The sequence below is a fragment of the Oreochromis aureus genome, linkage group 17 (assembly GCF_013358895.1).
Source record: "Oreochromis aureus strain Israel breed Guangdong linkage group 17, ZZ_aureus, whole genome shotgun sequence".
In the NCBI taxonomy this organism is placed as follows: domain Eukaryota; kingdom Metazoa; phylum Chordata; class Actinopteri; order Cichliformes; family Cichlidae; genus Oreochromis; species Oreochromis aureus.
The window spans coordinates 21,811,576-21,867,840 of NC_052958.1; the positions used below are offsets into that span (position 1 = coordinate 21,811,576).

The 56,265-nt window shown below is 39.7% G+C and overlaps 3 protein-coding genes across 4 annotated transcripts; all 3 read right to left on the bottom strand.

Annotated features, from left to right (window-relative positions):
- Positions 1 to 745: 745 nt before the first annotated feature.
- Positions 746 to 12,844, bottom strand: LOC116313626 (protein NLRC3-like). 2 transcript variants are annotated; one of them, XM_039600818.1, is made up of 9 exons: positions 12,160 to 12,844; positions 11,690 to 11,847; positions 10,507 to 10,626; positions 10,217 to 10,401; positions 8,302 to 10,120; positions 7,479 to 7,652; positions 6,225 to 6,398; positions 2,367 to 2,545; positions 746 to 1,235 (listed from the first exon to the last, which is right to left on the bottom strand). In XM_039600818.1, exons 1-8 carry the CDS (start codon positions 12,181 to 12,183, stop codon positions 2,368 to 2,370), a joined length of 2,832 nt encoding a protein of 943 aa, XP_039456752.1. In that variant the 5' UTR covers positions 12,184 to 12,844; the 3' UTR covers positions 746 to 1,235; position 2,367. The 2 variants fall into 2 exon arrangements, with proteins under 2 accessions (XP_039456752.1, XP_039456751.1); XM_039600817.1 differs by having other exon boundaries at positions 11,690 to 12,844.
- Positions 12,845 to 14,411: 1,567 nt separating this feature from the next.
- On the bottom strand, positions 14,412 to 25,059 carry LOC116313630 (tetraspanin-8-like). Its single transcript, XM_039601236.1, has 9 exons — positions 24,901 to 25,059; positions 23,622 to 23,693; positions 23,416 to 23,532; positions 22,765 to 22,839; positions 21,613 to 21,708; positions 19,113 to 19,223; positions 18,986 to 19,021; positions 18,807 to 18,890; positions 14,412 to 15,744 (listed from the first exon to the last, which is right to left on the bottom strand). Exons 1-9 carry the CDS (start codon positions 24,958 to 24,960, stop codon positions 15,604 to 15,606), a joined length of 792 nt encoding a protein of 263 aa, XP_039457170.1. The 5' UTR covers positions 24,961 to 25,059; the 3' UTR covers positions 14,412 to 15,603.
- A 2,335-nt stretch (positions 25,060 to 27,394) lies between these two features.
- LOC120434072 (tetraspanin-8-like) lies at positions 27,395 to 48,954 on the bottom strand. Its single transcript, XM_039601540.1, has 10 exons — positions 48,924 to 48,954; positions 39,442 to 39,633; positions 36,424 to 36,486; positions 36,243 to 36,350; positions 34,745 to 34,819; positions 33,448 to 33,543; positions 33,115 to 33,219; positions 32,922 to 32,969; positions 29,495 to 29,578; positions 27,395 to 29,115 (listed from the first exon to the last, which is right to left on the bottom strand). Exons 2-10 carry the CDS (start codon positions 39,499 to 39,501, stop codon positions 28,909 to 28,911), a joined length of 846 nt encoding a protein of 281 aa, XP_039457474.1. The 5' UTR covers positions 39,502 to 39,633; positions 48,924 to 48,954; the 3' UTR covers positions 27,395 to 28,908.
- Positions 48,955 to 56,265: the final 7,311 nt, after the last annotated feature.

Consider the following 56,265-nt stretch of genomic DNA (forward strand, 5'->3'; position numbering starts at 1 on the left):
TTAGCCTTTTCTGCAGCTATAGGGCATATATGGTATCACTCTTGGCTGGAGGCAGTGCTTAAACAATGGAAAAAACACAAACTTTGTCCAAAAACCTCTCATGTTTAACTGTTTTCCACTTTTTCTTTGGTCATTTTAGCCTTTTTGGCCAGGGTGAAGGGAGTATCTGCCATCAAACAAGAAGACAGCCGCATGTAACTACGACGGTGTTTGCTAGTTCACCTTACATGCATTAATGTAATAATGTGGTTAGCGTACTCAACGTTAATTACACATGAACAACATGAAGCTACTCACGCAGAGGAGAACGGCTGCTGCTGCCATCATCATCCGTCATCATTTCTGCTACGCTGGCAGGGCTAGGGGCCAGGACTCTACTCTTTGGGTTTTTGGGGGATGTTGCTAACTCTGGGTCCAATAACAGGCACCACACCCGCAGTAGATGTGCACGGTGTGAGGTCTCGCTGCAAGCTATCAAACACGGCGCATTTCTCGGCTTTAAAAAAAACGCTATGCGTCGCCAGGTGGTTTATCACATTTGAGGTGTTACCTCCTTTGACAGTATCACAGTATCACCTTAAAGCACTTGTTGCAGGCTGCTGAGTTTGCATCTTTTGCTGTGAAGTACAGCCAGACTTTTGATCGCTTCGCCTTGGGCATTTTTAATCTGTAGCTCTGCTCTAAAAGAACGTACGTACCTGGCCCCGCCTACTATCCTCGGAAACGTAAAATGATTGGCTAGAATTGGCTCAGGAAAAAAAAAGCACCGAAATAAAGCACCGAAATAAAGCACCGAAATGTGCGCTGCTTTTCGGTCTGGTTACTACCGTTTATGTCAGAACCGGTACCCATCCCTAGTCGGGGAGGAGCTGTGTAGTGTAGCCAGCTTCCTTTCAGGTCTCATATCAACATGTTGGACTGAACTTGCTGAGCTAGAAGCTCACACTTGCAGAGATTTTTAGTCTCAAACCTGCAGATGTCATTCAAGTCCACAGTGGAAATAAACCTCTGAGACTCCTGAAACACTTTAGTGATGGATTATCTATCTTCACCTGAAAGAAACAGCTTCTGTGAGGTGATGACTCCTCTGTCAGTCACTGCTGGATGAAGCTCTGCTCTCCACTCAACCTCCCAGTAACATGGCCCAGTCAGAACATTGCTACTTCAACATCATCAAGACACAGCTTATCCTCTCTTGGCACACACGCTGTCTTGTTTACCAAAATGACATCACTCTGCAGAAAAAACAACATATTTTCTAACTGATTGTTTATAGATATTAACAGTCATCATCATCATCACCTGTCAGTCAGTAATGCAGAATGTCCAATATGAAGATCTGCAGGGACTTGATTCCTGTTCAGAGCAAGAGTGGACCATTTCCTGTTGTTCCACTGAAACAGAGTCTTCATATGTTCATAATAGGGCTGTCAACCTTAATGTGGATTAATCCGTCATCATGATTAACGTGATTAAAATGTTTAATGCAATTAACCCATCTGGAGCAGCAGTCCCCAACCTTTTTTGCCTCACGGACCGGTTTATGCCCGACAATATTTTCACGGACTGACCTTTAAGGTGTCGCGGATAAATACAACAAAATAAAACTAGTACCGGTACCGAAAAAAAGAAGATTTATTCATAACACACGTGAAAAGACCCAGGAAAACCGAGTTAACGATAAAAACGATAACAAAATAACGCTGAAAACCGATAAAAACCCTGAAAACCATACATTTCACACCTGAGCCTGAACTCTCGCTGCGCGGTACCAAACGACTCACGGACCGGTACCAGTCCGAGGCCCGGGGGTTGGGGACCGCTGATCTGGAGCACAGAATAACTCAAAATCCCTGAAATGTCTCTGTCAACGCATTTCTCCAAAGTTTGTCCTTTCTGCACTCAGATGGGTTAAATGCGTTAAAATTTTAATCTTGTTAATCGTGATGACGCATTAACGTTGACAGCCCTAGTTTGTAAACATATCTGACTCTGAAATATCAGCTGACTAATAAACACGGATGCTAATAAACAAGCACTGACAGGACAGATGTATAAATATGTTTCCTGGAACTTGGCAGAGCTTGTGCTCTCTATGAGTATTAAATGGTTGCTAAATGCACTTTTGGTTCTCTGAAATAAGAGCCACTGATTTGCAGGCTTTAGTCAGAGGGATTCCAGAACTGTGACAGAGATGAAACTGACAGGTTGTATTGTGTTGAAAGAACAAGCAATGGCTTAGACATGTGCAGAGGATAGTGGATATATTGGAGGCTGCAGGTTTGCAGGAAACACTGGGTCTTTGCTTTCATATAACTCTGTTTAGGAAAATATTACTGTAAGCACCACTCCAACCTTCTACTGACCTCAGATCCTAAGATCCAGTCTACATTGTGGACTCTTCAGAAGCTCAAGCAGGTGCTGCACATCTGAATTCTGCAACTTGTTGTAGCTCAGGTCAAGATGTTTCATATGAAAGGGGTTGGACGTGAGAGCAGACACCAGAGCAGCACAGCTGATCACTGACAAACCGCAACGATACAATCTAAATAAAAAGTAAAACATATAAAATCATTTATTATGCAATCAGATCTCCTGAGTTTTTAAATACGCATCTATAACCTGTATGCCCAGTTGTAAGTGGCTATTGTATAAGAATCCTCCCAAAACTCTGTAATTATTAAATTACCAAATGTATGGTGCATAGGTAAATGAATAAAATGTACAGTGGCTTGCAAAAGTATTCGTCAGTTTTCAGATCTTTGTTGTAAGCAGAAACACACTGTGTATTATTCAAGAACTACTTTACTTCTATTACTGCATATTATTTCATGTTATTGTAAAAAGAAAGTGCACCACTTGGTTCCAAGGTTTTATCTACTATTAGAACATAATTTTAAAAAATCTGGTCTTTAAAAGGTCTTAATAATAGTTTAATACAACCTTAGATGTAGAAAAAGTAATGTGTCATTGTTTATTTAAAGAAAGCTAAGCCAAAATAGTAAAAGCAGCGAGTGGAGAAACTAAGGGTGTTTTCACACCTGTGGTGTTTAATTCATTTATATTGAACTGGTTTGTTTCCTCCCTTCGCAATTCTTCATGTTCTCTGTTGGTCTCTATTGGTCCAGACACAAAACTAAAGTTGGGGTAGGACCAACTTTAGCTGCTCCTACCCCAAACACCACTGGCCAATACAGTTCCATACTTGTCCGTATCAGTTTATGATTTGATTTATTTTCACACAGAGAAAAATCCAAGTGAAATCCATACAAGTCAAAATGTGTCACTACAAACCACATGAGAATGTTCACTCCACTTACAGTGGCTTGCAAAAGTATTCAGCCCCCTTGAACTTTCCCACATTTTGTCACATTACAGCCACAAACATAAATCAATTTTATTGGAATTCCACATGAAAGACCAATACAAAGTGGTGTACACGTGAGAAGTGGAACGAAAATCATACATGATTCCAAATTGAGAAATTTAAAGCAGGCTTAGGCTACAAAAAGATTTCTCAAGCCTTGAACATCCCACGGAGCACTGTTCAAGCGATCATTCAGAAATGGAAGGAGTATGGCACAACTGTAAACCTACCAAGACAAGGCCGTCCACCTAAACTCACAGACCGAACAAGAAGAGCGCTGATCAGAAATGCAGCCAAGAGGCCCATGGTGACTCTGGACGAGCTGCAGAGATCTACAGCTCAGGTGGGGGAATCTGTCCATAGGACAACTATTAGTCGTGCACTGCACAAAGTTGGCCTTTATGGGCAAGTGGCAAGAAGAAAGAAACCATAAGCAGTCCCGTTTGCAGTTTGCCACAAGCCATGTGGGGGACACAGCAAACATGTGGAAGAAGGTGCTCTGGTCAGATGAGACCAAAATGAAACTTTTTGGCCAAAATGCAAAATGCTATGTGTGGCGGAAAACTAACACTGCACATCACTCTGAACACACCATCCCCACTGTCAAATATGGTGGTGGCAGCATCATGCTCTGGGGGTGCTTCTCTTCAGCAGGGACAGGGAAGCTGGTCAGAGTTGATGGGAAGATGGATGCAGCCAAATACAGGGCAATCTTGGAAGAAAACCTCTCGGAGTCTGCAAAAGACTTGAGACTGGGGCGGAGGTTCGCCGTCCAGCAGAACAACGACCCTAAACATAAAGCCAGGGCAACAATGGAACGGTTTAAAACCAAACATATCCATGTGTTAGAATGGCCCAGTCAAAGTCCAGATCTAAATCCAATCGAGAATCTATGGCAAGATCTGAAAACTGCTGTTCACAAACGCTGTCCATCTAATCTGACCGAGCTGGAGCTGTTTTGCAAAGAAGAATGGGCAAGGATTTCAGTCTGTAGATGTGCAAAGCTGGTAGAGACGTACCCTAAAAGACTGGCAGCTGTAATTGCAGCAAAAGGTGGTTCTACAAAGTATTGACTCAGGGGGCTGAATAATTACGCACACCCCACTTTTCAGTTATTTATTTGTAAAAAATATTTGGAATCATGTATGATTTTCGTTCCACTTCTCACGTGTACACCACTTTGTATTGGTCTTTCACGTGGAATTCCAATAAAATTGATTCATGTTTGTGGCTGTAATGTGACAAAATGTGGAAAAGTTCAAGGGGGCTGACTACTTTTGCAAGCCACTGTAAGTGGAGTGAACATTCTCACGTGGTTTGTAGTGACACATTTTGACTTGTATGGATTTCACTTGGATTTTTCTCTGTGTGAAAATAAATCAAATCATAAACTGATACGGACAAGTATGAAACCAGCTTCCAGTTTGGATTCAGGAGACAGACACTATCTCTACTTTTAAGATTAGGCTTAAAACTTTCCTTTGTGCTAAAGCATATAGTTAGCGCTGGATCAGGTGACCCTGAACCCTCCCTTACTTATGCTGCAATAGGTGTAGACTGCTGGGGGAGACCCATGATGGATTGTTTATTTCTTTGTCAGTCACCTTTCTCATTCACTATGTGTTAATAGACCTCTCTTCATTGAATCAGAATACTTTATTGATCCCTAGGGGAAATTATTTCATACAAGAATCATACTTGTTATTAATCTCTGGCTGTATTCTACAGCATTTCTTTTATCCTGTCTTCCTTCTCTCACCCCAACCGGTCGCAGCAGATGGCCGCCCCTCCCTGAGCCTGGTTTTGCAGTAGGTTTCTTCCTCTTAAAAGGGAGTTTTTCCTTTCCGCTGTTGCTAAAGTGCTTGCTCATAGGGGGGGCCATATGATTGCTGTTTTTTTTAAATGTATTTTTGTTCGTGTGATTTGGTGCTGTATAAATAAAATTGAATTGAACTGAAGCATAAACAAACTATAGGTGTGAAAACACTATGTTATCACTGCTGACGTAAAATTTAAGAGGGTGAGCAGAAGTCACGCTTCTAATCAAATGCACTTGATTAACTGATTATCAGTTTGTGGTGTCATGAAGTATTGTGCTTCAAGTTTTGGACCCAGTATATAGGACACAGAGGACACAGTTCAAATACATAGGCAGCTGTATTGCTGGAACTCAAAGGAACAAAATACCAAAACACAAAACTGGGGCAAGGCTAGAGTCAAGGAACTTCGAACACACAAGGCACACAGCATGAAGGAGGACACGACAATAAACAGAGGGAGACATGAGATAATGAGGGAGGATAGGTGGGAGGACAATTGGGATCAATCACAAGACACTGGAAGTAAAGCTGAATTTTAAAAAAGGGAAAAAAGACTGTCAAAATAAAACAGGAAATAACTAACATGGAGACACAGACACAACCCTACAAACTTGACACAAGAACAGAAAGGTAAACAAGCATGGACCAGACCGACTTTACAAATGAGATACTAAGGAAAAAACACAGAGACAAGTCTAGGACAAAAAAGACACGTAAGGGAACTAGCACCATAAAGCTAGCAAAAAAAATAAATAAATAAAATAAAAATGGTCAACTCAGCTTTGATTACCATGAAGTTACAAATTTACAGGCCAGTGTATGTGTGTGTGTGTGTGTGTGTGTGTGTGTGTGTGCTGATCAATAAGTGTAAATTATCAGAAACTATTGTGATGTTACACTGAAGTAAATAAAATAAATGCTAGTATTTCACCGAACATCCTCAAAATACATTAGAATACATTGTGACAAGAAAAGAAATTTTTCAGATCATATATAGGGAGTGAAAGGGTGAGTGAGAGAGAGCTAAGTAAACTGACCTCAGAGTCTCCAATCTGCAGTGTGGACTCTGAAGAAAATCACATAGGTGTTTCACTCCTGAATCTTGCAGTTTGTTGAGACTCAAGTCCAAATATTTCAGATGGGAGGGGTTGGACTTGAGAGCAGACACCAGAGCAGCACAGCTGATGTCTGACAAACTGCAATCCCATAAACTGAATAAAGAATTATTTATAATCCAATCAGATGTGTTTAAGTGTTAAATGTGCATCTCAACATTATTACACGCTGATGAACAAACTTTTCTCTAAAATGAGTAGTGACTTGGTCTGTTGCGTTGGTTCTATCATTGTGTATCATCATCATCATGTCAGACTTCTACACACATCATCTAAATGTCAGTATAGCATTCAATAACCTGTTCATATCAACACAATGTATCGCATGACCTTCTTCTTGTAAACAAACCAGTTGAGTGCATAACCAAGCAGTGAAATAAAGTATTGAAAAAAAAAAAATTCACTCTCTGAGTTACTATGCCTTCACTGCAGCTCAGCAGCAAAACGCTGTGTAAACACCGAGAAAAAAAACATACATGATGGGCCAATTTTGAAGGTATTTCATCTGCTACAGGAACAAGTGGTCTTCAGCTTGTCATTTGTGTGTGTGTGTGCGCGCGCACGTGTGTGTGTGTCCTGGAATTGCAAAAGTCAATTCAATTATGCACCTATATCCACTAAAATTCAAGTCCTGGACACCCAAACCTAAAGGTTCATATAATTGGGGTTAATTATGGAGCTCCTGGTTCTGCCATGGTTCTGTGATGGGACCAAATGTATTTGCATTATGCATGCTTCCCTTAGGCAGTATTATTAGAAGGCATAGAATACGTTTGCATTGCTATGTTGAGATGATACTCAACTTTATCTGTCAACAAAGACAGATGAAACACACCAATTAATTAAACTGCAGGAATGTAAAGCTCTAAGGACCTGGATCACCTCAAATTTACTGCTTCTAAATTAAGATAAAACTGTGGTTATTGTATGTGGGCCTAAAAATCATAGGAACATGTTTTCAAGTTTTTCATTCCCACTGCAACAAAATGTGGCAGTGGGGATGAAAAACATATGGTGATGACTCTATGGGTCTTCATATTACAATGTAAAGCAGCTTGAGTTCACTATTGTTGTGATCTGGCACTATGCAAATAAAACAGAATTGAAATTCAATTGAATATTGCCATTCAAATTATTAAAATATCTTCAAAATAAAAACAGTCTTGATGAACTGACCTTAGAGTCTCCAGCCTACAGTTTGCACTCTCTAGACCAGTAAACAGCTGCTTCAAAGCTGAATCAGGGAGTTTGGCTCCACTCAGGTCCAGTTCTGTCAGATGGGAGGGACTGGACTTCAGAGCTGATGCGACAATTTCACAGTGACTTTCTGAGAGTTCACAGCTAGAAAGCCTGTGATGGCAAATATATCACCACAAAGGTTATAAAGTGGACAAATGATATTTCTTGCATTTGATGAGAAACACTTGAAAACTTCCAGCTTCATCTACATAAGTGGAACATTTAGAGTCTGTTGTCCAAACAGTATAGAAATTAAACTAAAATTAAACTAACTGAACAGCATCAGATTAAATATTAACACAATACTTAAAAAGCAGTTACTTGATCCACTTGTGGTAGCTAACTATAGTTTAAATTTGAAAGACAGACATCCTCTCTACTTTTAAAACTAGCCATTAAAATATACTTTTTGCATTGCAAGGGCTGGATGAGGAGGCTCTGATCCATCACTTTGTTATTCCTCTATCATCTCATGCTGGGAATTTTCCATAATGGACTCTTTTGCAAGTGCCTGGGTATGAGATAGGCCACCATGAACTACTCAAAGATGCAAGTAGGTCAGACAAAGTAGGACTGACAGTGGCAATGTGGCAATTCTAGCAGACAGCAAATCAGACAGAATTACCATGAGAAGCTAGAAAAGTACTGTCAAAAGATCTTGTCAATTTCTGCAGAATGAGTCTTTCTCTCATATAATCAGTACTTTACAACATAAATTTGAGCACTAACTATTTTTGATGTTTACTATATCTGGTCTTACCGTGCCTTTCTGCAGTTCCTTACAGCTGGAATAAGTCTTCGCCGTCCCTCCTCTGATGTGTTATACTTATTCAGGTCTAGGTCATCCAGAACCTCCTCTGACATCTGCAGCATGTAGGCCAGAGCTGAGCAATGGATGTCAGAGAGTTCCTTCTCTGATCTGTTTTCTGACTTCAGGAACTCTTGGATCTCCTGATGTACTGAGAGGTCATTCATCTCCATCAAACAATGAAAGATGTTGATACTTCTATCAGGAGAGATTTTACCACTCTTCATCTTTTTCAGATTATTGATGACTCTCTGGATGATTTCTGGACTGTACTCTGTCTTATTGAGCAGACCTCCTAAGAGTCTCTGGTTGTAGTCTAGTGACAGGCCATGAACAAAGCGGACAAATAGGTCCAGGTGGCCATTCTTACTTTGGAGAGATTTCTGCATGACAGTGGACAGAAAGTCCTCTTGAAAATAGATGGCCATGCCATCATCAAAATCATCGGTAAATAAATCAGGAAAATCATTTCTCAGAAACTTCTCCAGCTCCTCTTCCTTCCTGTTGCTGTAACAGTGGAACATGTAGACAGCAGCCAGAAACTCCTGGATGCTCAGATGAACAAAGCAGTAGACTGGTTTCTGGAAGATACCACACTCTCTTTTGAAGATCTCTGTACAAACTCCTGAGTACACTGAGGCCTCTGTGACATCCAGACCACACTGCTCCAGGTCTTCTTGGTAAAATAAGATGTTTCCTTTCTCCAGATGTTCAAAGGCCAGCCTCCCCAGCTTCAGGAGAACTTCCCTGTCAGCCTCCATCAGCTCCTGTGGACTTGTCTCATGTCCCTCATGGTATTTGTGCTTCTTTCTCTTTGTCTGGACCAGCAGGAAGTGTGAGTACATGTCAGTCAGGGTCTTGGGCAGCTCTCCTTTCTGCTCTGTAGTCAACATGTGCTCCAGAACTGTAGCAGTGATCCAGCAGAAGACTGGGATTCTACACATGATGTGGAGGCTCCTGGATGTCTTCATGTGTGAGATGATTCTGCTGGACAGCTCTTCATCACTGAATCTGCTCATGAAGTACTCCTCCTTCTGGGCATCAGTGAAGCCTCGTACTTCTGTCACCCTGTCCACACATATCGGAGGGATCTGATTGGCTGCTGCAGGTCGGGAAGTTATCCAGATGAAAGCAGAAGAAAGCAGATTCCCCTCGATGAGGTTTGTCAGCAGCTCGCTGACTGATGACTTCTGTGTGACATCAGACACGAGCTTCCTGTTGGTGAAATCCAATGAAAGTCTGCTTTCATCCAGGCCATCAAAGATGAACAAAAGTTTACAGACAGCGAGCTGCTCTGCTGTGACCTTCTGTAATGTTGGATGGAAAACATGGAGCAGCTCCAGAAGACTGTACTGCTCATCTCTGATCAGGTTCAGCTCCCTGAATGAAAGCAGAATCACTACACTGACATGTTGGTTCTCCAAACCTTCTGCCCAGTCCAGAGTGAACTTCTGCACTGAGAATGTTTTTCCAATGCCGGCAATGCCATTTGTTAGAACAACTCTAATGGGTCTCTGTTGGTCAGCTAAAGCTTTAAAGATGTCCTGGCACCTGATTGGAGTGTCATGGATGGTCTTGGAAGCTGTCTCCAGCTGCCTCACCTCATGTTGGGTATGAACCTCTTCACTCTGTTCCTCTGTGATGTAAAGCTCAGTGTAGATCCTGTTGAGCAGAGTCCCACTTCCTGTTTCATCACTTCCTTCAGTCACATGTTCACATCTCCTCCTTAGACTGATCTTATGTTCATCTAAAACCTCTTGCAGGCCAACATCTGCTAAAAGAAAGAAAAACAATGATGCTAAATAGACAGAAAACTCTTTAATGCCCATCACAATAAGAAGTCCAGGCTTTAGATGTTCAGTCGTACTTTGAGCACAACCTCTCTGACTGGCGGTCTGCACTTTGGACTTGCATCCACACTGTGGACACAAGGAGTCTCTCCCTTGTCTGCAAAACCAGTGTCTACAATTGGTAGAGACTGGATGCTTCAGGATGTCCTGACACAAAGCACAGTAGGATAGCTGCTCCTCCACACTAACATAACTCTTCTCTCTGTGGACATAAAGGAAAAAAGATTCTGACCAGAAAAATACACAGTAAAGTCAGAAATATAGACTTTAAATATAAGTACTCAGTTCAGCAGAAACAGTCTCTTACTGTTTGTCTAAGGTGGCGGGTTCATCACTGAAGTTTGGATTATGCTCTTTGGACCAGTCACTCTTCGCAGACACACAGCTAGATTCTGCAGATGATGTGATGTGTATGTGGTGTTGACCTCTGGAAACACAAACAAAGCATAACCCCCCAAAAAACCCTTGTCATTCATGGACATAAAATGTTTTTGTTGGGGTTTTTTTTCATGGCAGTTTTTGAGACAGTTTTGTGTTTTGCCATGAAACGAGGCTGAGCAGTCAGGCCACTGTGATTAAGAGAGGATTTAAGAAGTGCTCACTTGTAACTTCCTGATAGAATTACATTCAAGAGCACAGACTATTGACTCAAACATAGGCTGCAGTTAGTCCAACTTTTCCAAAATGGCACATCATTACATCCCATTGCCATAAGGGTTGCTTAGTCTCCCAGCACAATCTCAAGTGTATGAAGGTCCAGCAGACAGGCAATTAATCTAGGAGTAAGTTAAACAGAGCCGTAGAATGTCTTTACCAAACAATTGTCTCTGACCAAAAAATTAGAAACGGACTTCATGAGGGTGACCTGACGGCCTGACATCCTCTAGTGCACAGGTGTCAAACTCCAGGCCTCGAGGGCCGGTGTCCTGCAGGTTTTAGATGTTTCCTTGATCCAACACAGCTGATTGGTGAAATAAGCAAGCCTGTCACATAACTTTTCCCTTTATATTTCGGGGTGTCTTTGAATTCAGCCCTCTGTATGTTGATCATTTCCATTTCCATCAAACAATGTTACATCCTTTCATTCCTAACATATTACCCAGTCCAAACCAGTATAGATATCCAGCATCACTCTTTCCCTGTTGAGATCTAATGTGTTTTCCAAGTGTTCCTTTTATTGAGCAGTGAGCAGTGTGTACTTCTAGTCAGCAACATCAGCATCTGTTTATCTACAGTTCAGCTTTTGCCATTATATTGTGACCAGTTCTGTTCATCAAGATAACTTCATGGTCTTTGGTGGGTAAACACATTAGATTGCAGCTGGATATAGTAAAGAGCGTCAGTAGGTTTGAATGACTTTGTTTGTTCAATAGAAAAAGGTTAAAAATCAGAAAGTGGGTTAATTTGACACTAGAAAACAGCCTTTAGTTTTGTCTTCCTATGAAATGAATTATCTTCAGTTCGATCTACAGACAGAAAGTATCTCTTACTTAGTGTCTGAGGGTCCAGGTTCAGTGTTGAACACTGGAGGCTGAGCTTTGGACCAGTCACTCTTCATAGATAGACAGCTGGATCCTGGAGACTCTGCTCTGTAATCCTCTTGATGCAGATCCCTCATTTTCAGTGCATCTGAGAGAAACCGGCAACACTGAAAGACAAAAACTTCACACCTGGAACAGGAAGTAAAACACAAACACACTGCAGACAGGAGTCTAGTGTGTAATAAAGCAAGCTGACAATTCTCATAAATGAGCAGATCCTTATTTTCTCTTGCAGTCCACGAGACAGCAGACCCCATGTTTATTTTCCTCCACCATGCTCCTGTGTATGTTATGTCACAAGCGCATGTACCAAAATGTGCTACAAGTACAAAGATGTTCAGAATTGAGGCACATCTTTTCGGTCAAAAACAATTGTTTATGGTTATTCTTACATCATATAAATACACAATAACAATTACCTTCTTTCCCTCCTTGAGCTCCATTTCTGTAAAATGAAGTTTGAACTCTAAATACTTTCGCTATTGAGCAGAAAACCACTTCCTGCCATCTCAATTTTCAGGAAATCATATGCATGTATTACTGTACACGAGAACTGTTTATCACCGAACAAAGCCACACAGTTACAGCAAGTCTGCCACACAGAAAATGGATGAATATTTTTCTTGGTTTTATGGAAACTCAGAACCTGTAGAGTTACTTGGAGATTCTGTGATAAGGTTTATTTTTAAATCAAACGCTCTACTTTTTGGTTTTGCTGGGCAACTCAGTCCTGGCCAGACTGAGAGTAGAAATTTACACCACCTACATGGTTTTCTGACATATCATTTGGAGATTTTCTTTGACCCTCACTGACACTGAATCTTTTGTAACAACAACAACAAAAAAGAAAAAAAAAAAAAAGCAATAATTGAAAAAAATAGGAGTAGAAATGATGTACACTATAGGTAAAATGTCAGCTATTCTGGTGGTTAACATGGAATAAGGTCAGTAAAGTGAAAACTGTTGCAGTTTTTAGCGCTACAGTCGTGGATGTTTATGCTGCTAGCCTAAAGTTCACATGAAGACTACACTTTTGAGTTGAGGGATAATGGTGGGGCACCAATGTTAGCAATACCTGAGTGCGCTTAGAAGAAAGTTACCTGCTCTCTGTGAATCTAATGTGACTAAAAATGTACCTGTTTGGGGATTACATTCAACATTTTCCTAACATGTACAGTTCAGAGACTTCCTGATGAGGAGAATGATCCTTTTTACAAATGTTGTTATAAGTTTACAGTCCTAAACAGCCTGTCACTTATGGAATCTGAGCTGTCTGGGTTAGACTTTAACAACTTGATCAGTGATTGTTCTTCTGTCATGGTGATCTGTCCTCCAAGGCTGAAATGGTTCTGATTCTGGACTGAACTGAAAGACTTTGAGGTCTTCCAGTGGCTTCGGGAAGTTGCGGTTCCTCTTTCCTTTTCTGCATCTGTGGCCACAGCAGCTGAGGGCTGAAGGTTTCCAGTAGAGTTTGAAATCTTCTGGCCTGACAAGCTGGAAATTTATTCCCCTTCGGCGTTTTTGCAGTAAGGCTGAAGCAGCCAAAGGAGTATGTGAGACAGTATACATTCTCTCTGTATGGTGGTTAGCTCATTCAGATCTCGTATTGTCAGAACAGTTTTGTCATTTTCTTGTTCTGGCTCGACTGCATGAACATTCCTATCTTGTGGATTCAGATAGGTCTAAATAAGGCTCAAGGAGACAGCTTGACCTATCACAGTCCCCCGCTCAGGGAGTGCGCCTTTCTCTCTGAAAGAGCAGGAAATTCCAGGCCAGGGCTTGGAGCTCTAAATGAATTCATCAGTTTTACCCCCTGAGAAGTTTGACATGCGCACTTCTGTCTTCTCGTAAAAGTCAGCTGGGCACTTGATAAACAGTGCTCTCTGGTGGCCAACTGCCTGCAGTACAAAGATATCCAATGAGAGCGGTTGACAAAGGACACACATTTAAAGCTTCTTATTTCCTTTTTGTTCCTCAGGCTGTTTAAAGAGTGACTTTTAACCATCAAAATGTTAGACCTAAAAAATTAATCAATTTGATGAAGTCATGGCTCAGACATCATAACAGGCCTCTGGATACTTACATGGAAATCTATCTACACATGAGCTTAAACAGCCAGAAAGAAATAGAAATGACTGCGAACTCTACTTCTGTTTGTAGCTCATCTTCTGTCTCGATATTTGCATGTTTCTGTTCATAGAGATTACTAAACTGAATGCACTGAATGACAGACAATTAATCACAACAACAGTCATTTCAAGGCACTTTACATTCTAAGCTGGAGACTCTACAATAATACAGAGAAAACCCCAACAATCAGATGACCTTCTATGAGCAAGCACTCGGTGACAGTGGGAAGGAAAAACTTTTAAACTTTTAACAGGAAGAAACCTCGGGCAGAAGCAGGCTCAGGGAGGGGCGACCATCTGAACAACCGGTTGAGCTTTAAGGGAAGCAGAGACAGGACAAAAACACACTGTGGGAGAAAGAGCCAGCAATGATTAATTATTATTTATTATTAATAATTAAATGCAGTAGTGGTGTGGAAAGAGCTGAGTGTCTGTGCTGCTGACTCTGGAAACAAAGACAGGTAATAAAGCACACATTGTTCTTGTGCATAATCCCAATCCTGCACGCAGCCTTCCACCCTCAAGGGAATCGACTTTACAGATTCTCTTTTATCACCTTTTATTTTTGTAAGTCGTCGATGTTTACATCAGAAAAATCAAACATGGCAAAAACAAGAGACCCACAAGAAAAAGTAGAACAAAAGATTCCCTTTCTAAATATTTAAAACGCTGTTTTTTGTTGTTTTTTCTTTTTTACATCAACAGTGCTCAGTTTTCAAACAGTAATAATGTGGCCAGAGAGGAAATGTGCTTTTCTTTTAACTACACGTAATGGTGCCGAGATGAAAGAACGCGGGAACATTCACCAGCAGATGGCATTTCAAAGATTTATAGATTTCTTTTTCGTGTGTGTGTGTGTGTGTGCGCAAAAACTATGAGTGGATTAAGATAAGAGTCCACACTGTTTAAAAAAAAATTTGCTTTACCAAAAAAACCACAATGATTGTTGCCGGCTGCAGCTTTTTTCAAGGCGACTTCAGGCCAAAATGAGTTGTTGGCATGTGTGAGTTTTCTTTTGAATCCATGCTTGAATGCCACTGACTGCATAACCCTCATTTTCTTCTTAAAAATGGGAGGAGCTTTTTTTCCCTAAAACATTTTATAAAAGTTCTAAAGTTTTAGCAAGACTTTTATCTTATTTTTATTTTTAAAAGTATTGGAAAAAAAAAAAAAAAAAATATATATATATATATATATATATATATATATATAGAAAACACATTTAAACCTCAGTATTTAAACTTTGAATCCAAATAATTAAACTTTTAATTCTTAGTAGTGCTGTTTCTACCAGGTCTCTTTTGGAGAGATTTGAGCTTCACTTTCACATCCCTTTTCTTTTTTCATGTGATGAACCTCTGAACTCTTAACATGTGACGAAAATAATGATTTCTGATAAAACTTGATTCTAAATGAAAGCCATATGTCAAATCTTGGAAAATAGAAAACATTTCTTAACTTGAAAGCAAGAACATATAAGATAAATAAACAGTAGCATAAGAACAATGTTTATGTATCAAAAAAGTTGTGGCATTTTTCAGGCTCCTTAAAAAAAATAATCATGTTTTCACTGCTCTTAAAGGAGCCACAAGTCAGAACTCCTTACAGAGCTGTAAGGCACTTTGGACACAAACCTCAAACTCAATATTTCACGTTAAAATTCAAGAAAAACAAAACTAACAGGACTGCTGGAACTTCCTGCTAGCAATAAAGGAAGTGTGCATCGTTCTGTGTCTAATATGGTGGAGGGTTGTACAGCTCCTCGTATTTTGGTGGCGATGTGGAGAAGACGGTGGAAACTGTGAGCAGGATGGGGGGCCTGTTGGGGTAACGCATCTGGTGGATCATGACTGACGACAGAATCATGCCGAGCAGCTGCAGGGGACACAGAAAGGAGAGTTAAAAATCAGCTGCTCTGCAGGCTTAAAAATGTTAAATTGATGACAAGGAAATTCAACTTCAGTTTTCTTTATATAGCACCAAATCACAACAACAGTCTCCTCAGGGTTTTTCATGTTGTCAGCTAAAGGCCCAACAATAATACAAAGAATCAGATCACTCTCTACGAGCAAGAACTTGGAGACTGTAGAAAGAAAAAGGTCTCGAATTTAAAGGTAAATGAGAACTGAACTCAGAGAAAAGATTTTCAGCTAAAATAGATTCTGGTTCCACATACTGTTAATGAGAAATATCAGACTTAACACACAATGAAACAATTCTATTTTTACATCAAAATAATCATATTTATCCTTTTTATCTATCTGGGACTTGGTGAAAGTTCATTCTCTGACTAACACAAACATTTCCTTCAAAGGTTTCTCTTTGCTTTTATTTGATTCGTTCTTCAAACAAGATTTGATGAACAACTGTGTTTGGCTTCTGTGCCTGAGATAACGATATGATATTTTATGTTCCTGCAAAGACCTAGTGATGCGTGAATCATGAACGAATCGTTCAATACTCGAGAATCACTTTACTGACTCGTGAATCATGATTCACAAGCGCAACTGACTCACTGACTCATCCCTGTTGCTGTTAGCAAAATAATTTCATTAGTAGAAATATATCTAGCTTATAATTCAAATTGTGAAGAAAAACACAACATCCAGTATCTTAACAAAAACATTTCTGCTCTGAACTGGAAGAAAAAAACCCTGAGTAGAAGCTCACATCAAGACAATAGCTCCTCGGTTCACAGTAGCATCGCTCTGCTAACATGCTAACAGCACATCAGAATCAGAATCAGAATACTTTATTGATCCCTAGGGGAAATTATTTTTTTGTTACAGTGCTCCATAGTAAACAGACATTAACAAGACAGACAATACACTAACTAAGAATAGTACAATATATACAGGCATATATATACATAAGTCGTTTATTAATAAATAGCTAAAAAAGAAAAAGAAAGAAAAGGAAACATGTGTGTGTTAAGTGGATGCGTTGTACAGTGAGATGGCCACAGGCAGGAATGATTTCCTGTGTCGTTCAGTGGTGCTTTTTGGTACTCTCAGTCTCTCACTGAACGCGCTCCTGTGACTGACCAGCATGTCATGGAGTGGGTGGGAGGTGTTATCCAACATTGTCTTTATTTTGGACAACATCCGCCTCTCCAACACCACCTTGAGGGAGTCCAGCTCCATCCCCACGACACTACTGGCCTTACGGATCAGTTTATCGAGTCTGTTGGCATCAGCGACCCTCAGCCTGCTCCCCCAGCATGCAACAGCATAGAGGATCGCACTGGCCACAACAGACTCGTAGAAAATCCTCAGCATTTTCTGGCAGATGTTGAAGGACCTCAGTCGCCTCAAAAAATAGAGACGACTCTGGCCCTTTCTGTAAAGTGCTGTGGTGAGCTACTCACTCCCTCCCTTCCTGCGCTGAATCGTAGGGGAAGCAAATCACTCAGGACTCACTAACCCCCTCCCTCCTGTGCTGAATCATAAAGCGCGCGAATCACTCATGACTCGCTCACCCCCTCCCTCCTGTGCTGAATCATAGAGCGAGCGAATCACTCATGACTCGCTAACCCCCTCCCTCCTGTGCTGAATCATAGAGCAAGCGAATCACTCACTCACTCACCCCCTCCCTCCTGGCTCGCAGCTACTTCTTCTTCTTGGTTGGCAACCAATGTTAAGGCGCACTACCGCCCCCTGGCTCACAGCTCAGTGGACATTTAGATGAGAAAATATATATTTGACACATGTAAGGACAATACTAATAAAATAAAAATAAACAAAATAAATGTTCCCTTTAGAAATTCTTTTGCTCTTTTTTGCTATATAAAATAGTTGTTTTCTTTAAGAATCACTCATCTTAGCAGTAGGATTTACATTAAAAGAGAAACAAATTAAGTTTGAGTGAAAATGTACATTTTTTGCACTCTCTGGCCAACTGACTCAGTGACTCAAATGACTCAAAAAACCAGATTCACTTTGGTGAGTGACTCATTAAAACTCGATTCGGTAAAAAGAATCAAATTTACCATCACTACAAAGACCTGGATTGGTACACATAATTACTACTTGTGCCTTAGTCATGGGTCCTACAGTGTTTTATTGTTTTGTGGGTCTTGCAGGTGACTCCATAATATGACTCACATTCCAGGAAGTACAGGGTACTTACTGTGTACTTGTCTCATTGTTTCCTGCAAAAACCTGACTTGCTGCCTGCAAATAGCATGTAAGTACAGGGTACTTGCGCCTTATTGGCAGGCCGTGTTATAAAGTGCTACCAAAAACTGAACAACTTAATGTGTTATACACCCAATGACCTCATTATTTGAAACTTTTCTATGTTTACTATGAGCGGCCACCTCAGGAACAGGAATTCCAGGTGTATTTGGTTAAAATGAAACCGAACTGAGAACATTTTATTGAACTCACTTAAACTAAAAAGTAGTTTTGACTGAAATTTAATCACAGAAATGTTTCTTTTTATTGTCACAGATCAAATGCTGATCTTCTGGAGCATGTGGCATTTTCAAGTCTTTGAAACATGATTTTAGGACTTCACGATCATTTTTAAAGAGAAACAGTTTTGGTTATTATTTTGTAAATCAAAAATAGCAGTGACTGATGTAAACTTGACACTCCCCATCAAGACAAAAGCTAAATGACTGGCCATTTGTTTTTTCAGTTTTAAAGGATCATTACAGATCACATGGTAAATGACTTGCATCTATATAATGCATCATAAGTCTTACCTAAAGATCAAAGCACTTTAGACAAACCACATCCTGCAATTTCACCATATTTAAAAACTAAAAAACAAAAACAAACCACCCACTACTCTGAATACTTTACTGCTATATTAAACTACTTTCTTAAAAATTATATTGAATCAGATTTTTTTTTTTGAGTGCTGCCATTAGTAACTGAAACAGGACATTTACTCTGTGGAAACCTTGTCTTTAAATAGCTAACAATACTCACAGCCAGAATAGCCAGAGTGAAGAAGACTCCGAGTACGATGTCAAAACCCAGCAGGAAGTAGTGCATTATTATGGGGAAGCAGGTCTAAACACAGAAAAGAAATAAAGTTAGAGTTATAGTTTCTGTCAATCAGCTGATGAAATCAAGAAACTTTTTCAAAATGAAGCCGAGTCACTCACTTGGGTGTAGACGGATGTTGATCTCTCCATTAAATACTGGAAAGACAGAAAAATTAAAAGATATTACTAACCGAGATACATTTAATAGAGAAGTTTTAATAGTGAAGCTGTGTGTGTTGATACTCACTCTGTAGCTAACAGTCTGACACTTGCCCTCTTCCTCCTCCTCCGTGTTGCACTTACAGGATTCAGGAATGTTCTTCCAGTCATTATAGCTGAACAGACCACAGCAGTGAAACTAGAATAAACCAGAAGAAACAGGAGGGTTATAGTTGAGTGGCACAGATGAGATGGAGAACAATTCTTTGAAAAGTGTGAGAGAGTGTTAAAAGACACTGTCCAGGACATTTCCTTCTCCTGCTGTTATAAATAACTGTAATCTATACAATCCATATAATCCAGTCTATGTAATCTGGTCTGTTGGAAAGCTCTGGAAAAAGTGAAGGGGGCAGAAATTCTGGACTTTTCATTGTCATGATAAAGACTCTCCTGTGTGGTCATTCATATTTTTCACCATCTACAGAAATCTCAGTTAAAAAAGAAACTATATAAATCTATAACCAGCCGAGATGTGTTCATGAAACTGCACATCTGTATCTTACAGTGAGACAGAGATAAAATGTGTCATTAAACTTCTTTAGACTGACAGAAAGGATAGTTTCTTCAGATCAAAGCTTGCTATATATTGACCTCAATGCAAAAATATGTTTGTCACCTCTCATTTACATTGTGCCGCAAGAGAGGAAGTTGAAACTTCTGCTTTTTACCGAGTTTCAAAGTAGAGCTGTGATTTTGATTCTAAAGGGAAGTCAGATACACATATCATTGTCACGGTCCTGGGTCTGTGACCCAGTGTTTTCTGTTTTCTTGTTAATCTTTGATTTCATTATGCATCTTTGTTTATTGTTACACGTTTTGGTTCTGTGTTATAATGTACCTCTAAGTTCGGTCTATGCGTTTCCTGTTTTGTTGTGAAGGTCCGTGTCTCAGGTCAGTGTGTTTAGTTTGCGTTTCCTCTGTCTCCTCATGTCTGATTACTGCCAGCTGTGCCCTCCTTCTGGGTCTCATTCCCTCGTTATCCCTCTGTGTCTTTAAGCCTCATGTCTGCCTCTGTTAGTTGTTGGTTCGTCTGCGTAATCTCCAGCCGTCATTCTGTGTATTTCCCTGAGTCTCCCTGCATCGCTGTTTCTGGTTTGTTTCTGTTAGTTTTTCCCAGTTCAGGTTATTCTTAGGTTTTGTTTCATGCCCGTTACGTTCCTGTTTGTTTTACCATATCAATAAAGCTCGCTCACATCAGAAGCTGCCTGCATCTGGGGTCCTACTTTTAACCTCCACTCGTCTACCACTGCAGACGTGACAATCAGCCCTTCTAGTGTAAAAAGTTTAAAGATTCAGTTACACTGTTTCATGTGTTACTTTTAACAGGACAGTAAAATAAAGGAACACAGTTTACTGCCTTGGTAAAAGCATTTCCTGGCTCCTCACTTTGCATATCTTGATTTGCATTTCTCTTTGAGACTGCATCTGACAGCTGGCCAGCCAATAAGCAGCCTGAACTCAACTGGAGGCCCTGTGTGGAATTACAGGAATGGAAAAACTGGTCTGACAACAAATGTTTGTGAGATGAAAAGTCAACGGCTGCAATCTGAATGTAGCAAGCAAGAGGAAGCTCTTTTGTCAAAGCAACCAACCATGACTTTTCATACTTGGCAGTTAGTGCACGGCTGCACGGTGTCTTCATGAGTAACACAGTCACGTAAACAAATTTCAGGCTCGATACTGATACTGAAGAAAATACACAACATAAGGGAAAAAAAAGATGACAGAATGAAAAGGCACAGTTCTTATTTTATGTTTTAAATAAATGTTCAAACACTTCTGACTCTTTGGCTCCTCATCAAACACAGCTGGTATGTTAGGCTGTCAGTTTCTGGTTGCTGGTACTTACTTTACTTCCTTTTGCTTCAATATGGGAAACAAACTTTATAATTATGCTTTGCTGTTAAATTAACGCCATCTATTTATCTATCAAAACTGAACAGACCACAGCAGTGAAACTAAAAAACCCCCAGAAGAAACAGGAGGGTTACTGTTGACTGGCACAGATGAGATGGAGAACAGGATTGACAGTCCTGACTGATGACAATGCCCCAAAGTCAAACGATAACCTTTTATTATTAGCCATCGCTTTTACATACTACCTTAACGATAACCTAATAGGTAGCTAGTCCGGCTAACTGCTAATAGCTAAAGTAGTTAAAGCTAATGCTAATGTTTAATACTTCAGCTTAAAAATGCTGACCTGACAAAATTCCTCAGAAACACCGGGTTGTCAGCTTCACCAAGTTGGTTGTGCTGCTGTTATTTTTTTAATTTTAGTATTATTTAGTATTCACGATTATGATTGTTTTCCCTTCTCAACAACCCTTCTCACAGTTTTGGCACTGAAGGGTAGCATTAAGTTTTAGCTTCGTGGAAATCCCAACCCAGCACACAGTTTTTACCTTTAATGGCACTCAGCTGGTTTGGATGTAAGAATAAACCATTAAATTGAAAAAAAGAAAAAGAAAAGAGAAATCCTCAAAGTACATGAAGTATAAAACACAAGGCACAGCTGAATATCTCACAGTTTTCTGGAGGTTGTCAGCCATGTTCTTCACATCCTCTGAGTTTTCATCCAAAGGCAGATAGTTCCGGAACTTCTCCTCCATCATACCTTCAACCTGCAAACAAAATCATCATCCATATTACATATCACTTTTTGAAAATAACTTTGATCCACATTTTTTTTTAGCCAGTGATTATTTTGATACATAAAGTGACTAAAAGGGTTTCCAGCAGAGACATTTGTGCAAAAAGAATTGAAGTACTGAAATATTTTAATATTACAGTTTAATCTAGACCTCATTAAATTCTTTAAGGAACAGCTTAAATAAGATGAAAACCATCCAAAGCTTGAGAAGATTAAACTGATGAAACTCAGCTTTACGTCACTTTTAGGCCCCATTTATAGTAATTTCACTAAAAACTATGTTGACATTTGGATTATTAAACTATGTTATTTGTCACTGCTGTTGTAACGCTGTAGTTTCCAAGTACTTTTCCTTGAAAAACAAAGCTACACACACTCTGTAGAGCTGGTGTGGCAACCAGACACTCACGCGACTGCAGTCCGTGAAAATGTGGTTATTTCGGCTTTCTCAGAGGAAGCTGAAATTCCACTATGTCTTTAACCACAGTGAACTCTTATACTTTCAACTGATGAAGTTGTTAGTTAGGTTATCATCTACAGTATTTTACTGAAGTTAAACACTGTCATTAAATATATATTTATTTTAACAACCTTCCACCTTGCCTACATATACCAGGTACAATAAAACCATGTACAATAAAACCATGTAAACCGAATACTTGATTAAACTTCTCTGCTGCTGCTGTCAGCTCATGTAAACCTCTTTACATGTACCAGACACTGGTGAATCTCTTTAGGGCTGGGGACAAGCTTAGTGTTCAGTTCTATCAACCCCTTTGCATCAAATTTTTATCTATTTGGCACAACATATCGGACATTTTTGCATGGAAAGCACTCTGAAAATGCTCTACTTTCTGAAACTACGCAACACAACAACTGCCAATAAATGAATTACTGGAAATTTGATGGCTTTTAATTGTGTTTACTGGTGAATTTAGCTTCATCATGTTCGCAGCATAAATAAAGCAGTGCCTGCATTTACATTTCCTATCATTAGACTCCAAAGCAGTGACAGCTGGGCCTTTACCTGTGGACGCATGACGGCGACTGGGACTGCATATCTGAACATCACCAGACATCCAAGGACCATACACACCAGGAACTGCGGGGAAGAACATGAAAACACTGAATCTTATGTATTTGGGGATTACTGACAATTCTCAACCCTGACCAGTTTCACTGTGAGGAAGAAGAAAACAGATCATTTGACCCTCCACAGTAAATCATAGAATATTTCTAAGATGGTGTAACTCAGGTTCGTGTTGTAACATGTAAAAAGGAAGCAATTTTTCTTCTTTCACAACTGTGCATGTGATCTACTTCAAACTTTGTGGCTGTATAAAGCTTTTCATCTGTTCTCGTTTTACCTAAAAGCGGTTTGCACTTTAACAGCAGTGCCTCCAGAACATGTTTTTTGCTCCAGTGTGCTCTGCACAGCGAGTCTATACTCACAGGGGGACACTTCCTGAAACAGTGATCTGTGTGTGTGTGTTAGTTTTACTCCTTGGGGTCATATTGGGTACAAACAGCAGTCTTTGGGGCTTAAAAATTAAGGGCTAAAGTATCAAAAGTTACAGTACTTCCGATGCCCACTCAAGGCTCCTGCAGTAAGTCGACATTTGGAGTTTTTATTTTGAAGTTAGAGTATCCCAGAAGTTCAGGTAATCTTTGTACTCACCACAATCAGGGCAACTCTGCTCTCCTTGTGGGCTCCGTAGGCTCCCAGGATAGCCAGCACCATGATGATGGCGCCCACGATATAGAGGCCGAACAGGCCATTGACCCGACTCTCCAGCTACGGCCAAAAACAGTAAATAAAAGTCAGATACGGCTTCAGAGTCACACCCATGAGTTAAACCTGTGTTTCAACAGCTTTGTTCTCACATTTCCTCCTTCTTGAAAGCTGGTGGAGAACTGAGCCAGGAGAGCAAGGCTGATGATGACGCCGCCAACAATCTAAATACAAAATAAAACTGATTGGTTAGAACTTTATGGACCACGACAACCGAAACAGCTGTGAACCAAAACTTTAAACAATAAAACAGTAGTTAGAACAGCAGTTTAGTTTTTCAAAAGTCTAAGTACAGCATTAAATTATTGATTATTTGATTAATAAAACGACACCGATTCATTATTTTGATTAATTTATGCATCACTGTTGTGCTAAGGCTCAGGCTCAGGTTCAGCCTCAGGCTTGGGTTCCTTCTTTGTGCAGGTATGAACAGGTATGTACATTCTGTTTGGATAAAGTCATCCAGTGCACTCCACAGATGTGTTATAATACAGCGACATGAACAAAAAGATAAAAACGAAAGAATTCACAAAGCTTAAAAACCGCCCAGAAAAACAGGAAACTATGTCATAGCTTAGAGCTGCTCAAATAATGAGCAGCTATTTTGAAATACAGGTAACCACAGCCTAGCTAACGATCAGCTAGCCTACTTCCAAACACATAAAGACTAAAGAGCTGTAAGCTAATGGTGACTGGTCGAGAAACAGAACTAAAACCAGTGAAACAAAGTCCACCAACCACCAACCCCGAGCGAAACAGTGACGCATCTGACATTCCAGCTTCCAACATTCTTAGCTTCTCTATTTTTTTATGCATTTTTATATTTTTTTTGTGTGTGTTTTTTAGCCTTTCAATTGATGACTTTTTACATTTATTTAACCCGTGATGTCATGTACCCCCGCAACTCTAAAGAACAAATTAAGCATGTTGACCGATGACGAACGCACCGCATAAACGGAAACAGTGAATAAAGTTTTTAAAGGAAGCAGATTTTCAACACATTTCTATGTGCCTTCGGAGAACCTCGGGACAATGACTATGCACTTTCCCCCCATCCAGACATGATGAACGGGAGAGTACATTAATAAAAAATGAAATGAAATAGAAAAACTAATAACAAACCTATTGATTAGTTTTATTACTTTACTATTTTATACTTTTTTGTTTGAAACCAAGTAAAATGTGAAAAAGCGGACAAACTCCACCTGTTTGCCCTGAAGAAGGGCTGCTGAGTGCAACATCTGTGTGCTGACAGCTATATGTGAACTTTAATATTTTTTTTTAAGTGCGCAGTGCTCCACGCGGCACTGCGCACTTTAAATTACTGCTGGGACCAAACACGTTTCAGCTGCTGTTTGAAGATCAACTCACCGCGAAGAAGATATTGAAGATGGTGAAGGTTCGTTTAAGGCAGGTGTTGATTTGAGCCATATTTGCAGCTGGAAAGGGGAAGAACACTTTTGAAGAAAACAGTTCTGTTTGTGGAGTCCGCAGGAGAGCCGACTGCTGCGGAGAAAGTGAGAGGAGATGGGCGGGGTGAGCTGCTTTTAAACGACCCCAGACGACAGCGGGCGGGAGTTCCTGTAAACCACGGAGCTGCCGGTAGATGATACTTAACAGGAGGAGTCCGGGGCATTCCGGTGTTTGCCAAGACGGTTCGGATTTAAACTGCTGTAAAGACTTGATAAGATGCGAAGATCAAATATATCCCGCACAAATCATATCAAGTCATATTGAGCCACAAACAACATTTCTATCACAAGCTAGTAACTTTTAAATAACCTTTATTTATTTATTTATTCATTGATTCACAAATGTCTCTATAAAGAGCGAGCTGTAATATAAAAATGATTCTATAAAGATATATACTATATCACTGCCATCTGGTGGGGAAAATGGAAAGCAAACATTGTCTGTGTTTTACCTGATGGGGTTCAATGTTGCTGTTGAGGGGCTGCTGCTGCTCCTGCTGCTGCTCCTGCTGCTGCTCCTGCTGGAGGGCAGGGCTGTGTTGATCTGACACTGTAGACATTAAAAAGTCCATAGGAGAGATGGTAGCTGATTAAAGAAGTGTTATGAGATAATAATAAAATGCAAAGATTGGGGACAGCGCTTGGAACCATAAGGCAACAGATTAAAAAGAACTGTGAGAAATAAACTAGGCTCTTCCTGTGAATCACACTCTTCCTTCTTCCATCTCCTCATCTTATCTATCACTCTCCACTTGCTGTCCACCTGAGAGCAAGGCACAATTTGCTATTGCATTAATCTATTATTTAATTATCCACACTTAACAACTCTTGCACCTAATCCATAATAAAGTAATGATAGGAAATGGGGGACACTCCCATAGGGCTTCAAATCTGGGACTCTCCCCCATTTGCTCTTGGAACTGAAGAAGCTTCTCGGATGAGAGTCGAAACGTCTTCAAGAAAACTAACGAAGTCCAGATGTTTTCTTAGCTCATTAGACGATAGAAAATGTTATAGAACCAAAAGATTGCATTTGTGTTTGTTATTGTTTTTATACTTGATTACCTCTGCAATGCAACAACCATTGCATGTGTGTATTATTACCTGTGCTATTTTTAATCCAGCTGGTGAGGGATCCACTGCCTCACTGTTTCCCCCTCACGTCCTTACAGGGCATGTCTGGACAACACATACACACACACACACACACACACACACACACACACACACAGTGACATTTTATACCTTCTCCAGAATACTGTATATACTAGAGATGGACGTAAATTTCTGGATCGGATATCGGAGAGAAATAAAAAAAAAATGTAATCCGATCCATTAAATATCAAAAAAGCACCTCACAAAACTTGCGACATGACGTAACTCGGCTCATAACCGTAGCAAATCGGAGCAGTATCCATCACGTGATAGAGCGGCTGTGTGTATTTGTAGCCTTGCTAGCAATCCGGCATTTCATCTCCGAGGAAGTTATCCCAGAGAGAAGTAAAGCAAGAGTGTAAGTTCATCTCTGAATGTTTGTAAAGCATACCCACCTTAAGCTTAACAACCGATATATGGAGCGACTGCCTCTTCTCGCTCCAACTTATTAATGATCAGCTGATCGGCTTTTCTGTCGCGAGTCCGTCTCTCTTCTTTGTTTTTGGCCCACTTTGCACCAGAAAGAGGAAATCAGCAGCTGAACAACAGCAGCACGTTTAACCTTGATAAGCTGTTGTTAGAATTTATTTAATATTACTTTCTACACCAGGATCGTTTTATACGTAGCTGACGGCTGGTAACTGTGCAGGGGCGGATCTAGCAAAGTTTAGCCAGGGGGGCCGATAGGGCATTAACAGGGAAAAGGGGGCACAAAGACATACTTTTCTTTCTTATTCTCATTTAAAATATGTAGCTTTTAATAAATAATTATCTGAATCTTACACCCAAAGTTTTAATCTGATGTAAAATGTATAGAAGTCCATTACTATATATAGTAACTATTAGGTCTAATATACCCTTGTAAGCTATAGTACTTTTTCCTTTGGGAAGGTACCATCTGTGCAGTCTGCAATTCTGTTGAAGAAAGATGTTGAATCTATTTAATTATTCTTGAAAAATAATTTATTTCTGTGCATTTTTTTTCACACTGCATCAAATTAAAGTTGATTACATCGATTAAGCATCATGAGGTGGAGGGTGGGGGTGGTTCCTATTTTTTTGCTGGGAGTTTGCAACCCTATTAGTTAGGTTGCTTAATATTTCTGCTAAGTACTCTTTAAAATACCAGAATAGGGAGGATGGAGCAGGTTTAAGTTTATTAGATTGATCAGTATTGCTGAACTATGAAATATTTTGGGTGCAGTGTAGGCTATTTTTTTTTTTTTTTTTTTTTTTTTTTTTTAAACATAGAGGTATAACAGAATAGCTTTAGTGTTGTTGTTTATTTAAACTTGAGTATGAACTTATACAAAAGTTTGTCAGTTTGTCACAGCAGGCAGGCTGACGGTGATCATTTACGGATTTTTACGACTGCAACATTTTGAAATGATTACATCCTAGAAATCACTGCAGCATGAGCACAAATTCAAAGAAAAAATTGAAAACTTGTTTTCTGCAAACACCACCACATTCTTATTAAAATGTTTTTGGGTACACTTGTGATCATTTTCAAGGTATATGGCTGCAGTATTCCTGAATTTACGAGGTGCCCTTAAAGGCACCATGATGAATTGCGCTGGCATATTGAACCGTATAGGTGCGCAAATTATTTTGGTGTGACTGCATGACTGGTCAATAAGAAACAGTCATAAAGATATTTGATATTTTTATTTCTTTATGTTATACTCTTATCATAAATCCTGTTCACTGAAAACTATTCATCAATACAAGCAAAGATATTAGGCATAAAACACACACACACACACACACACCTAAACACACACACACCTAAACGCAATGTTTTGGCACCAGGAGCAGCAGTGGAAAATTTCTGCTGCTGCGCCGGAGGGAAAAGCTGTATGGACGTTGTTGTGCCCACGCACACACAGTTTAAACATCCAGCTGTGACTCATTTTGCTTCCAAGAGTTTTACTTTCGTTGGAGAAGAGAAAGAGAGAGAGAGAGAGAGACTTTATAGAAGCTTTCTCAGACTTTAAACATCAACAGCCGTATAGGCTGTTTTTTTTTTTTTTTTTGAGTGTGTAAAAACAGTGCAGAAAAAAATCCACTGAGTCTGTCGTCATTGTTACACAATGTGCAGCTTTGTGGAAAACAGGCCAGTAATGAGAAAAGGAAATGATAAGTATTCTTGTCATTTTTATATTCTTTTGCTCTCCTTTTTCAAAATAACTGTTTTACTAATTGGCTACTCTTTCATGTACAGTAGCCTAAACACTTTTATTAATACACCAAACTTGGGAATAACACGAGTTAACCCAAAGTGCTTTTGTGGTTGCTGACAGTTCATCAGACTGTGTCTCGCTGTAGCAAATGAACTGTTAATAGTAAGAAGATATGGGAAAGAGAGGGGAGACCTGGAACTAAGTACCAGAGCTGTCATGTGAAACAGAGCGCGTGGGAGGACTCAACAGAGAAACTGACAAACACACACACTGAAACTAAGTCATGTGAACCTGACGCTGGGAATGGAGATAAAGGGATAACTAACATAACAAAACAAGAAATCAAGAACTATAAATAACAAACTCAGAAACTAGAACATTAATTATTTTAACCTTTCAAAGAAATAAATACCAAGTTCAGAACAAAACTCAAAACGCTGCGTCAAAGACTCCAGACAGGTCACCCTTAACTCCAGCTCGCCCTCAAAGCGGTTCCAAGGGCGGCAGATATGAAGCTCAGCACAGAGGAAAGATTACAAACAAATTGAATCTGCTTATCTGATATTTAATCATATATATTTTCTGTCACCAAACAACATCTGAAGGTTCCTGATTTTTTTTTTATTCCATGGTGGGTTTGGGGCTGAAGGCGTCTTCTCTGGCACGTCGTCCAGCAGCTCGTAGGCAGGTGGCTGGCCCGTCCACTGGCAGTTCAACCTGATGCTGGTGTTATACATCTGATAGATCAGCAGTGATGACAGCACCATGCCGAAGAGCTACACACAAACAACAGTTAATAAAGAGTGAGACGATAATGTTTGTCACTCATGCTTTCTGCGGTGAAGATGAGTTTACCTTAGCTAAAGGATCATAGCAGGAAAAACTTTATTATCCATTTACTTTTGCAGTGCTGAAAAGTTGGTGTATTTCCAAAGTTCTGAATCAGCTCTTTCTTTAAAAAAAAAAACATTCTCTGTAAAGTATTTGTTAAGAGCACACATCATTCAGCATTACCGGGGCTTTCAGAGATGTGGACATAAATCATTTCAAAATGCTGTTCTACATTTTTGGAGGAGATTTAAATACAAGGCAAGAAAACATTAAAACAGCAGAGCTATGGTGACATAACACATTTTACTTTAATGATTAACTCACTGTTAGAACAAAGAGACCAAAGGTCACGCCCAGGGTGATGTTGGCATTTCTTGCAACGCTGCTGATGATGATGGGAAAGCAGGGCTGAAGACGGAGAGAGAAAAACATATAAACTCTGACTGCAGTGACAGGAAAAGGAATTTTTTTCAGGGGATCAGGAAACACACTCTAAAAAATATTCGTTGTGTTTGTCGGTAGAACTTAACAAAAAACCACTTTTCTGCTAAAAAAAAAAAAGTAAGTTGTCTACATGTACACGTTTCAGTGAGTTGACTAATCAATGTTAAAAGTCAGTGCAACACAAAAATTAAAAAACAGCACCTTAACTTAAATGTTTGAGTATATTGAATAAAATACTTTTGTCATCAATCAACAACAGAAAATATTAAGTTTGTGTAACATGTAAAAATGAGTTTCAACATCCTTCTTGTTTGAATTGAGACCATTCAGACAGCAGAGGGCAACCCCGTAGCAACAGTTTCTGGATTCTTGTGGCCTCGTGGGAGAAGAGGTGTGTTTGCCCTAGACTGTGTTTGGTGAGTTAAGTAAGTACTGAATTCTAAATGGATGAATTACAATTTATATTTCTACACTTTAAAATGTCATCTTTAAAAAAATTAAATTTGATGGTTTTAATCGTAATTTAGCAGAGTAGAGTTGTTGTTGTTTTTTTAAGTTTAGCTAGCCGTTTCTTTTAGCTAGCAAACGTTCCTCACAAATAAAAGAGTACAGATACAATTAAAATATGTCACTCGTTAGGGTACATTTGGTTAGCTGATAGACCATGCCGACAGCAGAGCATGTTCAATTTGAACCCGTATATGTTCAAATTAACCGGTCAGCAGCTGCCTGCATTTTTATCATGGTGTCAGAGTAAATTCGTGTTTCCACAAGATGGTCTCGGGTGAGGTAACTAATTACTGACAGTAAAATGTGGTGAATTTATCCTTGACTAAAAGTATTTATATCAATTGTGTTGATGTTCTAAGCTCGACTGGGAACTCTGCCTGAGGTTAAAGTTGGTTGACCTAGCAAAAAAACCCAAAAAACAATATTGTGTGTGTGTGTGTGTGTGTGTGTGTGTGTGTGTGCGCATACACTTGCATTTGCTTTCTGTAATTGTAACCATAATGTAAAGTGTGGGATTGTGGCATGTCCACAGTGGTATTTAAATAGTTTAAAAGAAATTTCTCTTACACATTTTGATTTGACACCTTATTACAAGTTTAAACTGAAGTCTGTAGATGTAAATTTTAAAATTCAATTTTGTTCAGTCTTTATGATTCATTTTTTTCAGTGTTGCATTGTAGTGTTTTAGAGAAGGTTTTATACTTAAAATAGCTTGTTAACTCAAAAGCTTCAATAATTCTTTGCATTACAAAAGGTTGCAGTAAATTTCAAAATGCATTGGACTTGCAAAATTTGCAAATTTGAAACATCAAGAAGGAATGAGCTCTTAAAGCATTACAGGCTTAGACATAGCCATGGTGGACTGTTTATGCCTTGCCTGTACTGGGATTGTTACTGCTCATTTGAACATATGCTTCTCATAGGAACCGAAAACACACTCCTCACTCATTGGATGACTTCAACCCTGACCTGATACAGAGATGTGTCAGTCATTTGAATGCAGGAGATGATCCTCTTGAGGAACATAATGAAAATCCATTGTGTGAAGATGTAGCAAATGCAGAGGATGAAGAAATTGGTGAATTGCCTAATTTAATTGAGAAACATTTAGCCCACCTACTACTAAAACTGGAAAGTATATATAATGTACCTCGCAGGTGTATTGATGAATTAGTTGTTACAGTTACAATTCATTTCTTCCTCTGCTTCAGGTCCTATTCATCAAAAGCACAATTGTGCTGTTGATGAAATTTAGGTTACATTTACTTTTACTCACCTTATCCTACTGCTAGCAAAGTGGGCATTTAAAGCAGGCCAGTGTGTAACAGTTTAAATTGAAGTTACAAAGATTAAATCTTTAATTCTTTTAAAAACATATTTAAAATCAATGGCACAACGCAAGTCACATAAATGTAATAGTTTTGACTTTTCACCTAATAAACTGTAAGTTTAATTTTTGTTTTTCTTTTTTTATTCTCCAGAGTTTGGTGGAAAAGAAGAAAGAGGTTGCAATCCGTTGCCTGAAGATGTATCTGAAAGAGAAGGAAGAGGATCTCTTCAGAGAACAGCTGGTAGGTGAATCTCGCATTCTTTTGTGTTTTATTTTTAAATGGCACATAAAATGCTGACATGTTTCCATTTAAACTACCTACTTGCCAGGATGGTGAACAACAGTTCCCAGAAGAAGTGGTAAAGATTGTAGTCACCAGACTTGCAGCAGTGTCTCTCCCAGATGTCGCTAAAATTGTGATTGAAGGAACAGCAGTCCTGGAAGACCTTGGTGTGCCCAGAGCGTGTGCCTTAATGATGGGGCTTATATACGCTCTCAATCTGAGCTACCCCAAACAAGTAAAGAACACTCTAGAGGTATTTCTGGAACTTGATGGGCTTAAAGCCAGTCCACGGGTAATGTCTCTTAAGTGCAAATTTCTGTCGTGAAACGAATGTGACTTGGACTGTAGTATTCCGATGTGCCTCTTATGTTTTTGTATGCAGTCCTAGATGAGTGTAGTTTTGAGAAAAGTTTGTAATACATATAATCTTATCTTTGGATTGTTCCGTTGTTGAACATTAAAATCTTTTGTCATTTCCTTGATTCTGCGACAAGTTGAACAAGTTGATACCAATTTAAGTTATTGTTAATGTACATGAAGTACTTTTTTTTTTTGCTTAGTCATTTATAATTAAAGGGCTGCTGTAATGTTTCATTTATGTTGTATTGATACAGAATTGTATTACTTTGAAAATGTTTTGTAATAAATTAATCAATTGGAATAAGTGAAATGGCTTTGTGTGATTTTAGAAAAGTTACTATAGAAACCTAAACTAATTGGCATGGATAATTGTGAGTAGGATATATGTAAAAAAGTTAGTTGGTGTAACTCAACAAATGTGATTTCTCAACTTAATTTTACCAGAAATTTTAAATTAATATTAGGTTGCATAAACTTAATTATGCTTTTGGAGGTCAAGGTAAATCATGTTGGCTTGTTAAACAAGTTGAGTTAGCCAAACCTAAAAATTACTTGCTGAATTTACTTAATAATATGCAAAATTTATAAGTTAAAAAGCTGAGTGGAAATTGTTGCCTTAATTTTTTAAGTTGGGGCAACAAAATATTTTTTAGTGCAGATCACACTTACCTCCATTATTGTATATTCATAATCACATATCTATTAAAACTTCTTTAAAATTGTCAGAGAGAGCATTGATGTGAACGTTGAAGGAATACACTTTTTATATGTTCACACCTGAGTATCATGTGATAACTTTAATATTAGCATTTAGCAGCTCTCACCTGTGTGAAGACAGACTTCTTCTGCCAGAAAAGGTTCAACAGGAGGTTCTAAAAACACAGGAAATAAACTCAGGAGTCATTTTGTTTGTGTTTCAGTTGGACCCATTTCAGAAAGCATCAACAGCTCACATGAAACTGAGTTAATACAATAACTCTGCAAGTTATTAGTGTCTCAACAACTTCTTTTACTCACTGTGTAGCTGACTGTCTGACATTCCTCTACATCCTGTTTGCACAGGCAGGAATCAGGGATGCTGTTCTCCCAGTCTTTGTAGCCAAACAGACCACAGCAGTGCAACTAAACACGGACGGGAAGAAGAGCTAAAAGCTGCAGTGTTATTTACACCACACAGTGCAGAACAAACCACGCAGAACTCGGTGCTGGTGACTGATGCCACATCAAAATAATACTGAATAATACAGAGCATATTTTGTGGAAGTCAGAAATCTTAAAGCTCTGGCTTTCCGTTTGCTCCTGGACTCAAAGTATTGTGCTATACTGCCTGACAGTGTGATAGGTGCTTACTGATGTCTGTAGTCTTTCAACCTGATCCCTGATGTCAGCTGAAGCCTGATCCAGTGGCAGAAGCAAACGAAACCTTTCCTCCATCACACGCCCCAACTGAAAAATCACACAGGAGTGTTTTTATTAGTTCATAATAATCTGTAAAACATCAAACAACCTGCGTTTGATGACATTTTACTCAAGTTAAAATTGTGCATGTCTGCTCAAAACTAGTGGAAACAAAAGCAATCAATACTAGGGTAGACAAAGAAATGAAATCAATGCTAAAATTACTATCGGTCTGGATACTTATTTGGATCAGTATCAGTGCCAATCAGTGCCACAAACAGACAGTTCATCCTGACCTCACCACCAGCTGAAGCTGACGTTCATAACAGCGAATAAATCTTTATGATGAGATGGGAGCTTTACTGACCTCTTAAAATTCAACAGCACTCAACAGTTATCAGTAACATTAGCCGTTTAGCCATTAGCAATTACCCATCAGCCACATTAGCCATCTGCTACATTGCATTAAGCCACCGGCTAATAATAAAATGATCAGTGTTGGAGCTATGGAGCAAATTTCATCAGTTGTGCCCGTCTGAAACATTAATAATATTAATTTACAGGATAAAACTATTATTTGCGTTTAATTTCTCTTGAGAAAAAAGGGAAACATCTGCTATACCTCTGAAAAATAAACTTTATGGGTCCTGTAACTTTTTCTTCCACTTCATACTCAAACTCAGGTTCCCCCACAAGCTTTCCTAATTAACTTTGAGATAACCCAGCAGAACCCAAGTGGTGTTTTGTTGTGTTGTCATACTTTTTGGTAAATTACTGTTATGGTTGTTTAAGGAGCTTGGAAAGAAAAGCGTCTGGACTTCTTTGAGTTGCTTGAAGACGTTTCACCTCTCATCCGAGAAGCTTCTTCAGTTCTAAGGGTCAATGGTGGAGAGTCCCAGATTTAAACCCAGTGGGAGTTTCCCCCCCAAAGAGGAACAAAGAAACCCCTGATGATCCTCTACCTAATCACGTCCAGACGCTTTTCTTTCCAAGCTCCTTAAACTACGATGACCTGGATGACTGAGAACCTTCACAGACATACTGTTATGGTTAAAATACATTTCTTCTTTCAGGATGTCAACTCTGACAAGGTCCATGTAGCACAGTGAAAAACCTCCATGTTTCTGATGTTCCTGCATGAACCTGGGATCTGTTTGTGTTTTGTTGGGAATGCTGAGTTTGGGGGAGAAGCTTCGTTGCTGAATGTCGAATACAGAACCGACACAGTAAAAAGAAACCGGGTCCTTACGTTTGGTCGGGCTGCAGCAGCGATAATTCCAGCGCTGAGCATCAGCAGACTTCCAATGAACATGCACACCAGGTACTGCACAGAAGGAACCAAAGAGACGCTGTCTCAGCTCCTACATGTAATACCTTTTTTGCATTTTGTTTTATTTTGGTTGTAGTTTTCTATTTTGTATCTAACCACATCAACATGGGACTTTTAAGGAGCAGGAGAGACGTGAGAGAAAAATAACTCTGTTCTTCTGCTTTTCAGAAATAAAAATGATGTGGGGTGCATTATCTCAAATACTTTTCTAAGTACAGCTTTCATGAACTATAATAATATGTCATGCTGTGTTTTATTTTGGATAAAGAGAAAGAAACTTAGCAGTAAATAAGTAACTTACATTACCTCCTTCTGTCACTTTAAAGTAATAAATACATGAATCAATAAATATGATCCAATGTGATCATGTGTTCTGCACAATGAGCACTTTTACTGTCTGTACATGAAATATATTTTAAAGTAAAACTTTTGTACTTTTTAATTAAGTAAAAAGTAGAATTTGTTTCACTACTTTTTTCTCTATGCTGCTCTTATTTCTGATTAAATAGTCTCGTTAAAAAGCAGTATGCTGAAGCATTTTTTAAAAATATGAATCTGGATTCAAGTGACAGAAATTCTTCAATTTTCAGTGTTTTATTATCAAAATCAATCAAAATTTCCATTAAACTAAAAAAAAGGTCCATGCTGGTAGTTTTAGTTTGGTTAAAAATGGGAGAATTTACAAAAAGAAAAAATTCAAATGGAAACAGTCGAGAAAATGATAATTGGTGTGTATCTGTTATTGATTATTTATGATTGTATTTTTTTTTGAAGCAAAGAAAAGACCTTTTTTAGAATCAGCTTCTCGACTGAGAACGGACTTTTCCTCACTGCGAGGACTGCTGCTCAGAGTGGGGCTCGTAATATCAGAGTAATATAATAATGTCAGCTCTGCTTTTCATGTGTGGGATGACCCAAGATCAGGGAACGACCCGCTTTGGTTCCACTATAGTGCCAAAATGTAACCTACTTACTCCCCAGATGTTTTATATTACTTTACTTTGGGGTTCATGGCAAACATTAAGTGAATAAAAAGTTCAAATCATTAAAACTGTATAGGTGACATTGGGTGCTTTTGACAAGGTCGTAAAAAAGTGGAATGAGGTAGATATTACAACAAATATACACCTCAGGTCTGAATGAACCCTAGTGATTAGGATGGGGGTTAAGGCCACCTTACCTTTAAGTCAGCTTTATTATAAGTGTTATTAGTGATATCCCCTCTGTGACATCATACAGCTCCAAGAGCCGGAAAAACAGACTCCAGGTAAGCTAAAAGTTAACAGGGATGTTCGAGTAACGTACACGTGACAGAAAATAACAGACGGCAGAAGTGAGAACAAAACAGTTTCATGCTTCAGTTTACCTGAAAAATTACTAATATTTGTCAATCAGCAGCCATTGTGTTTCTGCTCACCACAGTTAGGCTCATCCGGTTTGCCGTGTGGGCTCCGTGAGCCCCCAAGATGCTGATCACCACGGTAATGGAGCCAAAGATGTAACGGTGGGTTGTCTGAACTTCAAACTGAATGAAAAATAGTTTTATGCTTGATTAGTACTGCATAACAAACAGCTGTGTGTGTGCGTGTGCGTCTTACATTGTCTTGGTAATGTTTAAACAACGGAGCCGGAGCTGTGACAGTAATGAGTTCCACTATGACCTGAAACACAGCAGAGCAGCATATCATCCAAGGAAGTTTCAACAAAAGGGGAATCCTGTGTTTTCTGGGCTGGTGCAGCAGAGTGTACACATCTGTGTACAAGTGTCAACCACCAACAACACTCCATTAACTTTTCTCTGTTTATGTCTGAGATGGAACGTTATTATGGAGTCGTGGTCCTCGAGTCTCTCGAGCTGGCCCGCCTTTCCTGTGTGTTTTTCTACAGTTGTTTTCTCCCTTTGTCTGTATACCATGTTTACATATCTTTGTGGGGACCAAAAATTGGAACGCGACTATACAGGGAGTGCAGAATTATTAGGCAAGTTGTACTTTTGAGGAATAATTTTATTATTGAACAACAACCATGTTCTCAATGAACCCAAAAAACACATTAATATCAAAGCTGAATGTTTTTGGAAGTAGTTTTTAGTTTTAGCTATTTTAGGGGGATATCTGTGTGTGCAGGTGACTATTACTGTGCATAATTATTAGGCAACTTAACAAAAACAAATATATACCCATTTCAATTATTTATTTACCAGTGAAACCAATATAACATCTCCACATTCACAAATATACATTTCTGACATTCAAAAACAAACAAAAACAAATCAGCGACCAATATAGCCACCTTTCTTTGCAAGGACACTCAAAAGCCTGCCATCCATGGATCCTGTCAGTGTTTTGATCTGTTCACCATCAACATTGCGTGCAGCAGCAACCACAGCCTCCCAGACACTGTTCAGAGAGGTGTACTGTTTTCCCCTCCTTGTATATCTCACATTTGATGATGGACCACAGGTTCTCAATGGGGTTCAGATCAGGTGAACAAGGAGGCCATGTCATTAGTTTTTCTTCTTTTATACCCTTTCTTGCCAGCCACGCTGTGGAGTACTTGGTGTGATGGAGCATTGTCCTGCATGAAAATCATGCTTTTCTTGAAGGATGCAGACTTCTTCCTGTACCACTGCTTGAAGAAGGTGTCTTCCAGGAACTGGCAGTAGGACTGGGAGTTGAGCTTGACTCCATCCTCAACCCGAAAAGGCCCCACAAGCTCATCTTTGATGATACCAGCCCAAACCAGTACTCCACCTCCACCTTGCTGGTGTCTGAGTCGGACTGGAGCTCTCTGCCCTTTACCAATCCAGCCACGGGCCCATCCATCTGGCCCATCAAGACTCACTCTCATTTCATCAGTCCATAAAACCTTAGAAAAATCAGTCTTGAGATATTTCTTGGCCCAGTCTTGACGTTTCAGCTTGTGCGTCTTGTTCAGTGGTGGTCGTCTTTCAGCCTTTCTTACCTTGGCCATGTCTCTGAGTATTGCACACCTTGTGCTTTTGGGCACTCAGTGATGTTGCAGCTCTGAAATATGGCCAAACTGGTGGCAAGTGGCATCTTGGCAGCTGCACGCTTGACTTTTCTCAGTTCATGGGCAGTTATTTTGCGCCTTGGTTTTTCCACACGCTTTTTGCGACCCTGTTGACTATTTTGAATGAAACGCTTGATTGTTCGATGATCACGCTTCAGAAGCTTTGTAATTTTAAGACTGCTGCATCCCTCTGCAAGATATCTCACTATTTTTGACTTTTCTGAGCCTGTCAAGTCCTTCTTTTGACCCATTTTGCCAAAGGAAAGGAAGTTGCCTAATAATTATGCACACCTGATATAGGGTGTTGATGTCATTAGACCACACCCCTTCTCATTACAGAGACGCACATCACCTAATATGCTTAATTGGTAGTAGGCTTTCGAGCCTATACAGCTTGGAGTAAGACACCATGCATGAAGAGGATGATGTGGACAAAATACTCATTTGCCTAATTCTGCACTCCCTGTACTTGTGGGGACCAACAGTCCCTTATGGGGACAAAATGTCCGTCCCGACGAGTTTGAAGGTATTTTTAAGACTCAAAATGTGGTTTGAGTGTCAGGGTTACATTTAGGTAATGGTTAGGCATTCATTTTTGATGGTTAGGGTAAGTGGCTAGGGAAAGCATTATGTCAATTAGATGTCCCCACTAAGAAATGAAAACAACTCTGAGTGTGTGGGTGCTCCCCCATGTCTCCTCCTTCCTGTTGGCATGCTGAGCAGCTGTGGGGTTAGGACTACTCACCTGCTGCTCAGCAGTTATCAGGCTTCCTGCTTAAGGCGCGTTGTGTTGGCCCAGGAACGCTCACGGCCTCCATCTTGTTGTGGAGTCTGTGTTTTTATGCTTTGGATAACTGGTCTGTCTGTGGCCATGAATACTGACTCCTGTGAGATCTGCTCTATGTGTTTGGGCCCTTGAAACTGGCAAAACCTGTTGCAGCTATTGGAACTCAAATGCCTCACCACCAACTTTGATTACTGCCTTTTCTTTCCTGAGTGATCATTCTGTTAGTTTCTAACACATGGTTTAAAAATCTAACTAGCCAACAAACAAACTAAACCAAAGCTATTTGTCTTCCCTGCATGTCCTAATCTTCTTAAAGTTTTTGTACCTTTTTTTTCTGATTGCTTTGTGTTTTTCTGGACTCTTCAGCTATCATGTGCTTTGCTGCAAACTCATTGTTTCTAAGATTTTGATGGAGGTTACCTTTCAGCCCCTTTGCATTTGCAGAGGAAATGATAAAATCATTCAAATGTTTTGATCAGTATAACACCAGGATGTCTGAAGTAGAACAGAATATCTGAAACTCCCTTTAAAACAAACAGCAGCTTCATGTGACTGTAGAATATGAAATTATATCCCTGTGCCTCTGAACAGATCACGTTCTAGCTTCAGACTGTCATAAACATTACATTTTCAGATTGTTTGTATTGATTTATTTACTAGCTCTGTAGAGATGTGAATTGTCAATAACTCAAAAATCCCGAGTCATTGTGTGTCTTCACTGTTCTCCCTCTCATATCTTTCATCTTCTTAGAAAGTAAACGGAGCCATTTTCCCCTTTTAAAATCCAGTTACTTACCAAAAAGAAGACGTCGAAGCCGAAGAAGAAATGTCTGAGAGAAGGGCTGACCTGACTCATGCTGCTGTATGATAAAGCATAAATGTATCGACGCGTACTGGGATTCTGCGTCCAGCGGTGGTTGGAAAAAGTGATAGTGCAAGTGAATCTTGGAAAGCAAGAGAGAAGGGCAGGGCTTCCTGTAGAAGCTTCCTGTAGAAAACAGCATTAGAAAGCTAATGAATTATTTGTCATGATGTGCTGTGAAGACAGATGGACAAAACCTAAGAACTAGAAATCACCAAACAAAGAACTAGAGCACTAGAAATACAGAGAAAGAAACCTAAACACTAATAGTGATAACAATGATAAAAATCAAAAAATCAAATAAGAACACAAGTCATTTACAGCAAAGAAACCATAGAACAATAATAATAACGAACAAAACACTGGGTCACCGACCCAGGACCGTGACACTATTAAATATTAATTAAGTGACAGCAGCACAGTCGAACAAAAACAAGAACAAAATTCATTGTGTTTTCTTAACATTCGTTTTTTGAAAAGGGATTTTGTGATTGTGGTTTTTGAAATACTGAGTTTTCTTAAAATTTGGTGTATGAGCATAAATTTGATTTTCCAAAATGTTTTTTTTTTAAATGTACTTTACTTTTTTTCTTTCTTTTCTTTTCTTTTTTTTTTTTTTTTTACCTTTTTATGTCCAGAAATGTGGTTTTATAATAATAAATGTAAAATTAGGATTCCAGCTTCGTCTGCTGTCAGTTATCATTTTGGTCAATGATGACCACAGAAAGTAAAAAAATATAGTTTTATCCTGCCTGTGCTGATGATGGAGTGGACAAAAGGATCTGCACAAATACATAGAAAATCAGCAGGAGGACTTTGGAGCCATTTGTCTTTCACTCTGGCTGCTTTAGTTCTCTGTAGAGAAGTTTACAGCATCCAGATGGCTGTTATGGCTGAAAGAACAATACAGTATCCACATCTGAACCAAAGAGTAAAACAGTGAAATGTGGATTATTAAATATTAGGTCTCTCTCCTCCAAGTCTCTGTTAGTACATGACTTAATAATTGATCAACAAATCGATTTACTCTGCCTTACAGAAACCTGGTTGCAGCAGGATGAGTATGTTAGTTTAAATGAATCAACACCCCCGAGTCATTCTAACTACCAGAAATCCCGAAGCACAGGCCGAGGGGGCGGTGTGGCAGCAATTTTTCACACCAGCCTATTAATTAACGAAAGACCAAGACAGACTTTTAATTCATTTGAAAGCCTGATGCTTAGCCTCGTCCACCCCAGCTGTAAAACTCAGAAACCAGTCTTACTTGTTATCATCTATCGTCCACCTGGGCCTTACACAGAGTTTCTCTCTGATTTCTCAGACTTTTTATCTGATTTAGTGCTCAGCTCAGATAAAATAATTATTGTGGGTGATTTTAACATCCATGTAGATGCTAAAAATGACAGCCTCAACATCGCATTTAATCTGTTACTAGACTCAATTGGCTTCTCTCAAAATGTAAAAGAACCCACCCACCACTTTAATCACACTCTAGATCTTGTTTTAACGTATGGCATAGAAACTGAATATTTAACAGTGTTTCCTGAAAACCCTCTGCTGTCTGATCATTTCCTGATAACATTTACATTTACAATAATTGATTACACAGCAGTGGAGAGTAGACTTTATCAAAGTAGATGTCTTTCTGAAAGTGCTGTAACTAAGTTTAAGAATATAATCCACCCACTGTTATCATCTTCAATGCCCTGTACCAACATAGAGCAGAGCAGCTATCTGAACGCTACTCCAACAGAGGTCGATTATCTTGTTAATAATTTTACCTCCTCACTACTACGCACGACTCTGGATACTGTAGCTCCTGTGAAAACTAAGGCCTCAAATCCAAAGTCCCTGACTCCGTGGTATAATTCTCAAACACGTAGCCTAAAGCAGATAACTCGTAAGCTGGAGAGGAAATGGCGTGTCACAAATTTAGAGGATCATCATTTAGCCTGGAGAAATAGTTTGCTGCTTTATAAGAAAGCCCTCCGCAAAGCCAGAACATCTTACTATTCGTCACTGATTGAAGAAAATAAGAACAACCCCAGGTTTCTCTTCAGCACTGTAGCCAGGCTGACAAAAGTCAGAGCTCTACTGAGCCAACAATCCCTTTAACGTTAACTAGTAATGACTTCATGAACTTCTTCACAAATAAAATTTTTATCATTAGAGAAAAAATTACCAATAATCATCCCACAGATGTAATATTATCTACAGCTACTCTTAGTACCATCGATGTTAAGTTAGACTCTTTTTCTCCAATTGATCTTTCTGAGTTAACTTCAATAATTAATTCCTCCAAACCATCAACGTGTCTTTTAGACCCCATTCCTACAAAACTGCTCAAAGAAGTCCTGCCATTAATTAATTCTTCGATCTTAAATATGATCAACCTATCTCTAATAATCGGCTATGTACCACAGGCCTTCAAGATGGCTGTAGTTAAACCTTTAATTAAAAAGCCATCTCTAGACCCAGCTGTCTTAGCTAATTATAGGCCAATCTCCAACCTTCCTTTCATATCAAAAATCCTTGAAAGAGTAGTTGTCAAACAGCTAACAGATCATCTGCAGAGGAATGGCTTATTTGAAGAGTTTCAGTCAGGTTTCAGAGCTCATCACAGCACAGAAACAGCTTTAGTGAAGGTTACAAATGATCTTCTTATGGCCTCTGACAGTGGACTCATCTCTGTGCTTGTCCTGCTAGACCTCAGTGCTGCGTTCGATACTGTTGACCATAATATCCTATTAGAGCGATTAGAACATGCTGTAGGTATTACAGGTACTGCACTGCAGTGGTTTGTATCATATCTATCTAATAGACTCCAGTTTGTACATGTAAATGGAGAGTCCTCTTCAGACACTAAGGTCAATTATGGTGTTCCACAGGGTTCAGTGCTAGGACCAATTCTATTTACATTGTACATGCTTCCCCTAGGCAACATCATTAGAAGACATAGCATAAATTTTCACTGCTATGCAGATGACACGCAGCTCTATCTATCCATGAAGCCAGGTAACACACACCAATTAGTTAAACTGCAGGAATGTCTTAAAGACATAAAGACCTGGATGGCCGCTAACTTTCTGCTTCTTAATTCAGATAAAACTGAGGTTATTGTACTCGGCCCTGAAAATCTTAGAAATATGGTATCTAAGCAGATTCTTACTCTGGATGGCATTACCTTGGCCTCCAGTAACACTGTGAGAAACCTTGAGTCATTTTTGACCAGGACATGTCCTTCAATGCACATATTAAACAAATATGTAAGACTGCTTTCTTCCATTTGCGCAACATCTCTAAAATTAGAAATATCCTGTCTCAGAGTGATGCTGAAAAACTAGTTCATGCATTTATTACTTCCAGGCTGGACTACTGTAATTCACTATTATCAGGAAGTCCTAAAAACTCGCTGAGAAGCCTTCAGCTAATCCAAAATGCTGCAGCAAGAGTACTGACAGGGACTAGAAAGAGAGAGCATATTTCTCCTGTTTTGGCTTCCCTTCATTGGCTTCCTGTTAAATCCAGAATTGATTTCAAAATCCTGCTCCTCACATACAAGGTCTTAAATAATCAGGCCCCATCTTATCTTAATGACCTTGTAGTACCATATCACCCTATTAGAGCACTTCGCTCTTGCACTGCAGGCCTACTTGTTGTTCCTAGAGTATTTAAAAGTAGAATGGGAGGCAGAGCCTTCAGTTTTCAGGCCCCTCTTCTGTGGAACCAACTTCCAGTTTGGATTCGGGAGACAGACACTCTCTACTTTCAAGATTAGGCTTAAAACTTTCCTTTTGCTAAAGCATATAGTTAGGGCTGGACCAGGTGACCCTGAATCCTCCCTTAGTTATGCTGCAATAGACGTAGGCTGCCGGGGATTCCCATGATGCATTGAGTTTTTCCTTCCAGTCACCTTTCTCACTCACTATGTGCTAATAGACCTCTCTGCATCGAATCATATCTGTTATTAATCTCTGTCTCTCTTCCACAGCATGTCTTTCATCCTGTTTTCCTTCTTTCACCCCAACCGTCGCAGCAGATGGCGCGCCTCCCTGAGCCTGGTTCTGCCGGAGGTTTCTTCCTGTTAAAGGGAGTTTTTCCTTCCCACTGTCGCCAAAGTGCTTGCTCATAGGGGGTCATATGATTGTTGGGTTTTTCTCTGTATTTATTATTGTGCTATCTACTGTACAATATAAAGCGCCTTGAGGCGACTTTTGTTGTGATTTGGCGCTATATAAATAAAATTGAATTGAATTGAATTGAATTGACTGATCCATGACTTCACCTGAGTTTTTCAGCCTTGACCCTTTTTTACACCTTGACTATTGCATGTCAGTTTGTCCAGGAGAGAGCACCCCAGCAAACAGGTTTCCTATTTTCTTCCTGGGTCACTGAAAATAAGGGAGCATCTGCACAAAAGAGCATCAAGTCAGTTCAAAGCAAAAAAGCAGCACATGAGTGCTAAACTCCTCCACCACAGGAGGTACAATGATCTGGCAGCAACCAAGGCCAACCTTCAGCCTAAATAGTAGCTGAGTAATTATCACATTGCATACAGGTGAATGATTCTCCATCTGCTTCCAGGTATGAAGGAAAGAAATGCAGATGAGCCACAAGAAGGCTGCTAGAGACATGTCGACCCCACAGACAGAGGAGAGAAAGAGAGTAACAAATGTTAAACTTGGAAAAAACGAACTCAACTGAAATCTCTTTACTTTAATCTCAATTTGAACAAATTTTCCAACACAGCCAGACTTTGACGAGGAGGCTTTGATGTAGGGCTTCCACTCACCTGACAAACACCCTGCCCCACAGCAAGGCAGCTCAACTCACGAGGCAATATTTACTTTTAAGGGAATAGTATTATATTTGGAATTCATGTTGTTTTCTGTGTTCTTTTTAAATGTACTGTAAGAAGTTTGTAGTGCATTAAAAACATCATGGTCCTGGGTTTTGGGTTTTGGACTGAGGATGCCTTCTGAATTCTTATTTATTATTTGATGTTCTATTTTGTTCTTGCTTTGTTTCTTAGTTCATTGTTTCATATATGCCTATTTCAGTTAATATGCTGCTTAGGATTATTTGGTTTATTATGTTTGTTATTTAAACAAAGAGAGGCACTCCTATCTCTTTAAGAAGCTGATCCAGTGCTTGCAGACAGGAAAGCTGCCATGTGATATCTGGGAAATTGCTCGGGGGAGTGTTACTGTGCGTTTATGTGGTGTGTCGACTGACCACTGTGTAACTGGGGCCATAACTCTGTGTGCAATCTGGGCAATCCAGCTGACTATCTAAGTACAGGGACTGGTACTAAAAAAAGTCCTCCAGTCTTCAGCAGTGAAGTGGACCCTCACACACAAAGTAAGTTCCTGTTTCTGCTGTAAAGTGAGATGAAACTGAGTCATGCACTAGGATGAAAAATACCATCTGTTAGATATGCTTCTCTGAACTGTTTCATTTGCAATAACACATCTAAAAAACTGCAGTCCTCACCTGCCCTAGTTAAGGTCAAAACTCCCAAATCAACAATAATGTCCAAGAGAAAACCTCTATTGACACATGGTTTCAAAGAAAGACGACCATTCAGCCTCACAATGGGTCCAAGGGTTTTATCACCTAATGGCAGTGTTGGTGCCAATGCCTAGCATGTAGAGGTCTGTTTGTCCCTGAGTGGATATGCCTCTCCAGACTGACCCAAGACCAAACTGGTCATGAATGATGTAACAGGCAGCATAACATTCTTCAAAGCTTCTCCAGACCCTTTCATGTCAGTTACATGACATCCTTTCCTGATTTTCTGGTGAGAGACAGTGACATAAGCGGCATGTTGGAGATGATTTTGTAGGGCACTGTTACTACAATGCTAATCCTGTTATACCAATCATGCTGGTGGGTTAAGGACCTTCTACCTTCCAGCTCTTCCAGTGTAACTTCCTATCTTCTGGACTCTCTTCCATGCTCTTGAGGCTGTGCCAGGAGACACAGTAAACCTTAAACAGTGCCATGTATTGATGTGGCATCCTGGCAGAGGTGGACTACCTGTGCAACTTCTGTATGGTCCAGATATAACCTCATGTTACCAGTAATGGGCCTACTGGGTCTTTAGCTCACAATATAAAGCAGCTTGAGGCCAGTGTTGTTGTGATTTGGTGCTATATAAATAACCCAGCCCAAATGTCAAACTATTGGAAAAACAGTCAGAAAAGATGAGGAGGGAAAAATGCCTCCACCTGTTTTGGTGGTTGTCTCATTGTGCTAATGCACTTGCAGTGATGGGAATAACGGCGTTACAAGTAACGGCGTTACTAACGGCGTTACTTTTTTCAGTAACGAGTAATCTAACTAATTACTATTCCTATCGTTACAACGCCGTTACAGTTACTAACAAGGAAACGCGGTCCGTTACTATTTTTCAACAAACAGACGGTTGAAGCTGTGTTTAGCTTACCGCATCTTATATCAGTTGCACGGAAGTAGCTGTAAGTAATCTGGACGCTACAGCTTTAAGCAGCTGCGCGCTCCCGCTGACGGCAATCACGATCACTGTCTAGCACAACACCTGGAGCTAAGGGGGCAAAACAATTGAGTGCTGCTGTTTGACTGAGGAAGAATAAAGTAGTCGTGGTAAGTCAATCACGTGACCACTTAAAGACAAAGCAACAAGGTGCCAGTTTTTAAATTGTGTTGATAGGCCACGTAAAACCAGAGTCATGATAAACAAGATATACGCGGCGTTTTTTCCTCAATAGTTTTGCCACGTTAGCGCTAGCAAGCACTCTCTGCTTATGAGCAAAAAAACAAAACAAAACAGGGGAAGTTTTAGGAGTGACGGCGAGAGAGAGAGAGAGAGAGAGAGAGAGCAGAAAAAGAGAGAGAGCGAGTTTTGAGATGTGAGATTTGTGATGTTTAGCGTGTTTGGAGTGTGTAGTTAATGTGTTGTCTTGTGTAGTTAGTGTGTAGTGTTGTGGATAGTTTTGTGTTGTGTGTTAGAACAATGAGGCGACTGCTGTCTCCAGGTAGAAACAGCAGTGATACACCTGCTGCTGTCAGACCTGCAGGTATCAGGCTGTGATGTTCTCCTTTGTAGTGGACACAAAATATTTTTTTGGAGTGGCACAAATAATTTGTGTGGCATCTTATTGTTGTTTGCAAAACTTGTGCATAGGATTTTAAAATGGACAATTAATATTTGCATTTGAAGTTATGAAATATGATTCATTAAACATGTTTGTGGTTGTTACAGTAAAAATATAACTTTTTCTACTCTGATTTTATGTTTTTTGTCTGACTTTAGATCAATTCTGGTTATACAGTATGACAAAATGAGAACATAACTGTAAATTCAGGCACGTGAGGTTGCGCTAAAAAGAATGATACCAAACAAGGCAAAGCAAATAGTTTTTAAAGGTAAAATGTGGAGGGAAAATCAAGAGTAGTAAAAAAATGGCCAATTATACCCTGGACCCCAGGGGGTTAAACGTTCTTTGTTTTTTTATTAAGTAACGCAATAGTTACTTTTCCAAGTAATTAATTACTTTTAGAATCTTGTAACTCAGTTACTTTTTTGAAGTAGTAACTAGTAACTATAATTGAATTACTTTTTCAAAGTAACTTGCCCAACACTGTGCACTTGTTAATTTCATAAACACCAAAGTAGCTGAAACTGATTAACAAGTTCCTCTGCTATCTAACCACATCAATATCCCAGAAGTTTAACTTACTTGAAGCTGTACTGGGACTAAAAAGCATTCCTTTATTTTATTTTTTTTTCAGTCATTATATATCTGACCTGATATTTCAGGAGAAAGATCACTCAAGGGAAGGAGGAGCTGTGTCTACTGTTGTGTCAGCACTTGACTCCGCCCATTTGTCTTCAAGCTCATCAGTTCCTACACAGCCGTGAACATGATTTAGAATCCAAATATCAAATGTGATGATGTTCAGGGCCTCAGCCTCATAAACATGACACTGACAGAGGATCATCTCAGTACCCAACAACAGGAATATACACAAGAATGTATATTCTTGTGGGATTTTTTTTTTCTGCTCTTGCTCTTGACGGAGGCGGTCGCACTTTTCTCCTCTCCTCCTCTCCCTTAGCTTCCCTGCTTAGCCTCTTGTGTCCTTGTCTAGTCTCATGTTTTTTGTATTACTTTTCCCTGGAACACTCTCTCACAGTCTGTTCTCTAAAACCTAAAAGAGAATTATGGATTTGATCAACTGGTCCCTGAATGCAATTGACACCCCTTTCTCAACGAGAAGTCTGGGCTTGGGTGAGCCTGAGTGCTGAAGATATCTACCTATTTGGAAACATGATAACAGGGTTCTTGCTGATCGGTGCTGGCTTGGCCCTGGCTTATCGAAGAATTAAGGAAGCGGAACCGGCTGTTCAAACCCCCACAAGGCTGCCCACTGGGATTGAAACGATGGGACGAGGCGTGAGTTTCTCAAAATGGGCTCATTGAGTGCAGCACGGATAAGATCTTGGAGAAGCTTACGGCTGCCGTGAATACTCAGAATAAGACCTCTGAGTGCAAACTGGATTACATCTTGGAGGGGCTCGCTCAGAATAACACCTTTGAGCGCAAATTGGATCACATCTTGGAGAAGCGCACTGCGGTCGTGAGTTCTCAGAATTGGCTCTTTGAGCACAAGAATGACAACATCACGGAGCGTAAGTTTGATAACATCATGGAGAAGCTCACGGCTCTCCAACGGGAGATTGACAGACCAGTGTCGGATTGTTAGAACAGCTTTGAAATTCATATGAGTTGTTTGCACTAAAGTAAAAAACACCATCACTTCATCCGGATACCCCTTTGGCGCCAGCTGCGGTCTCAAGGCTGGAGCTGAACAACTACACCCTGATAACGACTGTGTTTTGACTGTTCTTCCCATTCTATGCAAGGCCACCTGGGTTGGCTGGAAGACTGTTTACTTAGCCTGGCAGGGCAAAGGACACTGTCTCAGCTGAACTCTGGACATACACACACACACGCACACAGACATATATATATATATATATATATATACACATGCAGATGTACACTCATCCCCCCTCCCCCCCCAAACGCCTTCGACGCTTATTCCCTTCCGAATAGTGATGCGCGAATCATGAACGAATCGTTCAATACTCGAGAATCACTTTACTGACTCGTGAATCATGATTCACAAGCGCAACTGACTCACTGACTCATCCCTGTTGCTGTTAGCAAACTAATTTCATTAGTAGAAATATATCTAGCTTATAATTCAAATTGTGAAGAAAAACACAACATCCAGTATCTTAACAAAAACATTTCTGCTCTGAACTGGAAGAAAAAACTCTGAGTAGAAGCTCACATCAAGACAATAGCTCCTCGGTTCACAGTAGCATCGCTCTGCTAACATGCTAACAGCACATTTGAGCTACTCACCCCCTCCCTTCCTGCGCTGAATCGTAGGGGAAGCAAATCACTCAGGACTCACTAACCCCCTCCCTCCTGGGCTGAATCATAAAGCGCGCGAATCACTCAGGACTCGCTCACCCCCTCCCTCCTGTGCTGAATCATAAAGCGCGCGAATCACTCATGACTCGCTCACCCCCTCCCTCCTGTGCTGAATCATAGAGCGAGCGAATCACTCATGACTCACTCACCCCCTCCCTCCTGGCTCGCAGCTACTTCTTCTTGGTTGGCAACCAATGTTAAGGCGCACTACCGCCCCCTGGCTCACAGCTCAGTGGACATTTAGATGAGAAAATATATATTTGACACATGTAAGGACAATACTAATAAAATAAAAATAAACAAAATAAATGTTCCCTTTAGAAATTCTTTTGCTCTTTTTTGCTATATAAAATAGTTGTTTTCTTTAAGAATCACTCATCTTAGCAGTAGGATTTACATTAAAAGAGAAACAAATTAAGTTTGAGTGAAAATGTAAATTTTTTGCACTCTCTGGTCAACTGACTCAGTGACTCAAATGACTCAAAAAACCCGATTCACTTTGGTGAGTGACTCATTAAAACTCGATTCAGTAAAAAGAATCAAATTTACCATCACTACTTCCGAAGCTGACGGTGGATCATGGAGACCAGCGCATAGGCTGCAGGCCCGGATGTACAGTCTACATTGGCTGTCTCTCACCCTTTACCCACCACTGTTGCTTGTCATGTGTTTCTTTGGTGTATTAAGAGTTTTTTCATGTGTTATGTGCAGAGGTGGGGTTTTTTTTCTGTTCTCAAACTGATCTCCCCGTTGGAGCTCAGTCTGGGGGGAGTTATTTTTTTCTCCTTATCTTTCCCCATGTTGTGCTTTTTCCATTGTTATACCCAGAGGTGGAAAGAGTACTAAAATATTTTACTCAAGTAAAAGTACTACTACTTTGCTGAAATTTTACTCAAGTACAAGTAAAATTACCTGTCTAAAAATGTACTCAAGTAAAAGTAAAAAGTAGCTAATTTAAAATGTACTCAGAGTAAAAGTTACATAGTTACTTTTCTGTCAGCAGGAGGACAGCCGCTTCTGAGTAGTGCAAAAAAAGACAGTGGGATATAAATCTCAAAGTAGTTCTTTTTTAGTGAAAAGAAAAACTTTACAAATTAAAGTGCAGTGGCAGTTAAACTGCAAGTCTACACATGAAAATGGATAATGGTCACCAAACTGTCAGGTATCACAGTGTTTTCAATACAAAACCATATCATTCTTTCACATGAGAATGTGTTCTAAACTGTCAAATAAGAGAACAAGTACTGAACTGAACGGCAGCTGCTTTAAAAATGTTTTTTAATTTTTTAAACTTGGCCCTGCCCTACTGTACCTCTAGATTAAAGTTCCTTTGTGTCCATCCTAGAGTGTTACTCTCTGAACTTCCTGTTAATTTTGAGGAGCAGTTGATTTTCAAAGTTAGTAGAGTTCATCCTTGCTCGCTTTGCAGTGAACAGTAGTCCAGCACAGCTAAAGAGACGCTTGAAGGCAGCTGAGGCAGGCAGGCCAGTGTTAAGTTTGAGAGAAAGTTTTTTGACGTCCCTAATAAGACATCAATGCATTACATAGCTACCGCTGGTAAATTATATCAATATACCTCGTGTTTTTTTTTTATTGGACAGTAACAGGCTAGTTAACGGGAGGTTGCAAGTGCTAATTAACAAGTAACAGAAGTCAGCTGTCTTTGACTAATCTAAGGTAAGTGAGCGTTCTGTTATTCTTTTGCCTGCAGTGTGAACATATGTGGGTTAAGTAAGAAAGTAGCCGCTTCTGTCTTTAATTTAACTATTTTTAAAATAAATTATTATTATTAACAAACAGGAAAACGTAGATAAACACATTTTCTTTTGGCAATTTACCAACCCAGTAAAAAAAATGTAAGTTGCGTGGACAACAACGTGCTAGTACCAACCAACGTTATCTGTGTTCTTCACAAATGTCTTAACTTAATGTGATTAATTTGAACACAGCCTTTTTGCTACCATAACGGTACGAGTTGTATTTAACTTACCTCTACATGATTGCGCAGGTTTGATGTGTAATTTTTAAAAGCTGCTAACTCGGTCTCTCTGGGCAAACACAGCTTACACTGCATAATAAAGCTGTTGCCTTTCTTGCACTTGAAGCCGAAATGGTCCCTTAAATACGGCCAGGGGTTCACATCCGTTTCTTCGAGTTCAGGGTCAGCAGAATTGACGGGCTTTTTTTCACTGGATCCGTAACACCGATGTCAGACTCCATCTTTAACGTGACCTTAGCGCCAATTTGTTCTACTACCCATCATTCCCTGCAGTATTTCCGAAGCGCAATGTTTTTTTTATTTTTAATTTACTCAGTAACGGGTGTGATTGAAAACGTAGCGAACTACAATACTTTTAAAAAAATATACTTAAGTAAAAGTAAAATTACAGACTTGAAAAATGACTTTAAAAAGTACAAATACACAAAAAAACTACTCAATTACAGTAACGCAAGTAAATGTAATTCGTTACTTTCCACCCCTGGTTATACCTCTCTGACCTGTCTTCCCCATGTGATGTTTTTGTGTAATGTATGTATGGTCGGAGGGTAAGATGGCGCCGCCATTGCGTGCAATAGGTCGGCAGCCTTAACATGAAATTTCCCCTTGTGGGACTAATAAAGGTATATCAAATCAAATTCTGTGTTTGTGTTTCCAGACATCAGCAGGACAACCACAGAGCAGAGTCTTCAGGATGTCTATGGAGAGTGACCGGACCAAGAGTTAAAATCCAGATTTTAATATTGAACCTGAACCCTTAAACCCAATGTTTACATAAATAAATAAATAAATATGTATACCCTTTAGCTTTCTTCCTTGCTTGAGCAGTTCTTTCTTTTGTTTTCTATTAACAAAACGTATGATAATGGCAGGTATTTGATTTTTGTTTTTCCTTGGAAGAGGATGGCATCCCTCAATATTTTTGCTGTCCATTTCGATACCCTTGCTTTTGAAGAAGGCCATTACCTGCTCTTCCAAAGTGCGTAGCTCTTGCTCGGGTGGCTCCCCTCTCTCTGATGCTGCTACCCGTGCATATGTCTGATGCTTGGTTTCCAGTCCCGTCACTATCACATCATTTACTCTTGAATATTGTTCCAGATCTGACACCCATCCTTCCAGCATAGCGATCTTCTTGTCCTTTTCCTCGCTCTGCCTTCTTATTTCTTTAATATCTTCCATTAAATTAAGTATCAGTTTTTGTTGTTTTGAAATTGTTGTTATTTCTTCTGACATAAAGTTTAGGGATTTCTTTATGTCCTCTAGTTCCTCCTCGTTGACGTTGCTCCTCTTAGGCGGCATCTTATCGGTGTTTAGGCCCGTTGGTTGCGAAGCACCCTTGAGGGTTGCCGAAACCCGGCCTGTCCTGGCAGTTAACCTCGCTGGCTGTTGGTGGAGCGAGGCTCGGCCTGCCAGCTAGCCTTGCTGGTTAGTGTTGGTACCCGGCGTGGCCTAGCAGCTAGCCTCGTGTGGGATTGGAATATTACCTTATGCCATGTTATACCCGTAATTAAAGACTGTGAAATATTATGTAGTTTTAGTTTGCATTATTCTCCTGAATTAGAAGAAGGTGATAACTATTACATTTGTTAAACTGATTTGCATTACATTAGACTGCTGATTTATTGTGAATGAATGATATTGTTTTATGATGCATTATACTGCTGAGTTATAAGAAATACTGTTCTCAGAAAGTCATTGCCTTATTTGTCTGATTAGAAGAAAGCAGAATATACCGGAGAGGTTTTCTGCCCCATCTCAGCAGGAGCAGATAAACAGGGAGCCAAGGTCATAGCTTAGGCGCCGTGTGAGAGAAAGAATGTGAATGTTTAGGCTTTTATGACTAGGTGGGGGCCACTAGAGGCTATAAGAGTTTGAGCAATGCTCCACCATTTTGAGATCTTATGCTGTCTGCGTACAGTGTTCATCTCCCACGCGTGTGTTCATTAAAAATCATCGTTTGACTCAACCCGGCCGGACCAGTGTTGTTATTGTGGTTTTCCTCTTGTATCCATCTCCAATACTTTGAACTCGTAACACTCGTTAGCTGGTGGTGGAGCCTGGTGTGGTCTGGCAGCTAGCCTCGTTAGCTGGTGGTGGAGCCCGTTGTGGCCTGGCAGCTAGCCCCTCTGGCTGTTGGTGGAGCCCGACGTGGTCTGGCAACTAGCCTTGCTGGCTAGTGTTGGTACCCGGCGTGGCCTGGCAGCTAGCCTCACCACCAGCTAACGAGAATCAGGTGTTGAAGCCCAGTCAAAGTCCAGATGTCAACCAAACTGAAATGGTGTGGCGAGCCCTTGAGAGTGCTGTGCATAAATGAACTGGCCGCAATCCTCAAATTTGTCCCTACACCCTCAAGTTTTACCTCTCATTCATTTAATTTTCTTTTAGTCTTAAATTAAACAAACAACATATGAAACAAAAGTAAGGCAAAACAAAACAAACATACATAAATAAATAAAAAGAAATAAGCAAGCACCACCACAGTATAGTTTCTTTCATATGAAAAATACAGAATGTGTAAATTTGCAGATTCACAAGTTATGGAAAAAAAACCCCCAAACAACACCCCCCCCCCAAAAAAGAACTACAACACCATTACCAGCAACATTACCGTCCTGGGTTAACCCTGTTTTCTTCATTCTTATACTTATTTAAAATTAGTTTTTTATATTTTATTTTAAACTGGTTTATGTTTTTACTTTCTTTTATTTCTTCTGTTAGACTGTTCCATAATTTAACTCCTTTAACTCCTGAGATAGACATAGTTTTTAAAGTTGTTCTAGCACTTTGTATTTTTAAATTCCATTTCCCTCTTAAGTTACACCCACCTTCTCTTTCTATGAACAATTTACAGATTTCTTTTGGAAGCAATTTATTTCTTACTTTATACATTATTTGCGCTGTTTTAAGCTTCACCAAGTCTTGGAATTTAATAGCTTGCATTTTGACAAAGAGTGCATTTGTATGGTTCCTGTACCCCACATTATTTATTAATCTAATGGCCCTTATCTGTATTACAGTTACTGTCTGTGTATTACTTTTGTATGTGTTTCCCCAGATCTCTACACAGTAGCTCATATATGGCAGTAGTAAAGCACAGTATAATATGTGGAGTGCTTTCTGATCCAACATATGCTTTGCTTTCCCCAGGACGGCAATGCCCCGTGCCAATTTCCCCCGAACATAAGTAATGTGTGGCTTCCAACAGAGCTTGTGGTCAATGATCACACCAAGAAATTTTATTTCATTTACTCTTTCTAAATATACATTATCAACACATATTTCTACTTTGATGTTTTTCTTTTGGTTTCCAAAAAACATAAATCTGGTTTTATCTAGATTCAGTGATAATTTATTTATATCAAACCACTTCTTTAATATCGTTAATTCCTGTGTGATCATCTCCAAAACCTGTGGCAATTCCACACCTGAACACTGTTTATTTGTGTCATCTGCAAATATTACAAACTTTAAAATCTGCGATACTCTGCAGATATCATGTATGTACATAATAAAGAGTTTTGGACCCAGTACTGAACCTTGAGGTACTCCACAAGCTATATCCATCAAATTAGATTTATATTCATTTATTTGTACATATTGTTGCCTATTCCCGACATAGCTTTTTAACCAGTCCAAAACCACTCCCCTGTGTGAAAGACTTTTTGTCCTTAATCAATCTGATGCTCTGCTAGCAATAGGAAAAATAAGTTTTCATGAAAAAAACACTGATATTTCACTGCAGGAAAAATTGTGAATTATAGTCCCAACAGAGAAAACAGTGGTTGGAATTTTGATCTTGTTATGTTTATATGTAGGACATGTCTGCAATGACCTCTTATAATTATTTATTTCATCAATAATTATGTTTCATCCTGCATTCTGATTCAACACACCGACTAGCCCATGACCTCCGCTTAGCGTACAGTCTTAGGGTGCACAACGTGGAGTGAAACCAGGAGCTTGTGTTTTTCTTCTGTGGTGTTTGTGGGCTCCACTTATATATTGAGGGAGCTTTCCTTAATGAGCTGATGCACGTTATTAGTCGGAAGCTGGATGGGACTAGTGTCACGGAATGCCAGGCATTCCGTGGGGATATGGGGAATGAGGACCCAAGATGCAGGACTTTGTGATGAAGGCAGTGCGTTTATTTACAGTGGTGTAAATAGTCACAGAATCAACCCCGTGTTTTCCCCTTGACTTCCGTGTCATGTCTTCACCCACAAGTCCGTGCTCCGTGCTCTTCTGCTCCGCTGTGTCCCCGCACCCCGTGCTCGTTGCTCTTGTCTCCCCTGCTCCTTCCTGGAGAAAATAACAAAGAGGCAACTGTTCAGGACAGTCGACTACCGCAGGCATGCACTCACTGGACTATACATTAATCGACACTAACGTGGAGTTTCACACAACGATCCCACGCTGAGGAGCGCTCAGCCACAGTCTTAAGAAGCTCCCCAACGACGCTCCATTAGCTGCAGGTGTGTGAGTCATCATCTGCTTCAGGTGTGGCCATCCTCTAGGTAGGACACGCCCACCAGGCCTACCTGAACCCAGTACTCAGCCGCACTCACAGACACACCCACTTGCCTATACATACAAGGACGGGAATACAAGAACAGCAGCAGTGCAGACAACACACAAACATCACATAATAACAGCAATGATTATAATAGTAGTCCACACTGCCCACGGACCCTAAATCCCTGGAGCTGGGTCCGTGACAACTAGTCCCTTTGGATTCTTGATGCTTGGAGATCAAGACTATCTGGCCTTCACTTAGCAGTTCTGGATTCATCTCATCCATTAGGAGCTCGTTTATCTGTGCTGCCAGACGCTCATGGAGTGTCATCATGTCCCAGCATCTTCACTGATTTATCCTTTAACTTTTCAGTGTAACACCATCACAGAACTCTGTGGAACTCCATAATTAACCTTAGTGTGTGAAGAAGACTCCTCATTTACATGAAGAAAATGGAAAGTGGAGTGTATTACATATGATTAAAACCACTGCATTGCAGTTCGTTTAATACTGAATAGATGAGTCCACCGTCAGAGGCCATAAGAAGATCATTTTTAACCTTCACTAAAGCTGTTTCTGTGCTGTGATGAGCTCTGAAACCTGACTGAAACTCTTCAAATAGCCATTCCTCTGCAGATGAGCAGTTAGCTGTTTGACAACTAACCTTTAAAGAACTTTTGAGATGAAATGCAGGTTGGAGACAGCTGGGTCAAGAGATGGCTTTTTAAGTAACTATTTAGCTACTGCCAGCTTGAAGG

Excerpts from the sequence above, each read along its gene's own strand:
- LOC116313626 (XM_039600817.1), bottom strand. The coding sequence starts at position 11,997 with ATGGGGTCTGCTGTCTCGTGGACTGCAAGAGAAAATAAGGATCTGCTC. Across the intron at positions 10,402-10,506 it reads CCCGCCACCTTAGACAAACA|AGAGAAGAGTTATGTTAGTG; the intron begins GTAAGAGACTGT and ends TTATGTCCACAG. Across the intron at positions 7,653-8,301 it reads AGGAACTGCAGAAAGGCACG|GCTTTCTAGCTGTGAACTCT; the intron begins GTAAGACCAGAT and ends TTGCCATCACAG.
- LOC116313630 (XM_039601236.1), bottom strand. The coding sequence starts at position 24,960 with ATGGCTCAAATCAACACCTGCCTTAAACGAACCTTCACCATCTTCAAT. Across the intron at positions 22,840-23,415 it reads GCAGAGTTGCCCTGATTGTG|TTCCTGGTGTGTATGGTCCT; the intron begins GTGAGTACAAAG and ends TCTTCCCCGCAG. Across the intron at positions 15,745-18,806 it reads TCACTCTGGCTATTCTGGCT|CTGCTCGGCATGATTCTGTC; the intron begins GTGAGTATTGTT and ends TGTCCCCTGCAG.
- LOC120434072 (XM_039601540.1), bottom strand. The coding sequence starts at position 39,501 with ATGAGTCAGGTCAGCCCTTCTCTCAGACATTTCTTCTTCGGCTTCGAC. Across the intron at positions 36,487-39,441 it reads GCTTCGACGTCTTCTTTTTG|GTCATAGTGGAACTCATTAC; the intron begins GTAAGTAACTGG and ends GCTGTGTTTCAG. Across the intron at positions 29,579-32,921 it reads AGAAGTCTGTCTTCACACAG|CCCTGCTTTCCCATCATCAT; the intron begins GTGAGAGCTGCT and ends CTCCGTCTTCAG.